General features: G+C 44.8%; 4 protein-coding genes across 7 annotated transcripts; all 4 read left to right on the plus strand.

The window, feature by feature from the left end:
- Positions 1-5,070: 5,070 nt before the first annotated feature.
- On the plus strand, positions 5,071-15,237 carry LOC102286179 (zinc finger protein 548-like). The gene is made up of 4 exons (XM_070387041.1): positions 5,071-5,316; positions 7,094-7,135; positions 9,875-10,001; positions 11,624-15,237. Exons 2-4 carry the CDS (start codon positions 7,100-7,102, stop codon positions 13,204-13,206), a joined length of 1,746 nt encoding a protein of 581 aa, XP_070243142.1. The 5' UTR covers positions 5,071-5,316; positions 7,094-7,099; the 3' UTR covers positions 13,207-15,237.
- A 2,317-nt stretch (positions 15,238-17,554) lies between these two features.
- On the plus strand, positions 17,555-29,290 carry LOC138991714 (zinc finger protein 501-like). The gene is given in 3 exon segments (XM_070387066.1): positions 17,555-17,797; positions 23,297-25,095; positions 25,097-29,290. Coding segments are annotated over 2 exon segments (1,005 nt in total). The 5' UTR covers positions 17,555-17,797; positions 23,297-24,448; the 3' UTR covers positions 25,455-29,290.
- Positions 29,291-29,688: 398 nt separating this feature from the next.
- On the plus strand, positions 29,689-38,764 carry LOC102275305 (zinc finger protein 547-like). Its single transcript, XM_005911040.3, has 4 exons — positions 29,689-29,850; positions 32,426-32,464; positions 34,038-34,164; positions 35,457-38,764. The coding sequence occupies exons 2-4, from the start codon at positions 32,450-32,452 to the stop codon at positions 36,626-36,628; spliced, it is 1,314 nt and encodes a 437-aa protein (XP_005911102.2). The 5' UTR covers positions 29,689-29,850; positions 32,426-32,449; the 3' UTR covers positions 36,629-38,764.
- A 4,320-nt stretch (positions 38,765-43,084) lies between these two features.
- Positions 43,085-54,026, plus strand: LOC102266423 (zinc finger protein 773-like). Of its 4 annotated transcripts, XM_070387061.1 has the most exons (5): positions 43,085-43,241; positions 44,041-46,650; positions 48,689-48,759; positions 50,500-50,626; positions 51,873-54,026. In XM_070387061.1, exons 3-5 carry the CDS (start codon positions 48,745-48,747, stop codon positions 53,042-53,044), a joined length of 1,314 nt encoding a protein of 437 aa, XP_070243162.1. In that variant the 5' UTR covers positions 43,085-43,241; positions 44,041-46,650; positions 48,689-48,744; the 3' UTR covers positions 53,045-54,026. The 4 variants fall into 4 exon arrangements, with proteins under 4 accessions (XP_070243162.1, XP_070243165.1, XP_070243163.1 ...); XM_070387062.1 differs by lacking the exons at positions 43,085-43,241; positions 44,041-46,650 and adding an exon at positions 46,662-46,977; XM_070387064.1 differs by lacking the exons at positions 48,689-48,759; positions 50,500-50,626 and having other exon boundaries at positions 43,094-43,241.
- Positions 54,027-70,694: the final 16,668 nt, after the last annotated feature.

Raw genomic sequence — 70,694 nt, forward strand, 5'->3', positions numbered from 1 at the left:
ATAACTTAAGGCATAAAAACTACTTTGGAAAATAAAGTGCGGGCCTTGTTCACCGAAACTTGGTCTCACCATGTCATTGTCTCACCTTCTGGCTGAATTATTCAGCCTCTTTTCTCCCCTGAATTTCCTCACTGAGCTATCCTTATTTCAGCCTCTTTTCTCCCCTGAATTTCCTCATGAGCTATCCTTATTCTATTACTGTTTATATCCTTAATTAAAGTTTAATTAAACGGTTGTTTCCTGATCCTCGCCGACGCCGTCCCCGCTTCGAATTCCCTGGATCCACCGGGCTGGACCCCGGCACCCACCCACTCCAGTATTCTTGCCTAGGAAATACCATGGACAGAGCAACCTGGCAGGATGTGGTCCATGGGGTTGCAAAGAGTTGCACATGACTGAGCAACTAACACTTTCACTAACTGAGGTTACTTAATTTTTACAGTGCCTTTGAGACTGAAGAAGCATGGATTACCTAAGTGAACGTGAAAATGTTAGTCACTCAGTCATGTCCAACTCTTTGCGACACCATGGACTGTAGTTTGCCAGGCTCCTCTGTCCACGGAATTCTCCAGACAACAATATGAGAGTAGGTAGCCATTTCCTTCTCCAGGGGATCTTCCCAACCTAGGGACCAAACCTGGGTGTCCTGCATTGCAGGTAAATTCTTTATAGGTGGTGAGGAGATACCCCTCGTCCAAGGTAAAGAGCAGTGGCTGCGCTTTGCTGGAGCAGCCGGGAAGAGATACCCCACGTCCAAGGTAAGAGAAACCCAAGTAAGACGGTAGATGTTCCGAGAGGGCATCAGAGGGCAGACACACTGAAACTGAGAGGGTAACAGGCAGGAAGGCCAGGGGTCTCCAAATAGAGGAAATATCCTGCAAGTGTCAGACATTTTTATCTCTCTTAAGCGGCAGGAGGAAACAAACTAGCAATATTTTTTCCTTCTCTATACAAATTTAAAGGGAGGTTTCTCTTAAAATATTGTGTTGCCATAATGACACCCGGCTTTACCTGAAGTTAGCTATTCTCGAGTCTAGAGATAACCAATTTCTTTTTCTTATGGAAATGTTTGTCTTAAGCTATGCTAATGTACTATGCCTTTACCCCAAACTCTGTCTCCAAGTCGTTCCGCCTCTTGGCCCAGAACCTACTTGACAAACCAGTATGGATATTGTTCCCCTAATCTATGTAAATGAAACTATTTGTATGGTGGTCTGCCCTTCTTCAAGATTCAAGTTAATCATTTTATGGCCCAGGATAAACCATTTGGTGCCAAGATTATCCCAAAATACATCTTATGGGTGAGGGGCCTGGTGCCATTCTGAATTTTAAGACATTCCTTTCTTTCATTTAACAGACTGCTAGTGACTATATAACATCCAGCTAAAGACTAGCAGTGGGGTACTCTTTCTGCCCCCTTCTGATGCCTATGTCAGAAGCTTTCTCTATCTCCTTTATACTTCAATAAAACTTTATTACACAAAAGCTCTGAGTGATCAAGCCTCGTCTCTGGCCCCGGATTGAATTCTTCTCCTCCGGGGGCCAAGAATCCTGGTGTATTCGCGTGATTCAACAACAACCTTTCAAAACCATAATCACAGAAAACTAGTCAATCTAATCACACAGACCACAGCCTTGTCTAAATGAAACTAAGTCATACCGTGTGAGGCCACCCACGACGGGCGGTCATGGTGGAGACGTCTGACAGAATGTGGTCCACTGGAGAAGGGAATGGAAAACCACTTCAGTATTCTTGCCCCGAGAACCCCATGAACAGTATGAAAAGGCAAAATGATAGGATACTGAAAGAGGAACTCCCCAGGTCGTAGGTGCCCAATATGCTACTGGAGATCAGTGGAGAAATAACTCCAGAAAGAATGAAGGGATGGAGCCAAAGCAAAAACAATACCCAGCTGTGGATGTGACTGGTGATAGAAGCAAGGTCCAATGCTATAAAGAGCAATATTGCATAGGAACCTGGAATGTCAGGTCTACGAATCAAGGCAAATTGGAAGTGGTCAAACAGGAGATGGCAAGAGTGAACGTCGACATTCTAGGAATCAGCGAACTAAAATGAACTGGAATGGGTGAATTTAATTCAGATGACCATTATATCTACTACTGCGGGCAGGAATCCCTTAGAAGATATGGAGTAGCCATCATGGTCAACAAAAGAGTCCGAAATTCAGTACTTGGATGAAATCTCAAAAACGACAGAATTATCTCTGTTCATTTCCAAGGCAAACCATTCAATATCACAGTAATCCAAGTCTATGCCCCAACCAGTAACGCTGAAGAAGCTGAAGTTGAAAGGTTCTATGCAGACCGACAAGACCTTTTAGAACTAACACCCAAAAAAGATGTCCTTTTCATTATAGGGGACTGGAATGCAAAAGTAGGAAGTCAAGAAACACCTGGAGTAACAGGCAAATTTGGCCTTGGAATACGGAATGAAGCAGGGCAAAGGCTAATAGAGTTTTGCCAAGAAAATGCACTGGTCATAGCAAACATGCTCTTCCAACAACACAAGAGAAGACTCTATACATGGACATCACCAGATGGTCAACACCAAAATCAGATTGATTATATTCTTTGCAGCCAAAGATGGAGAAGCTCTATACAGTCAGCAAAAACAAGACCAGGAGCTGACTGTGGCTCAGACTATGAACTCCTTATTGCCAAATTCAGACTTAAATTGAAGAAAGTAGGGAAAACCACTAGACCATTCAGGTATGACCTAAATCAAATCCCTTATGATTGTACAGTGGAAGTGAGAAATATATTTAAGAGCCTAGATCTGATAGAGTGCCTGATGAACTATGGACTGAGGTTTGTGACATTGTACAGGAGATGGGGATCAAGACCATCCCCATGGAAAAGAAATGCAAAAAAGCAAAATGGCTGTCTGGGGAGGCCTTACAAATAGCTGTGAAAAGAAGAGAAGTGAAAATCAAAGGAGAAAAGGAAAGATATACCCATCTGTATGCAGAGTTCCAAAGAATAGCAAGAAGAGATAAGAAAGCCTCCCTCGGTGATCAATGCAAAGAAATAGAGGAAAACAACAGAAAGGGAAAGACTAGAGCTCTCTTCAAGAAAATTAGAGATACCAAGGGAACATTTCATGCAAACATGAACTCGATAAAGGGCAGAAATGGTATGGACCTAACAGAAGCAGAAGATATTAAGAAAAGGTGGCAAGAATACACAGAAGAACTATACAAAAAAGATCTTCACAACCAAGATAATCAAAATGGTGTGATCGTGAAGTCAAGTGGGCCTTAGAAAGCATCACTATGAACAAAGCTAGTGGAGGTGATGGAATTCCAGTTGAGCTATTTCAAATCCTGAAAGATGATGCTGTGAAAGTACTGCACTCAATATGCCAGCAAATTTGGAAAACTCAGCAGTGGCCACAGGACTGGAAAAGGTCAGTTTTCATTCCAATCCCAAAGAAAGGCAATGCCAAAGAATGCTCAAACCACTGCACAATTGCACTCATCTCACACGCTAGTAAAGTAATGCTCAATTGAGCATAATTGAGTAATGCTCAATTCCCCAAGCCAGGCTTCAGCAATACGTGAACCGTGAACTTCCAGTTGTTCAAGCTGGTTTTAGAAAAGGCAGAGGAACCAGAGATCAAATTGCCAACATCCGCTGGATCACAGAAAAAGCAAGAGAGTTCCAGAAAAATATCTATTTCTGCTTTATTGACTCTGCCAAAACCTTTGACTGTGTGGATCACAATAAACTGTGGGAAATTCTGAAAGAGGTGGGAATACCAGACCACCTGACCTGCCTCTTGAGAAACCTATATGCAGGTCAGGAAGCAACAGTTAGAACTGGACATGGAACAACAGACTGGTTCCAAATAGGAAAAGGAGTACGTCAAGGCTGTATATTGTCACCCTGCTTGTTTAACTTCTATGCGGAGTAGTACATCATGAGAAACGCTGGACTGGAAGAAACACAAGCTGGAATCAAGATTGCCAGGAGAAATATCAATAACCTCAGATATGCAGATGACACCACCCTTATGGCAGAAAGTGAAGAGGAACTAAAAAGCCTCTTGATGAAGGTGAAAGAGGAGGGTGAAAAAGTTGGCTTAAAGCTCAACTTTCAGAAAACGAAGATCATGGCATCTGGTCCCATCACTTCATGGGAAATAGATGGAGAAACAGTGGAAACAGTGTCAGACTTTATTTTTTGGGGCTCCAAAATCACTGCAGATGGTGACTGCAGCCATGAAATTAAAAGACGCTTAGTCCTTGGAAGAAAAGTTATGACCAACCTAGATAGCATATTGGAAAGCAGAGACATTACTTTGCCAACAAAGGTCCGTCTAGTCAAGGCTGTGGTTTTTCTAGTAATCATGTATGGATGTGAGAGTTGGACTGTGAAGAAGGCTGAGCACCAAAGAATTGATGCTTTTCAACTGTGGTGTTGGAGAAGACTCTTGAGAGTCCCTTGGACTGCAAGGAGATCCAACCAGTCCATTCTAAAGGAGTTCAGCCCTGGGATTTCTTTGGAAGGAATGATGCTAAAGCTGAAACTCCAGTACTTTGGCCACCTCATGCGAAGAGTTGACTCACTGGGAAAGACTCTGATGGTGGGAGGGATTGGGGTCAGGAGGAGAAGGGGATGACAGAGGATGAGATGGCTGGATGGCATCACTGACTCGATGGACATGAGTTTGAGTGAACTCCGGGAGTTGGTGATGGACAGGGAGGCCTGGCGTGCTGCGATTCATGGGGTCGCAAAGAGTCCGACACGACGAGCGAGTGAACTGAACTGAAACTTTCTGTGAATTTCCTAGACTGCTCTATAGAAATCAGAGTACATCCCTTGTAAAAGCAAGCGAAACCCCGCCCCATCCTTGGAGCCTGAGAACTTGGTTTCCCTCAGCTTGTGGAAAAAAGGGAAGTGAGTTCTGCTTTGACCAGAGGCAAGTGTGGTGGCAGCGGAAACTACATCACCCAGAAGTCTGTACGGTGCGAGGCGGCTGTGACTGAGCCAGTGAAAGCTTAGGAGAGGCGGGCGTATGTGCTTGCGCACTGCGTTGGGGCGGGACTTCCGGCGTTTTCTCTCGTTGTCTCTTGGAGGCTCTTCGGCTGTTCACCAGCTACGGCCTTACCTTAGCCCGCTGAGCGGTGAGGTGACCTAGCGGAAAAGCGGGAGGAGACAAGTTGTCTCCGCTATTCAGAATCGGCTCTGAGGCCCTTTGAGCCCGTAGTTGTCGGCGGTGTCCTCCTTCCTGCCCCACTCGCCGCATCTCCTGGCCCAGCTCTTCCCACCGGCCAGTGACCGAGGTCGGCGCAGGTGGGTGCTGTGTCTCCGGGCCCCCACCTGGCCCGACTCCGAGTCCCAGATCCGGACGGAAGGGTGCCCGTTCAGGTCCCTGCCGGTCAGCCCCAGAGTCCAGAACTGAGGGCGGCCTTGTGAGGGGTCGCCCTTGTGAGGGGTCGCCCTTCAGCTAGTGGACTGGGCTGAGGGAGAGAGTTCCCTCTTGGGCGACGGTGCAGGGCTTGCAGGTCCTCCCCTAGTCGGCAGCCTTGGGGAAACTTGGGGTCACTTTTTTCTGGGACAGAAGGGAACGGAGTGCCTCGCCTGAAATGGCAGCCTGAGCAGGTGCGAGCCATGGAAGGTTGTTGTGAAGGAGGCGGGACTGGGAGAACCGTGTCCAGAGTTAGAAGTTGGGAGAAAAGAATGCGAATGGAGGCAGGAAGAGTGGGAGGTGCTATAGACCCCAGGAGAATTTTGGGAGAGGCTGGGCCAGGGAGGTAGCGGGACATTGGAGATGGGATAAGACTCTGGGTAGGTTTCTTCAGTAGAGTCTACAGGACTTTCTGATGCTCCTTGTGTGGCCAGGAGGATGTGGACTGGCCCAGCATGGCGTGGGAATCAGATTGAGGAGGGGGTCATAAGCTTGTTGCCTGAAATGGGCCCTGTGGTGAGGGAGGGGAGGGCTCAGAGTAGGAGGGCAGGACGTGAATGCTGGGTGCCGGCGTCCCTCATGCTACTTCCAGGAAAGAGCATACCTGTCTGAGGAGGGATTCTGGCCTGTGTCTTCAGGGTAAAGAGCTTCACGTCTGTGGGGCCTGCTGTGGGTGCTGGAGTGGATTCTCCACTGGCAGGCTCTGCCGACCCTCACTGCCTCCCCGAGGGAAGGAGGGAAAGATCAACCAGGCTGGTGGGGCCAGTGGGTCCTAGACCCACCTCACCCCTCAGGGCAGGAGGGATGAGACTCTGCTTCAGTCAAGGGCTCCCAGCAAGCTCCCTTTTGAGGATTATTTACTGAGTAGACCTGCTTGCTGAATGGACTAGTAGCTGACCTGCCTGCTCAGCCCCTCCCAATGACTCATTAACTTAAGAATGTATGAAAATTAACCAAGAGTTAATCAATATTCCTCTAAATACACACACAGGCAATTAGAAATGAACCTGTTCACTCAGTTAAATCTTTGTGAACACTTTGTAATTGGCTTGTCATTGCTTTACCTCTATATATTTGCTTACAAGGTAAAGTTTTATGTATGACATCTTCTGAGATCCTAAAAAAATGTGAAGACCCCAAATTTCAAAACTATACCACTTCAATTGCCTGAAAATACATATAAAACTATCTTATGGACAGTCATAGCTGATACATGGTATGTCCTCCTAACATTAGATACCAATATGAGTCTTCTGAGGTTGGAATAATTCTTATCTTCAGTATTTTCTTTTGCCTGAAGTTCAGGGAGGCTCAGTCCTTCTCCAGGGACACCTGGTAAGAGGCAGTACTGTTTGCTGACATGCTCAGTCGTGTCCGACTCTTCGCGACCCCATGGACTATACAGTCTGTGGAATTCTCCAGGCCAGGATACTGGAGTGGGTACCCTTTCCCTTCTCCAGGGGATCTTCCCAACACAGGAATCAAACTAGGGTCTTCTGTGTTATAGGCGGATTCTGTACCAACTGAGCTATCAGGGAAGCCTGAGCCTAGACTGACAGGCAGAGGTCCTGTTACACCAGGGCCAGGGAGAGGTGGAGGTCCAACTCTGCTGTAGGATTCTAGTACTGTTGTCCACGTCTCATGAAGTCTTTCTTCCCCCAGGGCCCCATGGCAGTGGTAGAGATGCTCATGAGTCCTGTACAGGTGAGTCGTAATTATCAATCTGATAGTTTTATCATCCTGATATATATGCCCTTGAGGAATGGCAGTGTCGCAAGACTTCTATCCCTATTTTCTGTCTTGCATCTGTAGACCATGTGCTCTCACCATGCCCAGGATCCTATATTTAGTCCTGTGTTATATATTTGTCAGCAGTTTCATTGCTGACAGCTGATGGGGGAAGGTGTAGCAGGGAGCCCTGGCCACAGGATTTAAAATGTCCAGACAGTTGCTCATGATACTGAGGTGGAATATGCAGGGAACTGTTGGTTCTGTCATATCTGTGAGAATGGGGTGCTGGGACAGGGGTGCACAGGTATCAGGCCTTGACTGATAGCCTGAGGTCCTGGTTCTCTAACCCTCAGGTTGACGGCAGGTAGGGAAGGTTTGAAGCAGACCAGGAAGGTGCCATGTCTCAGATTTTAATAGGCTCCCTCTGACTGCAGAGTAGAAGACAGACTAGGTATGCATGAAGGCTGGGAGATATGAGGGGAATTTCTGCAATCATCCATGTGCTTGTTTGTGGGGGCTACACCTGAGTGGTGGCTGTGAAGGTAGGGATAGAACTGCCCTTTTTTTTTTTTTTTAATGTTGTTTATATTTTAAATTGAATATATTTTATCATATTTTATATTTTAAATTTTATATTTATCATGTATTTTAAATATTATATATTTAGGTGGTTTACAATGATGTGTTGTCCATATTTTATGTAATGGAGAATGAGGTACTCAAGGAGGTAGGCTGATAGGAAGAATCAGGAAAGACCCCAGGTTTCTGGCTTCATTAGGAAGGATGGATACCTCATCAGCTAAAATGAGGAAGCAGCTCTAGTTGTAGGGAGAATTTCCAAATGGAATAAGAAGAGTTAGTTTTTGTCCATGTCACAGATGTTCCAGAGATTCCCAAGGGGAGGTATCCCAGAGTTGTCAGGAAGGTGCAATCCCACAAGTGAGATGCAGTGAGGAGGAGCGTGAACAGTTGGCCCTGAGCCCTGGCACTGAGCTTATAAAGACAAGGACAAATCTGAGTTTGTCTGAGGGTCAGCATCTGGGGGAGAGACCCCAGGGAATCACTTTTACACAGAGTCTGGGTTTCACAGGAAGGATCCAAGGTGGAGACAGCCATGGCATCGGATCCTTGGGTTGGACTAAGCTGCAGGTAATATTTAGGCGGTATCATTTCTAGTTGGTGTTGGGGATGCCATTAGAGGACAAGGAGTGAGGATGAAGGGCCTGAGTAGTAGGTCTCTGGGTTGGATACCTGGTTGGTGGTGATGGGCATCACCAAGACAGATGAGGAAGCAAAGTGTCTGTGTGACAGCAGGGTGTAGGTGTGAGAAAGTCTTCAGGCCAGTGCAGACAGGAGATGGATGTTGAGGATGGAAAAGGAATTAGCTGAGAGAGTCTCTAGACCTAGGGTGCAGTGGGAATGTGACTGGAGAGGTCTGTGTGCCTGGGCTTCACGTGAAGAGAGAGAAAGGTGTTGACTGCTTGTGGGACAGTCCTTGCAGTGCAGAAGAGGGAAAGAGCTAAGGGGACATGAGGTCTCATGTAGGTGGGATGGCTAGAGAGGAAGCAAAAAACAGGGCCCTCTGGGGAGAGCTTCTGGGGTGTGCCTCCAGGGCTTGGGGTGGGCCCTGGCCTTAGAGGACTTTGGTGTTCAGGGGCAGGACTGGCTGCGTTAAATGTTGGATGCATTTGCCATTCACTGCCTGGACTCCATGTGCAGAGCGCCCTGTAGGAGGTGAAGGAAGTGCCTGTGGTGTCTGTGGTGGGGTGGGTGTGGTGCTGTCACCATGGAGGGGTTAGAGTTGTCAGGAAGGTGCAGTCCTACAAGTGAGATGCAGTGAGGAGGAAAGTAAACAGTTGGCCCTGAACCTTGGCACTGGGCTTATAAAGACAAAGACAAATCTGAGTTTGTTTGAGGGTCAGCATCTGGGAGATGGATCCCAGGGAAATTGTCCAGCAGGAGAGGGGTAGGGCCATGCATGGCAGTCCACAGCCTACCTGGTGGTTTGTTTTCTGCTGTGTACTGGACACAGGGATCCATGGTCATGAGGAGAGAGCAGGCACTGATGCCCTTAGGACGTATCTTGAGGGTGGGACATGTGGGAGGAGGCTGAGTGGGGACAGATGCGTAGGGGGAGGGTGAAGGTCCTGGAGAGGGATGTGCATCAGTGGTTGTACCCAGAGGATATTAACTTGTAGAAGTGAGTGAGTGGTGATGAGTGGTGACACAGAGAGGCCAATGACATTTCAAGCAAGTTTCATTGCTTACATTTCCCGAAAGGAGGCACACTGTGTAACCCAGGGTCATGTGGGGAATCACCATACTTGGTTAGCAGGTGCAAGCACCAGCTTGAGGAAACCAGTGGTCAGAGCCTTTTTTGGATTTTCAGGAGAAATGTGGGGAGGGTTGGACAGAAGGCTTAGGGATGAATAGTTTGGATAATTCTGTGTACCTGGAGTACAGGAGCTGTCTCTAGTTGTCTGGTACCTGGCTCTGGACTGATTTAGGGCAGGGGAAATACTGATCTGGTGAGTGAGAGTTAGTTCAGGAGTTGGTTCAGAGTATGAACTCTGGAAGCAAGGGAGATGTGAACAAATTTGGCCTTAAGTTTAGCCCTGTAATTAATGGATGGCAAATAGATAAATACAGAATCCACAAAACTAAGTTAAAACAGGAAGCTGTTCATGAACCAGACACTTTTGATTTTGGCAGGACTGTGTGGTCTTCGAGGACGTGGCTGTATATTTCTCCCAGGAGGAGTGGGGCCTCCTTGATGAAACTCAGAGACACTTGTACCATGCTGTGATGACGGAGAACTTGGCACTCGTGACCTCCCTGGGTAAGCTCTGCACACTCACCCAGTGTTCTGGGCTGCACTCTGTTCTACCCCTTTTCCCAGGGGCAGCTCTGTGCTCCCCACATTGAGAGCTTCCTTTCCTGGTTTCCTAGTACATGTGCTGTTGGTGCTGGGGCTGGACCATGTGTGCGGTGTCACTGTTCTCCCGCAGAGCCCTGTCTCTCCCATGCTGAGAACTTGCACTACAGGGCTCAGAGTCAGAAATCTAAATTTTATCTGAGACCCGCTCTGACCTGGCTTGTCCCTGGTAGGTGATCAGACTAGATGCTTGGACTCTTGTTGCCCCAGGCTTTCCCCTCCTCTTGCTGACATTTCTTTCAGGCACCAACCAAGATACGAATTCTGGGACCATTATTGCTTCTGCAGTCTCTCGTATGAAGCTGTTAGAATTTTAGCATGTCCGATGCCCTGTGTTGAATTTCTGGACATGTGCTGGCCCCTCCTCTTTCTGTCTTTCCTGTAGGACTGGCGTCTTCCTAATGCCACATCGGTGCTCACCTGGTGCAGGAGGGAGGACCCTGGGTGCCTGATAGTGTGGTCTTACTGCATCTGTGGCAGAAGACACTCAGAATTACCCGAGCTCAGTGTGCAGTCCTGGGAAATGGTGCCATGTCAGAACTGGGGGCTTGTTCTGTGTTCACCATGGATTGATGCTATGACCGCTGGCCGTACCTCATTTCTTCCTTTTCTTCTCAATTTTTATTTCTTCTGTCAGCCTCCAGCCACACCTTTGTGACCCTCACTTGCCACATGTTCCATATCACTGCTTTATATACAAGATATCCTGAGGTCTGCATGTATAGATCCTTAAATAGTCTAGAACTTTAGCATCTCCTTTGTATCTGATGTTTCAAGGTCTGGGCACCATCTTTGTCACAGGGCTCACCTGTCACCCACAGCCATGGGTGTGGTGGAGGCCCTTTGCAGAGGACTGATTTGGAGGCCTGCTCTGGTCTGAATGTTTGTGTCTCCACACATTCCATATGTTGGAAACTTCATGCCCAAGGTGACAGTATGAGGAGATGGGGTCTTTGGGGTGATTAGGTCATGAGGGCAGAGCCTTTAAGAATGAGGTTAATGCCCTTTTGAAAGGGGACCCCACTGAGACTTCCCTGGTGGTCCGATGGTTAAGACTTCGCATTTCCTATGCAGAGTGCCTGAGTTAGATTCCTGGTGAAGGAACTAAGCTCCCACATGATATGCAGCTCAGCCCAAAAGATTAAAAGAGAAAAAAGGAGGAGACTGCACAGAGCTTCCAGGCTCCTTCCACCATGTGTGAGGACGCAATGAGAAGTCTGTGACCTAGAAAAATGCATATGGGCTCTGGGTTCCATCCTCTAGAAATGTGAGAAATAAACTTCTGTTCATTACAAGCCAGTCAGCTTATAATTTTATCATAGCATCCCGAATGGACTGAAAGAGTAACTCTTCCTTCAGTCTTTACCTGTTGACAGGACTGTGGGAGCTCCCCAGGTCCATCTCTGCACAGCAGATCTTCTTCTCTCTGGCTCTGATCTTGGGTGTGTGTGACACACATATTTTTGATGGGGCTGTCCTTTCCATCAAAGTCAACATGCACTTTACCAGCATCTATCTGGTTACAGGTTGTTGTCATGGAGCCCAGGGTGAGGAGGCCTCTTCTGAGCAAGGTGTTTCTATAGAGACGTCAGAGGTCAGGACTGCAAAGCCAGATCCATCCTCCAGGAAGGCCCAGTCCAGTGACATGTGTGACCCACTCTCCAGAGACCTTTTACCCCTGCCTGAGCATGACAGAATGTACCCTGATGAAGGACTGTATATTTGTGGAGCAGACCTTTTCCAGCACCAGAAGGAGATTAGAGACAAACTTTGCCGAAGGGCTGAGGGGCAGCCTTCATTTGTGTCCAACAGCAGTGTTCACACAGGAGAGAGGACCTTGACCTGCAGCAGAGATGGGAAGCCCTTCCTGGGCAGCACAGGCCTTCTGCAGCAACTGGCCCCTCGTGGTGTGGGGCAGCCACATGGGGACACTGAGTGCCAGGAGGCCTTTGGTCATGAACAAAGTGGTTACAGGTGCACTCAGTGTGAGAAAGCCTTCAGCCGAAAACAGATACTTGTTGAGCACCAAAAAATCCACACTGGAGTAAGGCCTCATGAGTGCAGCATATGCGGGATGGCCTTCATTAGAAAATTTCACCTTGTTCAGCACCAGAGAATCCACACTGGAGAAAGGCCTTTTCGGTGTGGTGAATGTGGGAAATGTTTTAGGTACAACTCCACGCTCGTTAGTCATCAGCGAGTTCACACTGGATTAAGGCCTTATGAGTGCAGCAAATGTGGGGAATTCTTCAAGTACAATGCCAACTTCATGAAACATCAGAGAAAGCACAATGGAGAAAGGCCTTTTGAGTGCAGAGAATGTGGAAAATTCTTTAGGTATAACTATAGACTGATAAGACATGGGAGAGTTCACACTGGAGAAACTCCTTATAAGTGCATTGAATGTGGGAAGTTTTTCAGATACAGCTCCACATTCATTAGACACCAGAGAGTTCATACTGCAGAAAAGCCTTATAAGTGTAATGAATGTGGGAAATTCTTTAGGTACAATTCCACACTCATTAAACACCAGAGAGTTCATACTGGAGAAAGGCCTTATGAGTGCAGTGAATGTGGAAAATTTTTTAGGTACACATCCACCCTCATTAGACATCAGAGAGTTCATACTGTAGAAAGGCCTTATGAGTGCAGCTTGTGTGGGGAATACTTTAAGTACAAATCCAAACTTATTAAACATTGGCAAAATCACACCGGAGAAAGGCCTTATGAGTGCAGTGAATGTGGGAAGGCCTTTAGGTACCACTGCAGACTCATTAGACATAAGAGAGTCCACAGTGGAGAAAGGCCTTATGAGTGCAGTGAGTGTGGGAAATTCTTTCGGTACAACTCCAACCTCATTAAACATTGGAGAAATCACACTGGAGAGAGGCCTTATGAGTGCAGAGAATGTGGGAAAGCCTTTAGCCACAAGCATATACTTGTTGAGCATCAGAAAATCCATACTGGAGAAAGACCTTACGAGTGCAGCAGATGTCACAAAGCCTTCATTAGGAAGTCCCACCTTGTTCATCACCAGAAGATTCACACTGAAGACACTATGAGTGCTGTGAATGTGGGGAACTCTTTAGATACAACTCCAACCTCATGAAGCAGAGTTCAGTGGTAGAGACCTTATGAAGGGGCCTGCTGTATAGCACAGGAAACTATATTCAATATCATGTAATAAGTTATAATGGAAAAGGATCTGGGAAAGAATTTTATATATAAACTGAATCATTTTGATATATGCCTGAAACACTATAAATCAACTATACTTCAGTTAAAAAACAAAATACCGTATAAGTACAGAATCTATAGTAAATGAGGTACTACTCCAGACTCCTAACTCATAGGTGCTGGAGAAGCCCCTATGAGTTATGCTGGGCTATGTTCACTTCTGAGTACAGCAAACATGGAAGTTGTTTTGGTACAGCTCCCCACTTTAGACATCAAGAGTTCATACCAGAGGCAAACCTTTTCAGTGAATGTAAGTTCTTAGCTTAAGCTGCGACCCGATTACACGTCAGTGATTTCACAGTGGGGAAAGGCCTTAGTGCAGCAGTTGTGGGCACATGTTCTGCCGAAACTGCGACCTCATTCAGCACCAAAAAGTTCACACCAGAGGGAGTATTGCAAATGGGGAAAGATTAGCAAGTTGCTCTAATCTATCCCTGAGAATGTCTTTTTTTGATGGTGTAAAATATATCTAACAATGCTGGGCTTCCCTGGTAGCTCAGCTGGTAAAGAATCCACCTGTAATACAGGAGACCCCGATTTGATTCCTGGGTTAGAAAGCTATGCTAGGGAAGGAATAGGCTACCCACTCCAGTATTCTTGGGCTTCCCTGGTGGATCAGCTGGTAAAGAATCTGTCTGCAATGCAGGAGACCTGGGTTCAGTCCCTGGGTTGAGAAAATCCAGTGGAGAAGGGAAAAGCTACTCACTCCAGTGTTCTGGCCTGGAGAATTCTATGGACTATATAGTCCATGGGGTCGCAAAAGAGTTGGTCATGACTGAGCGACTTTAGGGCTTCCCTGATAGCTCAGTTGGTAAAGAATCCACCTGCAATGCAGGAGACCCCGGTTCGATTCCTGGGTCAGAAGGATCTGCTGGAGAAGAGATAAGCTACCCATTCCGGCCTGGAGAATTCCATGGACTGTATAGTCCATGAGGCTGCGAAGAGTCAGACACAACTGAGCAACTTTCACTTTCATATGTAACAAAATTTACCCTCTACCTTTTAATGTTCGGTGTAGTGTGTTTAAAAATTAATAGCTAGAAAAAAAAATTAATAGCTAGTTTCCAGAATTCTTTTTCATCTTGAAAAAATGAAACTCTGTACCCCTTAAACAACATCTCTCTCTTCTCCCTCCCTACCGTACCTGTCTACCTCTGTTTTACATTCTTGTCTATGATAAATTTGATTATTCTGGATACTTTGCATAAGTGTAATCATACATTTTTTTCATCTCTTTGCAGCTGGTTTATTTAGCTTAGAATAATGTCCCCACGTTGAAGCATTTGTCAGCATTTTCTTCTGTCTTGAGAAGGAATCAGAATTGACCTGCCTAAAACATGAGGAAGGGTGCTGATTGTCGATACAAGTTTGTCTGATATGATGACATTTAGAGAAACAAGAGATCCTGATTTTGTATGGAACATATATTAATAGCTTTCCTGAGGTATTGGCATACTCAATTTCATTTATTAAAACTGTAAACTGTATTTTCACATAGGTGTACACAGTGGGACTATCACCAAAGTTGTGATAATGAACATGTCCATTACTTACAGAGTTTCCATTTGCACCAACCCTACCCAAGTTGCCATCTCCAGGTAGACATTGTAGTTTACATTTTCTAGAATTTTATATAAAAGAAATCCTGCAGGTATTCTTATATGAATTTTCACTAAGTTCATAAATATATTTTTTATTATATGTGTGCAAAGGAATGATATCAAATAAAAATAAGCAAGGCTCTCTTATGTATTAGAGGTGCATTGTTTGTAAGCAAATGTGGGTGGTTTTGTTGTTGTTCTCACTCTCACTGAGAAAATGTTATTTATAGTGGGAACTGAAGTTGAAACTAAACTGAAATTCAGTTTTGTATGAATTTTTTATGAATAAAAAATTTTGAACCTTTTGCATCATACACAGCTTCCACTGACATTTTTCTAGATTTTCTTCTTGACTTTTCTAGTGTCCTTATCCTACATCTTTGTGTCAAAGAAGTTCTTAGGGAATTTTTGCAGTGAAATACACAACATAAACTTTATTATCTCACTATTTTAAGTGTTAAGTTTCATGATATATTGGGATCTCCAGCAAAACAACCCATCAGTGTGTGTGTGTGCATACTCATACACATGCATTTGTGTAGAGACAGAAAAAAGAAATATATATATTTTTTAATTTATTAATTTTATTTGGCTATGCTGGGTTTTCCTTGCTGTGTGTGCTAGTTTTCTCTAATGCGGGATGGTGGTGGGGGAGTGGGGGGGCTACTCTCATTGCAGTACGTGGGCTTCTCATGCAGGGACTTCTGACTGTGGAGCATGAGCTTTAGGCCAGCGGGCTCAGTAGTTGTGGAGTACGGGCTTAGTTGCCCTGTGACGTGTGGAATATACCCAGACCAGGGATCAAGTCCGTATTCCCTGCGTTGGCAGGTGAGTTCTTAACCAGTAGACTAGCACAGAAGTCCACCTTCCTGTCTTGCTCATCATGGCCCTGTCTTTAATCTTTACTTGCTTTACCCTGACCTGCCACAGTGAAAGTTATAAATTGGATCTAATGCTTAGGCTACGTGTGTTTGCAGAGCAGTAGACCACCTGACCTGCCTCTTGAGAAATCTGTATGCAGGTCAGGAAGCAACAGTTAGAACTAGACATGGAACAACAGACTGGTTCCAAATAGGAAAAGGAGTACGTCAAGGCTGTATATTGTCACCCTGCTTGTTTAACTTATATGCAGACTACATCATGAGAAACGCTGGGTTGGAAGAAGCACGATCTAGAATCAAAATTGCCGGGAGAAATATCAATAACCTCAGATATGCAGATGATACCACCTTTATGGCAGAAAGTGAAGAGGAACTAAAAAGCCTCTTGATGAAGGTGAAAGAGGAGAGTGAAAAGGCTGGCTTAAAGCTCAACATTCAGAAAACTAAGATCATGGCATCTGGTCCCATCACTTCATGGCAAACAGATGGGGAAACAGTGGAAACAGTGTCAGACTTTATTGTGGGGGGCTCCAAAATCTGCAGATGGTGATTGCAGCCATGAAATTAAAAGACGCTTATTCCTTGGAAGGAAAGTTATGACCAACCTAGATAGCATATTCAAAAGCAGAGACATTACTTTGCCAACAAAGGTCTGTCTAGTCAAGGCTATGGTTTTTCCAGTGGTCATGTATGGATGTGAGAGTTGGACTGTGAAGAAGGCTGAGCGCCGAAGAATTGATGCTTTTCAACTGTGGTGTTGGAGAAGACTCTTGAAAGTCCCTTGGACTGCTAGGAGATCCAACCAGTCCATTCTAAAGGAGATCAGCCCTGGGTGTTCTTTGGAAGGAATGATGCTGAAGCTGAAACTCCAGTTCTTTGCCCGCCGCATGTGAAGAGTTGACTCATTGGAAAAGACTCTGATGCTGGGAGGGATTGGGGGGCAGGAGGAGAAGGGGACGACAGAGAATGAGATGGCTGGATGGCATCACTGACTCTATGGACATGAGTTTGAGTGAACTCCGGGAGTTGGTGATGGACAGGGAGGCCTGGCGTGCTGCAATTCATGGGGTCGCAAAGAGTCAGACACGACTGAGCTACTGAACTGAACTGAACTGAGGACACCACTTATTAGACCCGCACTGTGGATGGATGCCCTGTGTGTGTGAGCGACAGCCTAGTTGTTGTTTGTTCAGTCAATCAGTCGTGTCCAACTCTGTAACCCCATGGACTGCAGCATGCCAGGCTTCCCTGTCCTTCAACATCTTCCAGAGCTTGCTCAAACTCGTCCATTGAGTCGGTGATGCCATCCAACCATCTCATCCTCTGTCGTCCCCACGATACAGCCTGGTATCTTGTGCCTATTTGGTTTGGTAGGTTTGGGGAACATGTGAAATATTGTCTCTGTACCTCTTGTGATTCATCGCCTTTCAGACGCGTGAAACCCCGCCCCAGTACTCAGAGCCTAGGGACACCCCTTCCGGCAATCCTCTGAGGCTGAACTTTGCCAGAGTTGGGCAGATAATTAGCCTGTGCTCTAGAGCTGGGGAGCCACAACTACTGAGCCCAAGTCCTAGAGGGCCCCCTTGCCAGGGCCTGGAACTCCGCAAACTACATTACCCGGAAGGCAGTGCGCCGCCTCCTACAGCACAGAACCAATGAAGGATCAGAAGAGAGGCAGTTTGGTTCTAGAGGACCGCGCCTGGGCGGTCCTTCCGGCGTCAACCGCAAGCGACTTCCTGTGAACTCAGTACACATTTGGTGAAATCGGTTCCCTGGTGGGGATCTTGGGAACCCTGTGCCGCCTTGAGGTATAGCGAGCTGGGTAGGCGCTGGTACAGCTGTCCTGAGGCGGATCTGAGGCTCGGCGTCGGCTCCATTCGGCCAGAATCTGTCTCCGTGCTGGAACAGGAGCCGCCGTGCCCGGGCCCCTCCTTCGCCTACCGACTCGGCTGGAACGGCTGCGTGGATGAGTACGATTGAGGTAAATGCTTTGACCTCTGGACCCCTCGGCCAGCGTTTTGTTTTTTGTATTTTTTTTTTTTTAATACTTTGATTTTGCTATTGCTGCGCTGGCCTTTCTCTAAGGGCGGAGAGTGGGGTCTACTCTCTGTTGTGGTGCTCGGGCTTCTCATTGCGGAGCCGGGACTCTAGGGCTTGGGCTCAATAGTTGTGGCTCCCCGGCTCTAGAGCACAGGCTAATTATTTGTGACACAGAGGGATCTGCAGCATGTGGGATCTTCCCGGATCAGGGATGGAACCCATGCCTCCTGCATGTGGACTCCAATTCTACCGCTGAGCCATTGAGGCAGCCCCCTAGTGGCTCGGACGGTAGAGTTGGCTTGCAGTGCCAGAGACCCAGGTTCAATCGCTAGGTCTGGAAGATCCCTGGGAGAAGGAAGTGCCTGGAAAATCCCATGGACGGGGGAGCCTGGCAGTCTACAGTCCATGGGGTGGCAAAGAGTCGGATACGACTGAGTGACTTCACTTTCAACTCTTCATTTTTTAAAAAATATTTTCTTTTTAGTCATATATTTGGATGCGCCAGGTCTTTGCGGCATGCAGGTTGAGGCATGTGACTGGGATCCTGACCTGGGATCCAACCAGGGACCCCTACATTGGGAGCACAGAGTCCTAGTTACAGGACCACCAGGGAGGTCCCTCAGCCAAGTCTTACCATTCTGTGGGACCTTCGTCCTTAACAGTGTTTTCTTGCAAGTGTCATATATTTCTATTTATTGTTTCCCCAAACGGTTGGTTTACCACATATAGAAATATGAGGTGTGTAGAAAAAATTGCAGAGAACCTCCTGGTAAAGTTGAATAAGCAGCTCTAAAATTAATATTCATTCTCTTCTCAAGCCAAGAAATTCAATATAGGGACTCTCCTGGTGGTCCAGTGGTAAATTGTCCGCCTTGCGATGCAGGGGAGGAGGGTTTGATTCCTTGTCAGGAAATTAGGAGGCTTCCCTGGTGGCTCAGATGGTAAAGAATCTGCAATGTGGAAGGCCCAGGTTTGATTCCTGGGTCTGGAAGATCCCCTGGAGAAGGGCATGGCAACCCACTCCAGTATTCTTACCTTGAGAATCCCATGGACAGAGGAGCCTGGCAGGCTACTGTCTGTGGGGTTACAAAGAGCCCACACGACTGAAGCAACTTGGCACACATACACACAGGGAGCTAAGATCCCACATGCCTCAGAGCAACTAAGCCCATGAGCCACAGCTACTGAGCCCCCATGAGGTAACTCAAGAGTTCCTGAGCCACATGGAAAAGATCCTGAATGATGAAGTGAAGATCCCTAGTGTGGCAGTTAAGACCCGATGCAGCCAATTTAAAAAACAAAAAAGAAATGCAGTATAAATAGGATCCCGGAAGCTGCATAAATGTGGGTGTTCTAAAACAATTATCCCATCCCCCAAAAGTTACAATTTTCTTTCATGGAAGCATTTCCTTGCTTTTCTTGATAAATTTGCCAGCTATGTGGAAATTACTCAAGGACTATGGCTTACCGTCACTCCGTTGTTTTAAAACTCTTTTATGAGTGGAATCACATAAATATAATGTGTTTTCTTCATCTGCACAACTTGGCATGAGTTTATCCATGTTTTCATAGCTATTCATTTATTTTCCTTTTTTGTGCAGTATTCTATAGTATGAACATATGAGGACAGGGTCCTTATAAATTCAGCTGTTGAAGCTTCTTTTGTTTTTGTTTTGTTTTGGCATTTATAAACATTGCTACTGTAGATATACCTGCCATGTCTTCTGGGATATACCCAGCACACATTTGTGTAGCGTATATGTTAAAATTGTTATTTTATCTAAATGAATGTTTCCACTTTTTAGTCTTGTTTTATTCCTTGTTACTAATTTTTTTTAATTCCTTGTCACTAATTTTAACTTAGTTCTTTGAATGGCTTGATTACACTTAATCTACCTGTAGTTAATTTTGCTACACACTTATGCATTTTTACGTTACACACCCATGTAAAGAGTTTTTGCTTTTTCAGTCATTGTACTCTTCCAATATTTATTGTTTATAAGTTATTTAAATCTACTCCAGTACTATTGCCTGGAAAATGCCATGGACAGAGGAGCCTGGTAGGCTACAGTCCATGGGGTCGCAAAGAGTCCGACACGACTGAGCGACTTCACTTTTCACTTTCACTTTAAGTCTTTACTCGGGTGATATCAGAAGAGAAAATATGAAGATATCTTGTTAAAATATTTGTTATAAGGGGGACAAAGTGAATCATTTTAAGGGTAATAAGTTATAAGGCTTTGAATCCATATCAAGATGTTTTAGAATCCAAGAAGATTTACAAATGATCTCTCTGAACATTGGTGGGAAAAAACCCGTATGGATTTATCAAAGAATATGAATAAAAAGTACATGTTCTTCAATTCTGTTGTATAATGTAATAATAACTTCAAATCAGAGTTTAATATATGAATTATGTAAGCTGAAATTTTATATCCAACAATTTTTAACATAACTGTTGGGGGAATGTGTAGTTTTCTCGGTTCTGTCTTGCCACAGCAAAAATTTGAAGCAATGGATGGATCAGCGTTACAGGTTGGGGTTACAGATCCGTTTTATTTGGCAAGCAAAGAAAAATAATCCTCAAGGCTTGAGAGCAGGCCGACCCAAAAAACACGAAGAGAATAGAAGCCAGCTGTTCAATTTTGGCTCCTTTTTTATACGTTTTTTCTCCTCTCCCTGAGCCTGCCCTATGTAAATTGGGCTAGCCAGGAGGGCTGTTTGCTTTGCCTGAGGTTCTCACTCCCGTCCTCAGACCTTCCTTAGTTCTATTTTCAAAGGCTTTTCCCTTCTTTGTCTTTTAGCCACTACCGTTCTGGACTCCTTTTTCCTATTCTAACTACCTATCATAACCAATGGCACCCCACTCCAGTACTCCTGCCTGGAAAATCCCATGGACGCAGGAGCCTGGTGGGCTGCAGTCCATGGGGCCGCTAAGAGCCGGACACAACTGAGCGACTTCACTTTCACTTTTCACTTTCATGCATTGGAGAAGGAAATGGCAACCCACTCCAGTGTTCTTGCCTGGAGAATCCCAGGGACAAGGGAGCCTGGTGGGCCGCCGTCTATGGGGTCTCACAGAGTCGGACACGACTGAAGCGACTTAGCAGCAGCAGCAGCAACATAACCAAAGTAAACTTTGAAAGGGAAGTAAGAACTCCTGGTCACTTGTTGTGGCCAACTACAAGTGGGAAGAAGAGGAAAATGTATTATTGACAAGGGAGAAGCAAGAAAATCAAATGGAGGTGTCAGACCTGGACATACAGGAAGACTTAATTTTGATATTTGTAGCCTCGGGTATAATAATGTAATATGACCTGCCACAACCATTTCCTCACCAGCATGATTGCTTTCGTTTTGTCTCATTGAACTTCAGTCACACTATCCTCATACATGGTACTCAAACACACTGCACATGACTGATAGACTTTTCACTTGTTTCTTCCCCTTCTGGAAAGCCTTTTCTCTAGACATCCATATTACTTTATGGAAGAACTCCATAATATTTTCTGTCATCTTTTGCATGCTTTGTTTTATCCTTAAGTATTTCTCTTTGCCTTAAATATAAAATGTTTTATTCATGGATATTCTTTTTTGACTATGTTGCTGATGGAAATTAAAGTTACATGGCCCTGCTCTTCTCACAGGTTTCACATTCAGCAGAACCTTTTATGGACTCTCCACTGATGAGTGGCAGGTGTTCTGGAATGTTACGCTGCTACTCTTCCTGGACCTGGTGTCTGGAGATCCTAGAGAAACCCTAAGTCCAGATTTCCAAGTCCAGGCCAGAGGTTATATGGAGGGATTCCCTTTTTGGCAGCCAGTGGACTGAGATGTGGAAAGTTGTCCTAGGTACAGGGGTAATCCGTGCAAATGCTTGAGCCTGTGATGGGGCGGGAGTGCTTTAGGACGTGTGGGTCTTCGTTAATGTCTGGTAAGAACAGAGAGCAAGAGGGCCAGAGTCGGGCCTAGACTGCTAGCCTGAGAAGGTGAGTTTCTGTTCTGAGAATGATGGCAGATGTGGAATTTTTGGTACAGAGGGGAAAAGTAATGTGACTTAGGTTTAAAAGGCTGCCCCTGGCTGCAGAGGACTCAATAGACTGGGGAAGAGGAAGACAGGCAGATAGCAAGGAGGCTATTGTAATCATCCTGATGAGCAGTAGTTGTGCCTAGACCAGAGTGATAGATATGGAAGTAGGAGAAATATTTGGCTCCTGAATTTGTTTTTAAAGTTTTAACAGTAGACTAGATTTTATAATGTGGAGTGAGTCACAGATGACTCCAAAGGTTTTTTTCCCTTTACATTTGGAAGGGTGGTAGTGTTATCAGCTGAGATGGGGAAGTCAGCAAGCAGAATCCCTTTCTGTGAGACTGTTAGGAATTGGGTCTTGTGTTGAGTCTCAGATGTTCCAGTGACTCCTGAGTATAGGAGACCAGTGGATGGCTGAACTTGCAGATCTAGAGTGCTGGGGAGTCTTCAGGATGCCATTAGGGGACAAGGGAAGGTGGGGGGCTTTTACAAAGGTCATCAGCAGGAAGATAAGGGGCTGGAAAGTCCAGCATGTGGTCCAGGTATTTATGAGATAGTGCTTATGAAATTGATGCAGAGGAAAAGCAAAAAAGGAGACGAAGTGATGCCAAAGTCAGGCTGCTGCTTATTGACCCTCCTGTGTACTCACTAGGTTTTTGTGGTGGAATTTGGGGACTTTATGATAGAATGTCAGATGAGTTTACCCACGATCTGCCAGCTGGGTGTGGATTTTGAATGATTATTATGTGAACAAAGATTGTAACTTTTGAAGAGACATAATGTACAGTATGGAAGTGGAAACTGACCAGGGATATTTAGATCTGAATGTTGTGACTGAGGATAAAGTCAAGAACAAGGTTTAGTGGGGAATCCTTCAGAACAGGGCTAGGGAGCTGCCGGTGGAAAGTGGGTGAACAGTGGGGTTGTGTTGTATTTGTCAGGCACTTTCTGAATGTTCAGGAGATGAGGGGAAGCTGGAGACATGCCACTTTTGTGAACCAGGTGGCGGTGATCAGGGTCAGATATATAGTCCACTGAGTGATAGGCTTGTGGGGAAGGTGTGTGAACTAACTTCCTGAGGTACTAGGAGTCTGAGAGAAAGGTAGGCCTAAGTTTCTGTGTGTCTGGGAGACATGATCCTGGGAACTGTGGTTGTTGTTTTACAAGAAAGGGAAGGGGCCCTGCATGCCAGGCCCACCACACAGATAGCCTCTGTCTATCCACCTGCCTGTAGTCACTGAGAACTGTACCTAGTATGCGAGGAAGGATGAAGTGTTTTGGGTACCACTGCCCTCTATGTTAGGAAATGGGAGGATGATGATGCCAGAGTTAGGGTGGGCTGAGGTTGGTTGATTATGGGGTCCTAGGGAGAGAAGCTGCTTATGCACACATCTCTTCCCATCATCACAGGGCCCTGTGACCTCTGAGGACATGGCTGTGTACTTTTCCCAGGAGGAATGGAGGCTCCTTGATGAGGCCTAGAGATGCCTGTACCATGATATCATGCTGGAGACCTTTGTACTGGTTGCATCCTTGGGTAAGGCCCTCACCCTTGTCCCAGCATCCTGGGCAGGTATCTGACTTTCCCCTTTTTTCCAAGCTCAAATCTGTTCTCTTCATAGCTGGACCATGGTTGCCTGTCTGGTACTGCTTCCCTGTCCTCTGTTTTGCAGGTACTAAGGCTGAGTGAGTGTGTGTCCCACCTCCTTTCACAGGTAGTCGCAATACCAGTGGCTCTGAAGTTTTCTCAGTGAAGATTGTCTAAGTCAAAAGACTTGGGATAAATTCACTGGATTCTCAGCCACTCACTGCCAGTTTGACTCAGTTGACCCCTGCATCTCTGTGCTCCAGGTTCTGCCTTGATCCAACTCCATTTCCTGGAGCCTGACTGACCAGGAATTATTGGAACCAATGTGGGACTATCTGTGGGGTCCACTTGGCTGTTGCTGCCAGACTGTCCTGTGGAGACGTCCATTATTGCACAGCACTGGTTTTCTAACCTGTCTGAGCTCCCTTGTCCTCAAAATAGTCCCATGGTTTTATTCCTTCTGTGTCAGACACATATGTGTGATGGGGCTGCCCATTCTACCAAAATCTATGTGAAATTCCTCCTCATATCTCTAGTTTCAGGTTGTTGGCATGGAATAAAGGTCAAGTAGAGAACTTCAGAGAAGCATGTTTCTGTAGAAGTGCCACAGAGAAATACCTCAAAGATAGACCTCTCCACCCAGCCTCTCCCTGGGACATGTGTAGCCTGAATGTAGAAGGTGGTGTGTGTGTAGCTGAGGACATGGGAATAAACCCCGGCCAGACCCTGTGTGGAGCAGGTTTGAAATTTCAGCAGAACAGTGGAGATAAACTCTTTAGAAGAGGTGTGGGTAAGGCCTTTATGAAGAGATGCACAGTCCATGCCCTGGGGAAGGCTTTTATGTGCTGTGAGGCTAGGAAGGATTTCCCGGGTATCTCTCGCTATTTCCAGCAGTAGATTGTTTTTTTTTTCATCTTTTATTTTATTTTATTTTTAAACTTCACAACATTGCATCAGTTTTGCCAAACATCGAAATGAATCTGCCACAGGTATACCTGTGTTCCCCATCCCGAACCCTCCTCCCTCCTCCCTCCCCATACCTCCCCCTGGGTCGTCCCAGTGCACCAGCCCCAAGCATGCAGCACCGTGCTAGATTAAATTGCAAAAGGGCACTGAGTTTTTGGAACTTTCTCATAATGGACAAAGGCAGCGTAAATGCCACGAATGTGGGAAAACCTCCCAAAAGTCCAAGCTTGCTCAGCACCAGAGAGTCCACACTGGAGAGAGGCCTTATGAATATGCTGAATGTGGGAAAGCCTTCAGCTATGAATATATATTTGTTTGGCACTGGAATGTCCACACTAGAGAAAGGCCCTATGGGTGCAGTGAACGTGGGAAAGCTTTTAGTGACAAACATGTACTTGTATGGCACCAGTGAATTCACTGGAGAAAGGCCTTACAAGTGCAGTGAATGTGGGAAATCCTTCTGTTGCAAATACAGACTTACTCAGCATCAGAGAGTCCATGTCCATACTGGTGAGAGGACTTACGAGTGCTGCAAATGTGGGAAAACCTTTACCTGTAAACCCATACTTTTTAAGCACCAGGGAATCCACACTGGAGAAAGGCCTTACAAGTGCAGTGAATGTGGGAAAGTCTTTAGATGTAATCCCAGCTTTGTTATATAGAAGAATTCATACAGGAGAAAGGCCTTATGAAGGTAGGGAGTGTGGAAAGCTATTTAGCCAAAGCTCCCAGCTTGTTGTACACCAGAGAACTCACACTGGAGCCAAGCCATATGATTGTAGTGAATGTGGGAAAAGCTTCACCCCTAAAAGCAAACTTGTTCAGCACCAGAGAGTTCACACTGGAGAGAAGCCTTATGAATGCAGTGAATGTGGAAAAGTCTTTAGGTTCATATCCAGCCTCAGTAAACATAGAAGAGTTCACACTGGAGAAAGGCCTTACAAGTGTAGTGAATGTGGAAAGTTCTTTAAGCGAAGCTCCCACCTTAAAGTGCACTACAAAATTCATACTTGAGCAAAGACGTATTACGAGTGCAGTGAATGTAGGAAATGTTTTAGCCAAAGCTCTACTCTCATTACGCATCTGAGTTCACACCAGAGAAAAACCACACAAGTGCACTAAATGTGGAGAAGTCTTTAGCCAAAGCACCCAACTTAATTAACACCAAAAAGTTCACACCACAGAAGTGCAGCACCAGCACAGCAAGTGGGGGAATATTTTTTGTCAAATGTGTGCTCTAACTCAGCGCCAGAACCTAACAGCCCATAGAGTAGTGTAGTGAATGTAAAAAAGCTTTGAGCCGAAGGTCTAACCTTGTTTGTCATCAGAACACTCATACTGGAGAAAGGCCTTCAAATGAGATGAGGAGAGAAGAGAATGAGCTGTTGCCTTAGTTAATACATCTTGCTGAACTGGCTCTGTGAGGGACTTCTCAACTGTAAGTTGAATGTCACCTGTGTGCACGGCCCTAATGTGGAGATGGTCTGTGGGTACCCAGTTCCTAGGAAACTTTGAGGAGCTAGGCTGTGACCTCCCAGGGCCCTTGACAGACCTCGTGTCATTGTGACTTTCTTACCTCTACCAAGTGGCAGATCCTCATACTGGGCATTTACCAAGTGGCAGATCCACATACAGTAAGATCAGTGTAGATAGACCTTTGTGCTCTCCTGTACCCTAGAGGGAAGCATAAGTGGCCTGAGGACTTGGGTGGTGTCATGCTCTTAGGTCCTGTCAACTGCATAGGACACAACCTAAGCAGCTTTGCCAGTCTGGGTTCTGCTGGAAGCTCATAGAGGTTTACATTATTTGGTGGTATTGGATCATTTTATGCCTAGGATGGATTTTCTAGCTCCAAGTCACCCTTTGGGGAACTGCCTCATTTTGCACTACTTTGTGTAAAAATAAAGACTATTGCTTAACACAACATGCGTCTTTGGTTTTGTTCACTTTGAGACTGCTGTTAAGAACCACATTGGACTATCAGGATGAAGAGGAACAAGTTTTGTGGGTGTTCCAAACTTTGTGTACTTCAGTGGGAATGATAATGGCAGAGAACAGTATTCAGTCTAATTTGATCTAATTTTCCAAGGTCTCCTGGGGTAGACTGCAGGGTTCTGTGGGACTAATGTGACCAGATGTCAGAATTTTGGGTAGGTGTTCAGGTCACCCTGAGATGAGGATAGTTGTGAGCAGCACCAGTGTTTTGTTTTGTTTTGTTTTTGGAGCTGCATAAGTTGTCTTTTCACATGAGATGTCACATCATGCCCCCAGTATTGTTTAAGGGAAGAAGGTCCCTAGGCCCAGCCATAGCAGAGCCACATGCCACAATGTCCACAACTTGGGGCTGGTGTTGCTCAGTGTTAACTTACAGACACTGGGTGGGAATCATACTTGTTGCAGAAACAGGCATAGAGTTAATAGGAACTGAGAGACTAGCAAACAAGAAGGGACACACCTTTTCTAAAGCTGCATCCACATATGTTCCCATGGCTGTTTACGATAAAGTTTTTGCCAAAATTCTCAGATGTTACAGAACTGGTTTTGGCGTCATATAGCATCTGCAGATTGTTTATCTAAGGCCATTACCGCACAGTGAAGACAGTGGGGAATAAGAGCAGAAATCCTGAAGTCCAGGCATGTGATTTTCAGGACCCAGACAGAGTTCCTGGATAACTTTGATTGCTCACCAGTCTTCATTGCTACTCTGACAGAATCCCTCCCATAAGACCAAGAGAGAGAATGGATTTGAGGTGTGATTGCCAGAGTTCTCCTTTTCCAAAAAGATACTGATTTTTATGTGAAGTCAATTTTTATACAGATTTAATTGAGCTTATGTATAGTTGGTCTGCACTGAATAGAACATCCCTAAATTGTCCAACTTGATAAGTTTCAACCACGCATGGAACCATCATCATAACAAACATCCATCACTACCTGTAGAGCCCCTATGTGTGTACTGAATGTGACAAAGCTTTGAGCCAAAGGTCTAACCTCATTTGTCACCAGTATGCTCATACTAGAGAAAGGCCTTCAAATGAGATGAGAAGAGAAACAAATGAGCTATCTCCTTAGTTAATACATCTTACTGAACTGGCTCTGTAAAGGACTCCTCAACTGTAAGTTGAATGCCATCTGTGTGCCCACCCCTAGTGTGGAGATGGCCTGTGGGTACATCTCCAATTCAGTAACTCAGTGTTTTCCAGAACTTTAATATCATTGGAGTCTTTAATGTTTACTTTTTTATTTGTCATTTTCTTTCTACATGCATAGTTACTTTAAGAATCATCCAAGTTGCCAATGTGAATAATTTTTTTCTGATAAATATATTATTTGGGTAGACCATCGTTTAACTGTTTATCCATTCATCTGTTAAAGGATGGGGTTTTGTGGTTTGTTTCCAGTTTGCCTGCCACAAGTAAGCAAACAAGTAAATAAAATCCTTTATATGGACACTTGGTTTCATGTTCTAAAATGAATGACTACCCATTTGCATTCCCATTGACAGTGTTCAATTCCCCGTTATTCCTCACCAGTAGTGGTTGGTATGGTTAGTATTTTAAATATTACCTGTTTTAAAAGTATGGAGACTATTATCTGATTGCATTTCCCTACTAATTCATGATGTTGGACTTTTTTTTTTCATTTGCCAGATAATCTGAGAAGACAATAAGTGTGTTGGAACTTCAGTTTTCTTCACTGAATGACTTGGCTAGGTTCTCAGAACATTATTCGCCACTTTATACTCCTAATAATTAACATACTTGACATACATAAAAATATTTACTCATTTTTACATAGGACATTTAGCCCCACCCTGCCTCATTTAACTTTTAAATAATTCAAAGTGTATTTCCAGACTTTGACACTTTTTCGTAATTTTCATAATTTAATCAAATACAGGAATCTCCTGCTTTCCAAAGTTCAGATTACATCACTTGTGTTTTATAAAAGACACATTAGTACATGTTTTTATGAAATCCAAAGAAACTTCTGAAGTATTTTAATCACTTTTATGAAAAAAGCCATAACACCATATTAATGGCTGTTCATTGGGAAAACCGAAGTGGTGTATCAGAATTTTGAGAAAGAAGGGAATATTTCTGCTTTATGACATCTCAGTTTATGAAACATTTCCTAGGAAAGCTGTTCATTGGGATAGCAGGAGCAATCTGTAATTAAGCTCAAGTCACTAAACCATATTCATTTTCTATGGCTACTATAATGAATAACCACAAAGTTGATGGTTTCAGACGAAACATTATGAATTATTTTACTCTTCTGGACGTCAGAAGTCTAAATCACTTTCACAGGGATAAAGTCAAAGTGTGACTAGGGGCTTGGTCTCTCTGGAGGCTCTAGGAATGAATTGTTGTCCTTGCCTTTTCCAAAGTCTAGAGCTGCATTCCTTGTGTTTGACGGCTGAAGACCACTTCCTTCCAAGACCAGCAGTGCAGCATTTCAGTCATCAAATCGCCTTCCTCTACCTGTCTTTTATGAGGAGACCTTGAAGTACATCTCCAGACAAACATACTTTTGGGGTAATCTCCTCTCCAAATCCCTAATCGAGTTGGCAAAGTCTCTTACCATATAAGGTAACATGAGTTCCAAAGATGACCCAGTTGTCTTCGGGGAATATTCATCAGCCTGCCGCTTTGAGTCTAAGTCCTTCAAAATGTGTTTGTTTTCAGGTATATTCATTGCAATCATAATGCAAAATATTACTTGTAGGTGTGTATCATAAATGTCTTTGACCTCTAAGTGTGTATGACCTCATAATTTTTCCAAAATGTTGACGTCACTAAGTCCTGTACCTGTACCACATTCTCAATTTCAAGTTCTTAAAATTTTAGAATGCTACGCGTGCTGACACCTCCTTTTTCTGTCTTTGAGAAGAGTGGTTCCACGGATATCTGGGTGCGTCCCCTTTAAGAAGCGTGAACCCCGCCAGTAACTCGGAGCCTTGGAAAATTGCTTCCCAGCCACCCGCCAGAGTCAGGCGGAACTTTCCTGGCAGTCTGGAACACCGAACCTAGCCGTGGCAGACAGCGGAGTTAACTACATTTCCCTGAAAACAAAGCGCAGCCCGTGTGGGTCACTGGGCCAATGAAAACCCAGGGCTGAGCCACTTCCGTTCTGTAAGAAGGCGTCTGGGCGGGTCTTCCGGCCGGTACCGCGGGCGACATTTTTAAACTCCAGCCTGATTTCGTGTGTGGAACTTCAGAATTTGGCCGGCCTGAGGTGAAGGAAGGCAGGAAGGCGCTGTGCCCGCTGCTCTCAGGGGGGTCTGAGGCTCTGCGCGGCGCCATCCGGCCTGACTCTGACTTGGGACAGAGACAGGCGCCGCGGTGCCCAGGCCCCACCTTCGCCCTCAGGCTCAGCTGTGACGGCCGAGCTGACAGATCCGCTTCAGGTAAACGCTGCGCCCTCCGAGCTCTCAGCCAACTCTTCTCATTCTGCGGTATTTTTGTACTTACCTGTGTTCTCTTTCAAGTATCCTGTGTATGTTTTCATTTCTTAACCAAAACCTAGGTTTTTCTAATTTTGAAATATGACCTGCTTGGGAGAAAATAAATGCTTCTGACCTACGTGCAGTTGAAAAACCAGCTGTTATTAATAGCCGTTCAATGCTCAAATCAAGAAATGAGATACAAGTAGGACCCAAAAGCCGCCTGTGGAGGTCCTTCCAAAACTATTGTCCCGTCTCCCAAATGTTAAGATGTTGTGTTTTGTTTCAAGTGAGCGGGTTTTTTTGTTGTTGTTTGTTTGTTGCTTTCTTGATTGTTTTGCTTCTTACACGTCGCTAGTGGTAGAACCTGCCTGCCAGTGCAGCAGACATAAGTGACGTGGGTTCCATCTCTGGGTCAGGAAGATCCCCTGGAGGAGGAAGTGGCAACCCACTCCAGTATTCTTGCCTGGAGAATCCCATGGACAGAGGAGCCTGGCGGGCTACAGTCCGTAAGGTCGCAAAGAGTCGGACACGACTGAAGCGACTTAGCGCACACACATAGTTTTGCCAACTGTGTGGAGAATATTCGAGGACCGTAGTTGCCCTTTGCTCAGTTGTTTTAAAACTTTTACAACTGAAATAAAAAAAGTATTGTGTTTCTGTTTTTGTTTTCTTTTGGAGAAGATGGTGTGACTTCACCCATTTTTTCGTGTCTATCCGCTAATTTTCTTTACTTTTGCAGTATTATATAGTGAGTGTATAGTCTATGGGGCTTCTGAGGTGGCGCTAGTTGTAAAGAATCCACCTGCCAGTTCAGAAGACACAAGAGAAGTGGGTTCGATCCCTGGATATGGAAGGTCCCCTGGTACCCTATTCCAGTATTCTTGCCTGGAGAATCCCGTGGATAGAGGAGCCTGGTGGGTAACAGTCCATGGTGTCACAAAAAATCAGACAGGACTGAGTGACTGAGCACATACATTATATGAGTAAGATGTCTTTATAAAATCAGCTGTTGAAGGCTTTTTTGGTCAGCTTTCTTTATTTATAACCATTGCTATTCCAGCCATAACTTCTTTGCCTTCTGTTGTGTGTTAAGGACATATCTGTCTAGCATATATGTTAAAATTATTATTGTATTTAAATGAATATTTCCACCTTTTGATCTTATTTTGCTCCATCTTACTAATGTTAACTTAGTTCTTTGAATGAGATGATTATACTTATTTTTAATGGATCCCGTAGTTGTATTTTCAGACTCTCTTTTTGCATTATGCCTACTTAACAGTTCTGCAGTATACAGCCATTTAAGAATTTTTCTTCTCTTTCAGTGATTGTACTCTGCTAATATTTATTTCACCGTTACGTGATGCTCCTCTGGTAGTTTCGGAAGAAAATGATTATTTTGTAAAACACTTGTTTTAAAAGGAGGATTAAATGAATCATTGTAAAAATAAAAACTTATAATGCTGGGAATCCTTACCAAGATACTTAGAACCCAAGAAGGTATTTTCATGTTTATTTAAAGAGGATTGAACAGAGATCAGTTCATATAGGTTCTTTCCTTTGTCTTAAGTTTAAAGAGTCATCAGTGATGTCCAGTTATCTCAAACTGTTGGAAGCCACACACATTTACTCTGATTCTAGCAATAATCCCTTTCTCACAGATTAATTTTCTGGGGCCATTTTCTTCTTGTAATTCTCTCTCTCTCTCTCTCTCTCTTTTGTGTGTGTGTGTGTGTGTGTGTGTGTGTGGTTGCACTGCTTGGCTTGTGGAATCTAGGTTCCCCAACCAGGTATAGAACCCAGGTCCACTGCAGTGAAAGTAGCACATTCTAACCACTGGGCAGCCAGAGAATTCTGAGATCCATTTTCAAAGCGAAGTCAGTGGTGTTTCCATTCTCTACAACAGGAGAAAAAAGCTTGTAGGAAGTTAATCTGTTTGAACATTTATGGGGGAAAAAAACTGGATATATTAAAGAATATGGTTCACGTATAAGTTTTTTAAAAAACAATCTTTAAGATAACCAAAGTAAAATTAGAAAAGGAGTATAGGAACTCCTGTCCAAATGTGGGGTCCAGCTACAAGCTATGAGAGGAAAAGGTTATTATTGGAAGGGAGAAATGGAAGACTGGAATCAAATGGCAATGCCGGAAGGAGCCCTGCTTAATTCTTATATGCACGGCTGGGGCTACAGTAGCTCTATATGACCTGCCACAAGCATCTCCTGTCTAACCAGGTAGCTTACTCTTTGGATCATTGGGCTCCAGTCGTACTAGCCTCATGGAGCTACTCAGACACATCAGACATGAATCTAATAGAAAGGCTTTGCACTTATTAGTCCCACTTCTAGAAAACCTTTTCTGAAGTCAGACGTATGACCTTATGGCACAACTCCATAACATTTTCTGCCCTCTTTATGATTTAGTTTTCTATTGAGTAATTTGTCTTCACCTGAAATATTGAACAGTTATCTCATTAATCTTTCTTGTCTTTGTTGCTGATGGGAATTAAAGTTACATGGCACTACTCTTCCCACAGGTTCCATGTTCAACAGAACAACTGATGGACTCTTCACTGGTGAGTATTGGTGTTCTGAAAGATTTTTCTGCTGCTTTTCGTGAACTTGGTGTCTGGACACCCTAGAGAAACCCTGAGTGCAGAATTCCAAGTCCAGGCCAGAGGGTATATGGAAAGATTCCAAATTTGGCAACCAGGGGACTGAAATGTGCAAGATTGTATGTGTAGGGGTTACTATGTCCAAATGCTCGAGGATGCAATTGAGATGAGTGTATTTTAGGACTGTTGGGTCTCTGTTTATGCAGTAGGAACAGAGAACAAGGGAACCAGGGTCAGGGCTAGACTGGTAGCCTGATAAGATGAGTTTCTGTTCTGAGACTGATGGCAGAAATGGGATTTTTGTAATAGAAATGAAAAGTGATATTACTTAAGTTTCAAGAGGCTGCCTCTGGGTGCAGAGTGCACAACAGCCTGGTGGAGAGGAAGACAAAGAAACATAGAAGCTGTCTTAATTTTCCAGATGTACATGGCTCTAGCTGCACCAAAGTGGTGTATGTGGAGATATGAAAACTACTTGGTTTCTACTTTTTCTAAGTAAAGGCTGATCAGATTTTTCCAATGTGGAGGAATCACATGCTTCCAAAGTTTTTTCCATTTGCATCTGGAAAGGTGGAAGTGCCATCAACTGATTTGGGGAAGTCTGGTAAGAGGACTTTTCAGTGAGAATATTAGGAATTGAGTTTTGGCCCTGTTAAGCCTCAGATGTTGCAGTGGCTCCCAAGTGTAGGAGACAAGTGGATGGCTGAACATGTAGATCTAGAGTAATGGGGAGGCTTTCGGATGCCATTAGGGGACAGAGGAGACACAGACAGACAAAGAAGTGGAGTTGTCATCAGCAAGAAGGTAAGGGGAAGGGGAAGGCCAGTTGGTAAGTCAGCTTTCTGTGGGGAAAAGCTATGGTACTGATGTGGAAGAAAAGCAGAAATGAGATAAATTGATAGCAAAGTCATGCTGGTGCTAATTTATTCTCCTCTGACTCACTAGGCTTTTGTGGTAGAACTTGGGAAGCTTGTGACAGAATGTCACAGTTTCTTTAGGCTGTGTTAAGTGGGTGTGGATTTTGAATGGGTGTTATATGAGCAAAGATGGTAACTGTTAAAGAGACATAGTGCAGTATGGAAGTGGAATCTGACCAGAGGTATTTAGATTTTGTCTGTTGTGACTGAGATAAAGTCAGGATCAAGGCCTGGTGGGAAAGCCAACTTGGTGGTCCATGTGGTGAAGATGGGGGTCAGATGTCTGAGAATGTCCACTGAGTGATAATGATATGCATGTAGGGAAGGTGTGTGAACTAATTGACTGAGGGCTCTGTAGTAGGACTTTGAGAAGGGTGGGTTCAAGTTGTTGGTGTCTGGAGTGGATCATCTGGGGACTGTCAGACTGTTGTCTTGCAGGAGAGGAAAGGGGCTCTGCATGCCAGGCCCACAGCCAGAGTTTTGGGTACCACTGCCCTCTAAATTAGGGAGCCAGGGAGGATGATGACACCAGAGTGAATGTGGATTAGGGTTGGGGGTGTTCTTAGGGTCCTAGGGAAAGAGGCTGCTCATGCACACATCTGTTCCCATCATCATAGAGCCCTGTGACCTTTGAGGATGTGGCTGTTTACTTTTCCCAAGAGGAATGGAGGCTCCTTGGTGAGGCCCAGAAATTCCTGTACCGCGATGTCATGCTGGAGACCTTTGCACTGGTTGTGTCCTTGGGTAAGGCCCTCACCCCTATGCCAGCATCCTGGACAGGTCTCTGCCTTTCCCCTTTTCTCTAAGAGCAAGTCTGTTCTGTTCACAGCTAGACAGTGGGCACCTCTCTATTACTTCTTCCCTGTCCTCTGTGTTGTGGGTACCAAGCCTGAGTGAGTGTGTGTTCCACCTCCTTTCACAGGTGGCCCCAATGCCAGCGGCTGAAGTTTTCTCAGCAAAAATTTTCTGGATCATAAGCCTTGGAGTTAGCTTAGTGATTTCCATTCATTTCAGCTTCTCCCTGTCAAGTTGACTCTGTAGACCCCTGTACCTTTGTGCAGCTTCTGCCTCCTTCCTGCTGACATTTCTTTGGGCCTCACTGTTTCAGGAATTGTTGGGACCCAGCATGGTCACCATTTATGGGGTGCATATAGCTATGAGATTCAAAGATTATTTTTATCATTATTTTTTTCTTGAATTCTTTTGAGATTGGTTGTTTTCCCATGGGAAACTGTCTTGTTCTTTTCTTAGAATGTGGATCTTCTAAGTCCCATGTTGTTGTCCAGTTGAAGCTGGGAGGAGAACCTTGGGTATAGGAGAGAGTGGACATGATTCCAAGCACAGGAAGCAGGGCTCAAAATGGGTCTGGTCCTGATGATTGGCATCACAGGGAGCAGTGACGTTGTGGCTGGATTCAGTCAAATTTTGAATATGTCCTGGCCCCAACACTGTTTGTGGTCTAAGACCAGTGACTTGTTATCTCATTTCTGTTTCTTCTCCATTCTTGACACATTCCCCCTGTGATTTCTACCCTGGCTTCCAACCCAGGATTATCCCTCACCTCTCTGGCTTCCACTCCTCATTGTTCCTCAACATCCTCACTCTAATGCTTTCCACTGTTTGCCTATGCTTACTGTGTCATAAAACCTGCACCTCTCCTTAAAATAGTCCTGAACACCAGCTACTCAGTGACACAATATCCTGGGCCTTGACATAGCTTTCCACACAGCACACATGTGTCACCAGCAGCCAAGGCCCTGGTGAAAACCATTCCTGTAGGAGTGCATTATGGACCCCTGGCTCCTCCATTTAATATCCACCCTCTTGTGTCTTTTGCCTGGTGAGTCCTTCCTGTTCTGTGATGTGTAGAAGCCCAGTTCTACAGATTGGGGCTTTTCCTTACCTGCCCACAGCTCCTTGTCCTGAACTAGTCCCATGGATTTATTCTTTCTATGTCAGACACATATGGTGCAAAACATCTGCCTTTTTAAAAACCTTTTCCTACATTAAGTTCACCCGCATTTTTCTGATTTCAGGGTGTTGTCATACAGCAGAGGATGAACAGACACCTTCTGAGCAGAATGTTTCTGTAGAAGTGCCACAGAGAAATACCAAAAAGACAGACCTGTCCAGCCAGAAGGTCTGTCCCTGGGACATGGGTAACCTGGCCTTAGAAGGTGGTTTGCGTGGACCCGAGGTCCTGCGAACAAACCCTGGCCAGACACTGTGTGGGACAGATGTGAAATCCCACCAGCACGGTGGAGAGAAGCTCATGAGAAGAGATTTGGGTAAGGCCTTAATGAGGAACTGCACAGTCCATGCATTGGAGAAGGCTTTTAAGTGCCAGGAGGCGAGGAAGGATTCCCCTGGTACCTCTGACCATGCCCAGCACCAGGTTAAACCGCAAATGATGGAGTTTGTAGCAGAGTCTCACAATGGAGAAAAGCGCTTCAAGTGCGATGACTGTGGGAAACTCTTCTACCGGAAGTCCAGGCTTGCTCAGCACCATCGAGTCCACACCGGAGAGAAGCCTTATGAATGCAGCGAATGTGGGAAAGTCTTCAGATGCAGCTCCAGCCTTGCTATACATAGAAGGATTCACACAGGGGAAAGGCCTTATGAGTGTAGAGAATGTGGGAAGTTCTTTAGGCAACACTCCCAGCTTGTTGTGCACCAGAGAATTCACACTGGAGCCAGACCATATGAGTGCAGTGAATGTGGGAAAACATTTAGTACTAAAACCAAACTTGATCAGCACCGGCGAGTCCACACTGGAGAGAGGCCTTATGAATGTGGAGAATGTGGAAGAACCTACACCTGTAAACGCATGCTTATTCAGCACCAGCTGGTCCACACTGGAGAGTGGCCTCATGAGTGCAGTGAATGTGGGAAAGCATTTAGATACATGGCCAGCCTTGTTATGCATAGAAGAATTCACAGTGGGGAAAGGCCTTATGAGTGTAATGAATGTGGGAAGTCCTTTAGGCAAAGAGCCCACCTTCAAGTCCACAATAGAATTCATACTGGAGCAAAGACTTTTGAGTGCAGTGAATGTGGAAAATGTTTTAGCCAAAATTCTATTCTTACTACACACCAGAGAGTTCACACTGGAGAAAGGCCTTATAAGTGCTGTGATTGTGGGAAATGTTTTAGCCAGAAATCTACTCTCATTAAGCACCTGAATTTACACTGGAGAAAAGTCACCTGAGTGTACCAAATGTGGAGAATTTCTTTAGCTATAGCACCTGAACAAGGGGAAAAAAAGCTGAAAAGTTCACACCACAGAAAGACCCCACAAGTGCAACAAATATGGAAATATTTTCTGTCACAGGTCAGCTCTGATTGAGCACCAGACCCAGGAGTGCAGAGAATGTAGGAAAGCTTTCAGCTGAAGGTATAACCACATTGGTCACCAAAAAGTTCATACTGGAGAAAGACCTTCAAACCAAATGAAGAGAGAAGCCAATGAGCTGTCTCCTTAATTAATACATCTTACTTAACAGGCTCTATGAGGGCATCATCAGCCAAAAGCTGAATGCCATCCATGTGCACAGCCCTGGTGTGGAGAGGGCCTGTGGATACTTGGTTCTCTGGAAGCTTTAAGGAGCTAAGATCTACTTCCTAACCTGTGCAGCAGCCTTGCCAGACTTCGTCACTGTGAATTTCTTCCCTCTACCAGATGGCAGATTCCTGTTCTGGTTGTCAGTCCCGCAGTGTGATCAGGGTAGGTAGACCTTTGTGCTCTCCTGTCCCTTAGAGGGAAGCATGTGTAGCCTGAGCACTTGGGTGACGTCATGCTCTTAGATCCTGTCAACTGCCTAGGATATGGCCTAAGCAGCTTTGATCTTGGGCATCCAGTCTGGGTTCTACTGGCAGCTCATAGAGGTTTACTTTGTTTGGTGGTATTGGGTTGTGTCATGTTCAAGATGGATTTTCTAGCTCCAAGTCACCCTTTGGGGAACTGCCTCATTTTGCACTGCTTTGTGTAAAAATAAAGACTATTGTTTAAGACAACATGCATCTTGGGTTTTGTTCACCTTCAGACTGCTGTTAAGAACCAAACTGGACTGTCAAGATGAAGAGTAAAAAAGTTTTATGGGTGTTTCAGACTTCGTATAATACCTCAGTTGGAATATGACAGAGAATAGTGTTCAGTCTAGTTTGGGTCTAATTTGCATTGTCCAAGGGCTCCTGGTATGGACTCCAGGGCTCTGTGGAACTAATGCTGTGACCTGGATGTTAGGATTTTTGATGGGTCCTGAAGGAATTTTTGATGGGTCCCAAGGCCACCTTGAGATGAGGACTGTGAGCAGCAAAGTGATTTTTGGAGCTGTGTGGATTGTTCTCTTTTCACGTGGGATATCACATCATCCCCCTAGTACTGTTCAATGGAAGAAGTTCTCTAGGTCCAGCTGGAACAGAGCCATGTGCCATAATGTGCATAATGTGGCAGGCTGGTGTTGCTGAGTGTTAGGCTACAGACATTGGGGGGGACCATACTTGGTTCAGAAATGGGGGATTAGTAGGAACTGAGAATCTAGCAACAGGAAGGGATACACCTTTTCTAAAAGGGCATTCATAAATGTTCCCATAACTGTGGCTGTTGATGATAAGGTTTTTGCAGAAATTTTCAGAAGTTACAGCTGTGTTTCTCTTCCTCTTGAGCCTGCAGTCAGTGACTGAAGAATGTAAAGGTTTTGGCATCACATAGCATCTGCAAATCTTAAGGCCATTGCTGCACAGTGAAAGCAGTGGGTAAATGAGAGTGAGAGTCCTGTAGTCCAGGCATGTGAGTTTTAGGACCCAGGCAGAGTTCCTAAATAACTCAAGTGTAAGCACCTTTTTATTGTTCAGCAATCTTCATTTCTACTGTGACAGAATTTCTATGAGACCAGGAGAGGTGGTAGATTTGAGGTGTGGTTGCCAGAGTTCTTTTCCAAAATGGAGATTCAGATTTTTATGTGAAGCCAATTTCTATCCCGATCTGGTTGAGATGTACAGTTGCCATGCTCTGAGCATAACTGCAGCTGAATTACCAAACTTACCAGCTTGGTAAGTTTTAACACTTGCAAAGTCACAGAACCATCATCATAGCAAACATCCATCACTACCATATGTCTCCCAGGATCCCAGGCAACTACTATTGACTGATTTTTCTGTCATTAAATTAGTGTTTTCCAGACTTCTAATATCATTGGTTTCTCTGGTGGCTCAGATGGTAAAGAATCCACCTGCAGTTAGGAAGACCTGAGTTTGATCCCTGGGTTGGGAAGATCCCCTGGAGGAGGACAGGGCAATCCACTCCAGTATTCTTGCCTGGAGAATTCCCATTGAGAGAGGATCCTGACGGGCTATAGTCCATGGGGTTGCACAGAGTTGAACAGGACTAAGCACGGCAATATCGTTGAAGTCTAAATGATTACTTTTGTAGTTGTCGTTTTCTTTCTCCATGCGCAGTTATTTTGAGAATCATCTAAGTTGCTAATGTGAATAACTCATTTTTTCCTGATAAATATACTATTTGATATATTTTCATTGTATTTTTTAATCCATTCATCTCTAAAAATGGGGTTTTGTGGGTTGTTTCTAGTTTGCTTGTCACAGATTAGCTTATTGTCATCATACGTAAAATCCTTTATATGAACGTCCAGCTTCATATTCTAAAATAATGACTGTACCCACTTGCATTCCCTTCAATAGTATTCAGTTCCCCTGTATTCCTCACCAGTACTTGGTTGGTATGGTCAGTATTTTAAATATACCTGTTTGAAAAGTGTGGAGATGTATCTCCCTGTGATCTGATTTCATTTCCCTACTGATTCATGATGTTGACCATTTTTGTATTTATTGGCAGGTGTATGTCTTCTTTGACATAATGTCTGTTTTCTTATTAGTGACTGAGAATATGATAAATATGTGGGAACTTGACTTTCTTTCAGTGACTGACTTTGCTGAGTGGCATAAATATTTGTACTGACAACATTATTCACCATGTATAGTCCTCATTATTAACATACTTCTATTACTTTAGGCCTAGACAGTTCATAAAAAAGGCAACTGACCTTTCCTTGTTGTGTTTGCCAATTTCCTGGCACGAGGCTTCCAACTGTGGGCAATTTCATGCTGTGTGTGTGTGGTTGCTACTGAACCAGAGGCGCAGCAAGCTAAACGCTGAGATGCCGAGGTTTGCTGGGGGGAATTTTCTTTCACAAGACAGCCACATGAGGACACAGAAGGACAAGTTTCAGAACCACCAGCTTCTCGGAGGTGAGGTGCTTGTGATATTTAGGGGATAAAGAGCAGCCTGCTCTTAGGTGTGGGGACAAGCAATCAGAGAAAAGGTGAGTTAACTGGCATGTGTATTACATGCTCCGTCACAGATGCATGTTCATAAATAGGCACTTTGCATGATCTGAGCATGAAATTTTAGCCATCTGATGTCAAAAAGTTATTCATCAGACACCTGGGCAGGCCCAGTTTTAGGAGTTGGTGGTTTTGATCATTTGTAGCCTGCTCAAGAAAAGAGTTGATCCAGGTTCCCAGGAACTTGAGATTCCTTTACTATGGTGACCCATATGTCAGAGGTGTCACCTCTAGGGTATGTTAAGGTGTCACCTCTTGTGATAGCACCTTGGCCATGGGAAACTTGTGTACAACTAAAGAAAGAGATGGGAGGTCCCCAGAGCAAGCTTAATCAGTGAAGGCAGTTTACAAGCAGGAGGGTTTTAACATGCTGTTTTCTTTTCTGTAGTTCTGTAATACAAGCCCAAGAATCTGTTGTTTGTCAGCTTCTGTTCACCCTTGGGACATGTTTCAAGGCCACCCGATGTGGACGTGGGAAGACAGGTGCAGTAGCACACCTTTGTACTCTATTTCCATTATCAGGTGACTTTAACCTTGAGAACTCGGATAATGTTAAAATGCAGTAAAATAGGAATGGCATGAGTTTTGAGTATTTTCACTTGGCCTGCGTAAAGGAAGACATACAGGCCTGAGTTGTGCAACCTCTTCATTCCAAAGAAATGTCTGGCACTGACTTGCCCAACTCCTGGGAGATAACCTTGAAGCACTTGACATATTTGGCTCAATAAGAGTGTCTTTGTTTACCTGGGGCCTTGTGCTGGGCTGAGAAGTTTATGTTAATACTGTACTGGGATACTGGGAGGCTTAGGCTCTAAATACCAGTTTGACATTTGGAGAAGCTAGAGAGTAACAGGTCAGTCACACAGGTGCCCCTTGTCTGTGTGACAGACACTCAGAAAACCTGGACAACACCTAGGCTTGCATGGCGTTCCCTGTTAGCAATACTAGATGTGCATTGCCATATGTCGACGTCAGACTGAAGTGGAGTGGCAGGGGGCAACTGGAAGCTGGCAATGTGATCTCTCTTGGACTCTGTTCTATTGTGCCATCTTTCTTGGCTGATTTTTATCTGTATCCTTCACTGTAATAAGCCATAGGCCTTAATTAAACAGCTTCCATGAGTTCCGTGAGTCCTATGGAATCTGAGGGTGGTCTTGGGCATTCCAGAACATAATTCTGTTTTTAAAGAGCTTTCTTAAGGATAATTGATGTAAAACATTTTAGCAGTGCAGGCTTTGATAAAATTTTTCCAATGCTTATACTTCTCAAGCCAAAAGTTTTCTCATGCCATTTGAGAGTTGTCCCCCTTTTAACTATAAAATACAAACGTGAAAATCCTTTCTGGAATAGATATTTTTCACACATAACAAAAATGAGAAGGGCCCTGTTTGATGCCCAGTGAACCAATTTGCAATTTTCCACCATTACTGATAATTTCTTGGGTATTGTTCATTCATATTCTCACATTATGGGTCATTTTCACATAGAACACCTAGCCTTGTCCTGTCTCAAAAGACTTATGTTAGTACTTATTTTCACAAAATCAAAAGAAACCTGGAAAGGATTTTAGTCACTTTTATAAAAAAGCCATTACACTGTATGAATGGAGGTTCTTCCATAAAACTGAAGTGGTGAATCAGAACTTTGAGAAAGAAGGGTATACTCCTGCTTTATGGCATCTCAGTTGATGAAACATTTTCTAGGAAAGCTGTGCTTCAGAATGGCAGGAGCAACCTGTAATTTACGTTACTAAATCGTATTCCGTTGTAGGAAAGGAGTTGTAATGAATAAGCTCAAAGTTGATGGTTTCAGACAGCATCTGTTTCATTATTTCATTGTTCTGGAGTCAGAAATCTTAAGTCACTTTCACAGGAGTGAAGTCAAGGTGTTGGTAGGGGCATGGTCTCTATAGAGGCTCTAGTGATCAGAAACGCCATCCTTGCCTTTTCCAAATTCCAGAGCTGCATTCCTTGTGTTTGTTGACTCAAGACCACTTCTTTCATCTTCAAAGAGCAGCAGTGCAGCATTTCAGTCATCAGATCACCTTCCTCTGCAGAGTATGTCTCCCTCTGCTTGTCTTTTATGAGAAGACCTGTGAGTACACCCCCAGGGCAAACATGAACTTCAGGCCAATCTCATCTCAAAATCCCTAATGGCACTGGCAAAGTCTCTGACCATGTAAGGTAACAGTTAACGAGGTTCAGGGATGAGGACCCAGTTGTCTCTGGGGATATTAATCAGCCTGCCACTTTGGGTCTGAGTCTTTTAAAAATGTGTTTATTTTAAAGTATATTCATTGCAGTCATGATGCAAAACATTCAGTTCCGTTGTTCAGTCATGTCCGACTCTTTGCGACCCCATGAACCACAGCACACCAGGCCTTCCTGTCCATCACCAACTGCCGGAGTCCACCCAAACCCATGTCCATCGAGTCGATGATACCATCCAACCATCTCATCCTCTGTCGTGCCCTTCTCCTCCTGCCCTCAATCTTTCCCAGCATCAGGGTCTTTCCCAATGAGTCAGCTCTTCGCATCAGGTGGCCATAGTATTGGAGTTTCAGCTTCAACATCAGTCCTTCCAATAAACACCCAGGGCTGATCTCCTTCAGAATGGACTGGTTGGATCTCCTTGCAGTCCAAGGGACTCTCAAGAGTCTTCTCCAACACCACAGTTCAAAAGCATCAATTCTTCGGCGCTTAGCTTTCTTCACAGTCCAACTCTCACATCCATACATGACCACTGGAAAAACCATAGCCTTGACTAGACGGACCTTTGTTGGCAAAGTAATGTCTGTGCTTTTTAATATGCTGTCTAACTGCTAAGTCACTTCAGTCGTGTCCGACTCTTTGCGACCCCGTAGACGGCAGCCCATCAGGCTCCCCCATCCTTGGGATTCTCCAGGCAAGAACACTGGAGTGGGTTGCCATTTCCTTCTCCAATGCATGAAAGTGAAAAGTGAATAGGAAGCCGCTCAGTCATGTCTGACTCTTCGCGATCCCATGGACTGCAGCCTACCAGGCTCCCCTGTCCATGGAATTTTCCAGGCAAGAGTACTGGAGTGGGGTGCCAAATATGCTGTCTAGGTTGGTCATAACTTTCCTTCCAAGGAGTAAGCGTCTTTTAATTTCATTGCTGCCATAAACATTACTTGTTGTTGAATAATTACCTTTAATCTCTAAGTATGACCTTTTAAATTTTTTTCCAAAATGTTGACATTATTGAGTCCTGTACCTAATTGGGATCTGCCACATTCTCAATTTCATGTTCTTAAGTTCTCAGAATTTTAGAATGCTGGATGCCCTGTGTTTGATCTCTTGCTATGTTTGCTGGCCCCTCCTTTTTCTGTCTTTCGCATAGGACTGACCTCCTTCAGGTGCCACATCAGTGGAGCAGTAAGGACCCTGGGTGCGTGATGGTGTGGACATCACTACATAGGTGGCAGGAGGTGCTTAAAAGTACGTGATGTTGTTGAGAGGTTGCTAGCAAAGTTGTGATGACAGAGCTGGGTGCCTGTCCTGTGTCCATCATTGACTGATGCTTTGACCACTGGACACAAATCATTTTTTCCCCATTTTTCTTCTTGTTGCTACACTCTAGTGACGCCTGCGCAGCCTTCACTGCTCACATGTGCTGTTTCCTTGCTCCCTTTACGGTGTTTCACTTTTGACCTCCATGTTAGATGTTATGAAGTCTGTACATATCCTTACAGTCCTTGAAGCGAGGCATTGCTCTTGAGAATCGGGTGTGTCTACATCCGTCAGCAATGCTCAGCACAGCGCTCACTAGTCACCAGTAGCCACATGCGTGTTGAGAACCGTTTGGTGAGAACCGACTTGGTGGCCAGCCCACGTCCATCTTTGTCCTTCATTTTTCTTTTTTTTTTCCCGGACACCACATAACTTGTAGGATCTTAGTTCCCTGACTAGAGACTGAACCTACACCCACAACAGTGAAAGCTTGGCGTCCTAATCACCTAATCACTGGACCAGCAGGGACACCCTGCTCCCACCCAGCCTCATTTGTGGTTTGTAGAGAAAGGCTCCAGTTTCCTAGACATTCCCTGGTTGCAAAGAGCAGTCTTAAGCAGTTCCTAAGCAGAGATTCTAAGAGTCCAGAAAAAAGGAAAAGCAGTCAAGTAAAAAAAGTTATGACACATTGAACAATAAGTCAGTGATAAAGCAATCAGAGGAAGTCTACTGCTTCCCAAAGGGATGTAAACAATAATCTAATGCATGTCCTTGTGGTGTTTTGCAGAAAGAAACCTGTACCCAGGTTGAGGATGATGACTACATGCTGATCACAAGCACACTGGCCTGAGCTTTCCTGGAACCAGAAGGTTGCTGATGAAGATTCCTGAAGCATTGCCTTGTTAACTTAAAGCCAACCAATCAGAAGGAAGTAGGTGAGTGCAAACAGGTTCAGTTCAGTAACACACTAGACTGTTTAAAATATCTGCTAGCTGCACCTTTGCAGTTTCAACGTTCTCCCTTGTAACTGTACAGCCACTTCAGACCCAAACAGTCTTGGCTTCGCAAGTACCCTTGACTTCCCTGGTGGTCCAGTGGTTAAGAATCTGGCTGCCAATGAAGGGGACACAGGTTTGCTCCTTGCTCCAGGAAGATTGCAACTAAACACATAAGCTTCAGGGCAACTAAACACATAAGCCACCACTGCTGAGCCCATGCCCTAGAGCTCACGCTCTTCAAGAGAGCCACTGCAGTGAGAAGCCTGCACTCCACAGCTGGAATAGCCCCCACTTTCCACACCTGGAGAAAGCCCGCACAGAGCAATGAAGACTCAGCGAAGCCATCAATCAATAAACAGAAGCACTGTTGATTGTTGCCAGCTCCAATTTTAATTCTTGGCAAATAACTTATGGAACCAACTCGGGCCTTTATTTTTTGCCATTATAAGCTTTCTCCATTTTTCAGTTCAAGGTCAAACAATTTAAGTGCTTCTGGCATCTCTGTCTCCTGGGCTGCTGTCCTAACAAGCCCTCAATAAATGCTTGTTGACGTCAATTAGGTCTTCATTTCTGAAATTTTGGTTAATGCTCAGTACATAAAAGTATTATGTAATTGACTATGTTGTCATTAATTCTTACTGTCCATTGCCTTTAACCTGAATGATAGCCTCATGAAGGCTTTAGTCTTTGACTCTGTGGCCCTTGATGTGTGCCATGCAGCCAAAATAGTACTTGTAATGGGACAAATAATTAATATCTGTTTTTTTTTTCAAGAGGGAGTAAATATGATGCTATAGATACTTTGTTTTTAAGTATTCTGGAAAAGCTATTTGCTCTGTTGTCATAGCCCTTCAAGGTGTACTTAAAAATTTTTTTAATACATTAATAATAGATCACATGTTACAAAACTATAATCACAGGTTAGCAGAGTTTCCTAGGTAACTGTGAGCTCTGCTTCATTCCCTCACTTCTCAAAAGTTATTGTGTCTAGGTACCTCGCTGAGATCTAAACATTCACATGGTGAAAAGTGATTTTGACCACTAACTGAGTAATTAAATAATGATTGGTTTCAGCAGTTATAACACTTCACGAATATTTTCAACTCTTCTTGCATTTTTTACTGCACTTGCTGGTGAAATTATATTGTCCCCAGCCAGGAAAGAGGATCTTGTAATCCAGTCCTTTATCTCAGGCTTCAGTTGCCCCCTTTGGAATAAACTAGGACTGAGACTATACAGTCACTGTCTGGGGAGAAAATAGCATGCAGGAAGTCACTTTTCAAACAGGTAGATCTTAGCTGCTGGAAAAGTACTGAAGACACATCAAAATGTGAAGTAAGAAATATGTGTCGATTGGACAGTGTCACTTGGTTTACATTTCTTCCGAGGCTACCAGAGACACAGCACGTGGCCTGCTTGCTTCTGGTTACCCCTCACCCCTCCTCTGTCTTGCTTGCTATGGCTCTGTCTTACTCTCTGCTTCCTTGACCATGGCCAAACACAGTGACACTCATACATCTAAAGCATGAATCTAAAGCTGCAGCATACAGGTGTTGGTAGAGCAATAAGATACAGTTTGTTAGATGCACTTTGTGTCTGAGTGACAACCTGGTATCGTGTCCCATTTGCGTTTTAGGTTGGGGAGACATGGGAAATACTGTGTCTGGGTCCCTCTCTCTCTCTCTCTCTCTCTCTTTTTTTTGACTGCCTCCGGTCTTAGTAGTGGCATGTGGACTTCGTTGACCATGGACTTCGTTGCCCCTCCGTGTGTGGAGTCTTCCAGGACCAAGAATCCAACCCCAGTTTCCCCTGCACTGCAAGGCAGATTCTTTACCACTGGGCCACCAGGGAAGTCCCAATATCTGGGTTCCTCCCTCTGATCAGTACAGACTACATTCCACGGAAATCTATGTGTGTCCCCTTTAAGTAGTGTGTTCCAAGGAAATCTGGGTGCGTCCCCTTTAAGAAGGGTGAACCCCACCAGTATTCTGAGCCTTAGGGAACTGCTTCCTGGTTACCCAGAGAGTGAGGCTGAATTTTCCGACTTCGGTAGCACCGCCCCTTGCAGCGCCCTAGAGCGATGTTAACTACATTACCCGGAATGCAAGGCGCGGTGCGTCTGGGTCACTGGGTCAACTGAAAGCGCAGGACTGAGGCACTTCCGTTGTGAGGACGGCGTCCGGGCGGGTCTTCCGGCGGGATCTGGGAGTCGCTGGGGAAGTTTGGGTCTTAAAGGTCACCGGATAAAGATGCTGTGCCCGCTGCTCTGAGGAGGGTCTGCGGCTCTGCGTGGCGCCATCTGGCCTGACTCTGACTTGGGTCGGGGACAGCGCCGCCCTGCCCGGGCCCCACCGCCCTCAGACTCTGCCGGGACGGCCGTGCTGACAGATCTGCTTCAGGTAAGCGCTGCCCTCTCCGGGCCCTCAGCCAAGTCTTAGCATTCTGCGGCACTTTTGTTCTTACCTGTGTTCTCTTACTAGTGTCCTGTGTGTGTGTGTGTATTTTTTTCCCCCAAACCTCTGTTTTTCTAATTTTGAAAAAACTGCGTGGGAGAAAAAAATTGCTGAGACCTTCCACCTGCAGTTGAAAACGCAGCTGTTATTAATAGCCATTCACTGGTCAAGTCGAGAAACGAGATACAAGTAGGACCCAAAAGCCGTGTGTGGAGGTCCTTCCAAAACAATTACCCTGTCTCCCAAATGTTATGGTGTTGTCTGATGCTTCAGGTGAGCATCTCTTTACTTTCTTGATAGTTTTGCCAGCTGTGTGGAAAATATTCGACGACTGTAGTTTCCCTTTGCTCAGTTTTAAAACTTGTGACTGAAATCATATATGTATTATATGTTTTTCTTCACTTACATAAGATGGTGTGACTTTTCCCATTTTTTTCATAGCTATCCGCTAATTTTTCATTTTTTGTAACTTTGCATAGTGAGTGAGTAAAATGTCTCTAAATCCTGCTATTGAAGGCTTTTTTTCTCTTTCTCTCTCGGCTTTCTGTATTTATAATCATTGCTATTCCAGCCATACCTTCCATGTGTTCTGTTGTGTATAAAGGACATGTTAGTGTGTATTTAAATGAATGTTTCCACTTTTTGATCTTTTGCTCCATGTTATTAATTTTAGCTTAATTCTTTGAATGAGATGATTGTACTTATTAATGGATCCTGTAGTTGTATTTTCATACACTCTCATGCATTACGTAAAGTTAACAGTTTTACAGTATACAGCCACTTGGAGGTTTTCTGCTTTTTTTGGTGATTGTACTCTGCTAGTAATACTTATTTTACTATTAAGTCATCGTCCTCTGATGATATTGAAAGAGAAAATTATTAACATATCTTGTTAAAATATTTGTTTTCAGGGAGACTAAATTAATCATTGTGATGATAGAATGTTATAATGCTTGGAATTCCTATCAAGATGTTTAGAACTCAAGAAGATATTTCCATGTTTATATAATGAAGGTGGAATAAAGGTCAGGTCCTATAGGTTTTTTTCTCTGTTTTGGGTTTGAAGAGTCATCAGTGATGTCCAGTTATCTCAAGCTGTTGGAGGCCAAGCAGTTTTAGATTCTACCAACAACCCCTTTATCACAGACTAATTTTCTGGTCTCATTTTTTTCTTGTAACTCTGTATTAGTCTGTTTGAAAGTCTTGAATTCTATTATATAATGTTCTAATAATTTTAGATCAGAACTTAGTGTATAGCAATTTTTTTAAAAACAATTTTTAAGATTACCAAAGTAAAATTGGAAAAGGAATCATAAACTGTTCAGAAGTTAGGTCAAACTGCAGTAATCTATGAAAAATGTTTTATTGGCAAGGGAGAAAATAGAAGGCAGTCAAATGGAGGTGTCAGAAACATATACTTTATTTTGATATATTAATATATTAATACCTGGCTTACGGCTGTAATAGGGGCTTCCCCGGTGGCTCAGCAATGAAGAATCTGCCTGCAATCTAGGAGACGCAGGCTTGATCTCTGAGTAGGGAAGGCCCCTAAGGAGGGCATGGCAGCTGACTCCAGTATTCTTGGCTGGAGAATCCCACGGACAGAGGAGCCTGGAGGGCTAGAGCCCATTGGGTCACAAAGAGTCAGACACGACTGTAGTGACTGAGCACACATACACAGAGCTGTAACAGTCGTATATGAGCTTTCACCAGCATTTCATCTGCAACCCGATACCTCATTCCTCTGGATTATTGAGCTCCAGTCTACTAGACTGATGGATACTACTCAGGCACATCAGACATGACTGATAGGCTTTGCACTTGTTTGTCCCACTCTTGGAAAACCTTTTCTCAAGATATCCACATGACTTTATTGCATAACTCCATAGCTTATCTTTTACATGCTTTCGTTTTCACTTGAGTATTTGTCTTTGCCTTAAATGTTAAATGGTTCACTCGTTAATCATCTTTTTTGTCTGTGTAGCTGGTGGAAATTAAAGTTACATTGCCCTGCTTTTTCCACATTCAGCAGAACCACTTATGGACTGTTCACTGGTGAGTGTCAGGGGTCCTAGAAGTGTTTTGCTGCTATTCTTCCTGGACTTGGTGGCTGGAAACTTCAGAAACCCTCAGCCCAGGTTTACAAGTCCAGGTCAGAGATAACCTGAAGAGATTCCCATTTTGGGCAGCCACTGGACTGAGATGTGAAAAGTTGTCTTAAGTTCACGGGGAAGTCCATACAGATGCTTGAGCATGCAGTTGAGGTGGATGTGTTTTAGAATTTGTATGTCTCTGTTAATGTCTGGTAAAAACAGAGCGCAAGGGGACCAGAGTTAGGGTAGACTGGTAGTATGCGAAGATGGGTTTCTGTTCTGAGAATGATAGTGGAAATGGAAATTTTGGAATAGAGAGGAAAAGTGATGTGACTTTGGTTTTAAGAGGCTGCCTCTGGCTGCAGAGTGCACAACCACTTCGGGGAGAGGAAGACAAGGAGATAATCAAAGGACTATCTTAATTTTCCAGATTTGCATTGGTTATAGCTGGATCAAAGTGGTGGATGTGAAGGTAGGAGAAATATTTGGTTTTTAAGTAGAGGCTGACCAGATTTACCAATGTGGAGGGGTCACATGCCTCCAAAGTCTTTTTATTTGCATCTGGAAGAGTGGAAGTGTCATCAGTTGATTTGGGAAAGTGAGTGGTTTTCAGTAAGAATATTAGGAATTGAGTTTCAGCCCTGTTGAGCCTCAGATGTTCCAGTGACTTCCAACTGTAGGAGACAAGTGGACGGCTGAACATGTAGATCTAGAGTGCTGGGGAGGCTTTGGGATGCCATTAGGGGACGGAGGAGGAGACGGGGTACTGTCACAAGACAGACAAGAGGAGTGGTCATCAGCAAGAAGGGAAGGGGAAGTCCAGATAGTAGGTCAGGTTTCTTTGGGGGAATGGCTTTGAAATTGATGCAGAAGGAAAGCAGAAATGGAGATGAAGTGATAGCAAAGTCAGGCTGGTGCATATTCCCCCTCCTGTGACTCACCAGGCTTTTGTGGTGGGACTTGGAAAGTTTGTGACAGGATGTCAGATGAGTTTACTGAAGATGTGTTAAGCAGGTATGTTCATGTAACATCATTTTAAATGGGTGTTGTATGAACAAAGATATTAACTGTTGAAAAGACATAATGTGCAGGATGGAAGTGTAACTGGACCAGGGGTGTCTAGATATGCGTGTTGTGACTGAGGATAAAGTCAGGACCAAGGGCTGGTGGGGAAACCTTCAGAACAGGGCTGGGGAGCTCCCAGTGAAGAGTTGGGATATACTGGGAACCTGTTACATTGACAAGGATTTTCTGTTGCCATGTGCAGAAGGGTATATGTGGAGACAGGAGATATGCCAACTTTGTGGTCCAGGTGGTGATGATGGGGGTCAGATGTCTGAGGTGGTCCACTGAGTGATATGCATGTGGGGAAGGTGTCTGAACTAGTTGACCCAGGGCCCTGTTAATAGGGAGGGTGGGTTCAAGTTGCTGGTGTCTGGAGTGGATCACCCTGGGGACTGTCAGGCTGTTGTCTTGCTAGAGAGGGAAGGGGTCCTGCATGCCAGGCCCACAGCCTAGAAGTCATCTGTCTTTAGACCTGTGTGTTGTTGCTGGGGGTTGGAGTTGGTGTTCAAGGAAGCACTTCTCTCTGAATCAGGGACCTGGGGAGGATGATGACCCCAGAGTATGGACTGGGTTTAGGGTACTTACGGGGTCCTGGGGAGAGAGGCTGCTTATGCACACATTGTCCCCATCATCCCAGGGTCCTGTGACCTTTGAGGACGTGGCTGTGTACTTTTCACAAGAGGAATGGAGGCTCATTGATGAGGTCCAGAGACTCCTGTACCACGATGTTATGCTAGAGAACTTCGCACTGGTTGCATCCTTGGGTAAGGCCCTCACCCCTGTCCTGGCATTCTGACCAGATTTCTGCCTTTCCCCTTTCTCCAAAGGCAAGTCTGTTTGTCTTAACAGCTGGACAGTGGGCACCTCTCTCTCAATGCTTACAAGTAGCTCCCATGCCAGCTATTCTGAAATTTTCTCAGTGAAGCTATTATAGGTCAGATGATTTGAATCAGCTCAGTGAGTTCCATTCCTCTCAACCACTGCCTGCTAAGTTGATTCTGTAAGACCTCTGCACCTCTGTGCTCCAGAGTCTTTTCCCTTCCAGCTGACATTTCCTGGGGCTCACTATTCCAGGAATTGTTGGGATCCAACGTGGTCCCTATTTAGGAAGTACTCTTGGCTGTTTCTGTGAAACCATCATAGAAGATTCTTTGTACTATTATTTTGGACTCCTGGGCCAGTACTGACCACTCACCCGTCCTTTCTTTCTCTTAGCACTTGCATCTTCTAGGTCCCATGTTATTGTCCAGTTGGAGTTGAGTGGAGAATCTTTGTTATATAGGACCCAAAGTGGACGTGACTCTAGTGACAGGAAGAAGGGCTCAAAATGGGTCTGGCCCTGGTGATTGGCAGCACAGGGAGGAAATGATATGGCTAGGTTCAAATCAGATTTGAAGCCTCCCCTGGCCCCAACACTGTTTGCAGTCCACGACCAGTGGCTGATTATCTCATTTCTGTTTCTCCTCAGTTCCTGACAGATTCCTTCTGTGATTTCTACTCTAGCTTCCAACCCAGGATTATCTCTCACATCTCTGTCTTCCACTCCTCATTATTCTTCAGCATCCTCACTCTCATGCTTTCCATTTTTCACCTATGCTAATGTGTCACGAGGCCTGCATCTAGCATTGAAATAGTCCTGAACACCAGCTGTTCAGTGACAATCAGAATATCCTGGGCCTGGACATAGCTTTCCACATAGCACACATGTGTCACCAGCAGCCAAGGCCCTGGCAAAAACTGCTCCTGTAGGAGTGTATTGTCTGGTTGTGGCTCTTCTGTGCACTACCTCCCATCTTTGTATGTTTGCCTGGTGAATCTTCACTGTTCCGTGACCTGCAGAGGCCCAGTACGGCAGACTGGGGCTTTCCGGTCCTGCCCACAGTGCGTTTTTCCTGTTGGGTTTATTCTTTCTGTGTCAGATATAAGTTTGTGATGGGGTTTCCTCTTTTTACATTTTTCTCCATGAAGTTCACTACCAGGTTTTTTTTTTCTTTCTTTTTTAAATTTCAGGGTGTTGGCATACAGCAGAGGATGAACAGACACCTTCTGAGCAGAATGTTTCTGTAGAAGTGCCACAGAGAAATACCAAAAAGACAGACCTGTCCAGCCAGAAGGTCTGTCCCTGGGACATGGGTAACCTGGCCTTAGAAGGTGGTTTGTGTGGACCCGAGGTCCTGCGAACAAACCCTGGCCAGACACTGTGTGGGACAGATGTGAAATCCCACCAGCACGGTGGAGAGACGCTCATGAGAAGAGATTTGGGTAAGGCCTTAATGAGGAGCTGCACAGTCCATGCATTGGAGAAGGCTTTTAAGTGCCAGGAGGCGAGGAAGGGTTCCCCTGGTACCTCTGACCATGCCCAGCACCAGGTTAAACCGCAAATGATGGAGTTTGTAGCAGAGTCTCACAATGGAGAAAAGCGCTTCAAGTGCGATGACTGTGGGAAACTCTTCTACCGGAAGTCCAGGCTTGCTCAGCACCATCGAGTCCACACCGGAGAGAAGCCGTATGAATGCAGCGAATGTGGGAAAGTCTTCAGATGCAGCTCCAGCCTTGCTATACATAGAAGGATTCACACAGGGGAAAGGCCTTACGAGTGTAGAGAGTGTGGGAAGTTCTTTAGGCAACACTCCCAGCTTGTTGTGCACCAGAGAATTCACACTGGAGCCAGACCATATGAGTGCAGTGAATGTGGGAAAACATTTAGTACTAAAACCAAACTTGATCAGCACTGGAGAGTGCACACCAGAGAGAGGCCTTATGAATGTGGAGAATGTGGGAGAACTTATAACTGTAAACGCATGCTTGATCAACACCAGAGAGTCCACACAGGAGAGTGGCCTTATGAATGCAGTGAGTGTGGGAAAGCCTTTAGGTACTTCTCCAGCCTTTTTATGCATAGAAGAATTCACAGTGGGGAAAGGCCTTATGAGTGTAGTGAATGTGGGAAGTCATTTAGGCAAAAGGCCCACCTTCAAGGCCACCAGAGAATTCACAGTGGAGCAAAGACTTTTGAATGCAGTGAATGTGGGAGATGTTTTAGCCAAAAGTCTGTTCTTACTAAACACCAGAGAGTCCACACTGAAGAAAGACCTTATATGTGTAGTGAATGTGGGAAATGCTTTAGGGATAGAACTAGTCTCATTAAGCACCTGAATTTACACTGGAGAAAAGCTACCTAAATGCACTGAATGTGGAGAAGTCTTAAGCACCTGAAAAGAAAATTTCACACCACAGAAAGGCCTCACAAGTACAGTAGTGTGGAAACGTGTGAGTGTGTGTGTGAGTGTGTGTGTGTGTGTGTGAGTGTGTGTGTGTGTGTGTGTGTGTGGAAACGTGTGTGTGTGTGTGTGTGTATGTGTGTGTGTGAGTGTGTGTGTGTGTGTGGGAGTGTGTGTGTGGGAGTGTGTGTGTGGGAGTGTGTGTGTGTGTGTGAGTGTGTGTGTGTGTGTGGTCAAAAGTCTACTCCGAGCACCAGAACCATCGTAGCCCAGGTAGAGCCAAGAGTACAGAGCGTGTAGGAAAGTTTCCACTGAAGGTCTAACCTCATCTGTCACCACAAAGTTCATAGTTGAGAAAGGCCTTCAAACTAGAGGGAGAGACAGCAAATGAGCTGTGTTCTTAGTGAATACATCTTACTGAACAGGCTCCGTAAGGGAATCATCACCTGGAAGTTGAATGCCATCCATCTGCACAGCCCTAGTATGGAGATGGCCTGTGGGTACCTGGTTCATTGGAAGCTTCTCAGAAGCTCAGGTCTACTTCCTAACCTGTGCAGCAGCCTTGCCAGACTTCTGGTCATTGTGAGTTTCTTCTGCCAAGTGACAGATCCTCTTTTGGGCGTCAGTCCCCTCAGTGTCATCAGGGTAGGTAGACCTTTGTGCTCTCCTGTCCCCTGAAGGAAAGCACGTGTAACCTGAGCACTTGGGTGGTGTCATGCTCTTAGATCCTATCAACTGCCTAGGAAAGGAACTAAGCAGCTTTGACCTTGCACATGCACTCTGGGTTCTGATGGCTGCTGACAGAGGTTTACTTTCTTTGGCATTGAGTCATGTCATACTTATGACAGATGTTTCTATCTTCAAGTCACCCTGCTTGACAACTGCTTTTTTCTAAGCAATTCTCTTTTCTTTTAATAAATAAAAACTTTTTTAAGCCACTGCATTTGTGTGTGTTCCTATCTTTGTATTCCTCACTGAGAATAGTATCATGACAGAATAGTGTTCACTCTAGTTTGGGTCTACTTTGCATTGTTGTCCAAAGCCTTCTGGGGTGGACTGCAGGGTTCCTTGAGACTAATGTTGAGACCTGGGTGAGAATTTTAGGTGTGTCCTGAAGTTATCCTGAGATGAAGACAAGTGAAAGCCACCAGTGATTTTTTGGAGCAGCATAAACTGTTCTCTTTCTCACATGGGATGTCATATCCTGTCCCCAGTATAGTTCAAGGGAAGAAGTTCTGTAGGTGGAGCAGAGTCATGTGCCATAATATCCACAATGTGGTAGGCTGGTGTTGCTGAGTGTTAGGTTATAAACATTAGCAGGGAATCATACTTCATACTGAAACCATCAGGGCATTAAAAGGGAGTAAGAGATTAGAAAACAGGTATGAAAGGGTCTTTTCTAAAGCTGCATCCAAGAATGTGAATTTGGCTGTTTATAATCAGGGTTTTGCAGAAATTTTTCAGAACTACAGAGCTGTTTCTCTCCTCCAGAGGTCCCAGTCTGTCAAAGTGATTAAAGGTTTTAGCATCCCATAGTATCTGCAGATTGTGAAGGTGAAAGTTGCTTAGTTGTATCCAACTGTTTGCAGCCCCATGGACTATACAGTCCATGAAATTCTCCAGGCTAGAATACTGGAGTAGATAGCTGTTCCCTTCTCCAGAGGATCTGTCGAACCCAGGTCTGCATTGCAGGCAGATTCTTCCACCAGCTGAGCCACAAGGGAAGCCTTGTTAACGCAGAGCCATTTCTGCACATTCAAGATACTGGGGAAGGCAAGTGAAAATCCTGCAGTCCAGTCATGTGATTTTTTAGGACCCAGGCAGAGTTCCTGGATAGCGCAAGTGGTAACACCTTTCATTGTTCACCAATCTTCATTGCTACTGCAAGGGAGACAGGGAGACAATGAAGATTGTCTCCCTCACATGAGACAAGGAGACGTGATGATGTTAATGTGTGGTTGCCAGAGTGGTACTCAAAAGGAGAATCAGAATCAGTTTCAGGGATTTCCCTAGCAGTCAGGACTCTGCTGTCTCACCTCCAGGAGCCTGAGTTTGATCCCTGGACAGAGAACTAAGACCTGCAAGCCACCCATCTGTGGAAAAAAAAAAAAACTCAGATTTTTATGTGGTGCCAATTTCTATTAGAATTGTGCTGTTTAGTTGGTGTGCATTGAAATGGAAATCCCTACAATATACACCTAGGTAAGTGTTGATATGTGTAAACCCACAAAACTATCATCGTTATTACAAACACCCATCACTCCCATATGCACCTTCTAACATCCATTTTAGAAGTCCCAGGCAACTAGTATTGATTTGCTTTTTTCCTATGTAATTTCTAGACAATATCATTGGGGTCTTAATGTTTACTTTTATATCTTTTTAATTTTCTTTTTAAACTTTACATAATTGTATTAGTTTTGCCAAATATCAAAATGAATCCACCACAGGTATACACGTGTTCCCCATCCTGAACCCTCCTCCCTCCTCCCTCCCCATACCATCCCTCTGGGTCATCCCAGTGCACTAGCCCCAAGCATCCAGTATCGTGCATCGAACCTGGACTGGCATCTCGTTTCATACATGATATTTTCCATGTTTCAATGCCATTCTCCCAAATCTTCCCACCCTCTCCCTCTCCCACAGAGTCCATAAGACTGTTCTATACATCAGTGTCTCTTTTGCTGTCTCGTACACAGGGTTATTGTTACCATCTTTCTAAATTCCATATATATGCGTTAGTATACTGTATTGGTGTTTTTCCTTCTGGCTTACTTCACTCTGTATAATAGGCTCCAGTTTCATCCACCTCATTAGAACTGATTCAAATGTATTCTTTTTAATGGCTGAGTAATACTCCATTGTGTATATGTACCACTGCTTTCTTATCCATTCATCTGCTGATGGACGTCTAGGTTGCTTCCATGTCCTGGCTATTATAAACAGTGCTGCGATGAACATTGGGGTACACATGTCTCTTTCCCTTCTGGTTTCCTCAGTGTGTATGCCCAGCAGTGGGATTGCTGGATCATAAGGCAGTTCTATTTCCAGTTTTTTAAGGAATCTCCACACTGTTCTCCATAGTGGCTGTACTAGTTTGCATTCCCACCAACAGTGTAAGAGAGTTCCCTTTTCTCCACACCCTCTCCAGCATTTATTATTTGTAGACTTTTGGATTGCAGCCATTCTGACTGGTGTGAAATGGTACCTCATAGTGGTTTTGATCTTTTTTCATGATGCATAATTGCTTGGAGAATGATTTGCTGTTACGAGTAATTCTTTTTTTCCGAAAAATACACTATTTGGATATACCACCTACTGATTGTTTACCTGTCTTTTTTTTTTTTTTTTTTAATGTATTTTGTTGTTCCTGGTGTTAAATGAGGCACACAGTATATTTAGTTGCACCATGGGACCTGTTAGATGCATCACGGGGAGTCTAGTTCCCTTACCAGGGTTTGATCTTGGGCTCCCTACACTGGGAGTGTGGCTTCTTAGCTACTAGACACCAGGGAAGTCCCTCCATTAATCTTTAAAAGGGTGGGATTTTGGTTATTATAGATAAACTTAACATGAAGATACACATAAAATTATATGACCATGTGGTTTCATACTCTAAAGTCAATGATTATACCCTATTGCCATCCCATCGATATCGGAGCATTCCAGTTTTCTTGTATTTATCACTAGTAGTTGGTTGGTATGGCCAGTATTTTGAGTATTACCTCGTCGAAAAGGGCTTCCCTGGTGGCTCAGATGGTAAAGCGTCTGTCCGCAATGCGGGAGACCCAGGTTCGATCCCTGGGTTGGGAAGATCCCCTGGAGAAGGAAATGGCAACCCACTCTAGTATTCTTGCCTGGAAAATCCCATGGACAGAGAAGCCTGGTAAGCTACAGTCCATGAGGTTGCAGACTCGGACATGACTGAGCGACTTCACTTTCACTTTCATTAAAAAGTTTAGAGGTCGACTTCCCTGGTGGTCTGGTGGTTGAGTCAGCTTACCAGTGTATGGAACATGAGTTTGATCCCTCGCCTGGGAAGATTATTCATGTGGGGCAACTAAATCCAGTGCACCACTGCTACTGAGGCTCGCATGCTCTAGGGCCCACGTGATGCAACTACTGAGCATGTTTGCTGCAACTATTGAAGCCCACGCACCTAGAGCCCGTCCTCTGCAACATGAGAAACCCTTACAGCTCAATCAAGAGTGGCCCCTCCTCTCTGAAACTAGAGAAAGACTGTGCAGCAGTGAAGACCCAGTGAAGCCAAAAATAAAATGTAGCTGTATCTCACTATGCTGATTGCAGTTCCCGAATGATTCTTTCTTACATTCATTTGCCAGGTATGTGTCTATGATATAATGTGAGTCTTTAATTAGTAACTGAGAAAGCAAAAATCTGTTGGAACTTTTCTTCAGTGACTTTGCTGGATGGAATAAATATTTGTGCTCACAATATTATTTACCTAGTCCTCATTGTTAACACAGTTTTCATTACTTTATGTCTAGACATGTATTAAAAAATATACCCACCCCACTTTTGATGGTCATTTCAATTTCCCTATTATGAGCACTCCAATTGTGGGCAATTTCGTGTTATGAATATTAAGTTTTTACTGCAACAGAGGTGGAAGAAACCAAATGCTGACATACAAAGGGTTGCAGGGGAGGAAGTTCACAATGCAGCCAAGCCAGGAGACAGTCTCATATCTACCTTCCTGGAGGCCAGGTGCTTGTGATATTTAGGGGACAAAGAGACAGCGTGCTTTTAGGTGTGGGGACAGGCGATCAGTTAGCAAAAAGGTGAGGTAATTGGTGTGTGCATTACGTTTCTTTGCAGATACAAAAATGGTTTCCCCGAATGGGACACCATCACTGGCTCTGCTGTTTTCTGAGGGAACCAGAAAAACATGGTCCACCGGCTTCTTGTCGCCCCACATCCTTCCTCTGTATTGTTCACCATGACCGTGTCTGGAGTCTTTTCTCTTGACTCTGACCTAATAGAATGCAACTCATAAACTGAGTCTAAAACTTTAGCCTACATCCACTGGAAGAGCAATAACACCATGTCTATCAGATCCCAGCTATGCATGGATGAGATAGATAGCATCACCCGCTCAGTGGACATGAATTTGGGCAACTCCGGGAGATAGTGGAGAACAGAGGAGCCTGGCATGCTGCAGTCCATGTGGTCACAAAAAGTTACAACAGCATAAGTGGATGCACCTTATATCTGGGTGATAAGCTGGTATCATGGACCCACTTGGTTTTCTTGGTTTGGAAGCACCTGAAATATTATGTCTGGGCCACCTCTCTGTGATCAGCTAAGACCACGTTCCATGGAAATTTCGGTTCATCCTCTTTAGGAAGCGTGAAACCTCACCCCGGTCCTCAGAGCTTCAGGACTCTCTTACTCAGCCAGCCTGGTGCTGAGGCGGGACGTTTACCGCATGTGCGGAGCTTCGCCCCTTGCCAATTCCACAGGACACGAAAATAAGGAACGCTTTCCTCGGCGTCTCTGGACCAATGACGGCTCGGGACAGAGGCACTTCCGTTCTAGCGGACGGGGTGTGGGCGGGCCTTCCGGGATCTACAGGCGAGTTGTTCTCGCGCTACTTCCTGCGCGCCGGTGGGGAGCCGCTGATCGCTGGCCCGCTGAGGTCCGGGAGTTGGGAAACGCTGTGCCCGCTGCTTAATTTGATTTGAGATTGGCGTGGGCTGACTGTCTCGGGCCGGGAGGTGCCTTTTTGCTCGGCCGCGTCTTCGCCAACAAACTTCGCTGGCCCCCAGCTCGGCGAAGGTGTAGCCCATTCAGGTAAATGCCGCGTCTTCCTCCCCCAACTCTCCTCATTCCCCAGCGCTTTTGTTCTTTATCTGGGGTCTCCTGTTGTTTAGTCGTTCAGTCGTGTCCGACTCCTCGTGACCTCCTGGACCGTAGCCCACCAGTCTCCTCTGTCCACGGAATTCTCCGGGCAAGAATACTGGAGTGAGTTGCCTTTCCCTTCTCCAGAACCGGCGTCTCCTGCATTGACAGGCGGATTCTTTACCTCTGAGCCACCTGGGAAGCCCGGAGAAAATAAGATACTGAAATATGAATTAGTGAATATTGGCTTCCCTTGACAGAGAGAGACAAGAGGTATTTTATTTAGGGAACTGAAGGTGCTCGGTGCAACCCTGAGATAGTTTCCATAAGAAGTTTTTATGGAAGATAGTTTCCATGTTTTTAGAGTTGTGTACGAGCAGGATTTTCTTAGATTGGATTAAATCTAGTTGGGTAAATGGATTTTGTTGGGAAGGGACTAGAACAAGACCGGAGTCTGTTTCTCCCTTCAAAGTTTTCTTGGAATACTGCTTTTGATAACAGCGTGTGCGTTCCTTTGCCTTTAAGTGATCTGTGTTTGCTGTTGAAGTCTTTTTACCTTGGTTAAGTATTTGATAGATTCTAAAATTTCTTTCAACCTCCAGCTAACTTTAAGATGCTTTAGAAGGCCAAGGATTCTCAGACGGAAATATTTTTTATTAATTTGTTCAATTACATGGGGGCGTCCCAGGTGGCTCAGCGGTAAAGAATTCGCCTGCCAATGCAGGAGATGCAGGAGGAGGTGTGGGTTCGATGCCTCGGTCAGGAAGATCCCCTGGAAGAGGGCAAGGAGTTGGACATGACTGAACAAGCTCGAGCATGTACATGCCCAAGTTGTGTGGTTTCTCAAAGTCTAGGGCCTGTGTGCTGTAGCCCACAGGCTCCTCTGTCCTTGGGATTTTCCTGGCCAGAATACCAGAGTGAGTTGCCATTGCCTTCTCCAGGGAATATCTTCCCAACCCGGGGATCAAACTGCTGTCTCCCGCATTGGCAGGCCCCTTCTTTACCACTGAGCCACCAGGGGAACTATAGTTATTTTTCTTTGTCCCCCAAAACCTTGGCTCTCTTAATTTTGAAATATGACCTGTGCAGTGGTGGGGAGTGCCAAGAACTTCAATGTGCAGTTGAATAAGCTGTAAAATTAATATCTATTCACTGCTCAGGTCAAAAGTGGTATATACATCGGACCTCAGAAGCTGCCTGTGGGGTTCTTTCAAAACAGCTCTGCCTGTCTTCAGAAAGTTAATGTATTGGTTAATATTTTAAGTAAACATTTCCTTTATTTTATTTTGTTAACTGATTTCTTTTTACTGCACTGGGTCTTCTTTACTGCCCAAGGGCTTTGTCCAGTTGTAGTGAGCAGGGGCTTCTCTTCGTTGGGCTGCAAGCTTCTGTTGTTGCAGAGCACGGACTGTAGGTCAAGCAGGCTTCAGTAGTTGCAGCATGTGGAATCTTCTCGGATCAGGGATCGAACCCGTGTCCCCTGCACTGGCAGACGGATTCTTAACCACTGGATCAACGGGGAAGTCCCTCCTTTCCTTTCTTGCTTCTTTTGCCGATTATGTGGGAACGTCTGACGACTTTTGTTTAGTGTCACTCATTTGTTTTAAAACTTTATGAAAATGAATGTTTTATGACTTTTTTCTTTTGCACAATACGGTTTGACTTTACCCATGTTTTTCATGGCTATGCATTTGTTGCCGGAAGGGGTGAATCAGGAGGTAAGGCGACAGGTCACAGCCTTTAAAAGAACGACATATCCATAGGAGGTGACTAAAACTGGTTAGAACCAAGTGAGTCCAGGATGGCGTAGGATTTGAGTTCCCGTGGACCTTTTGAACCTCGTTATTAATATTCTCAGTGGAATACATTAGCATCTAAATAATATCACCACCAGTGCCGTGACAGTTCTAAGGCTAATCATGAAAGGTCAAAAAGTGGGTGGTGGCCAATTCCTGAAAATCCCTGCCACTTCCCCCATAATGGTTGGAATAATTCTCCTACACATTAGCCTGTGAAATTACCCAGGGCATAAGAAGCAACCTCATCATATTTTGAGGCCTCTCGCTTTTGAGGTGGCCCACACTCTGTGGAGTGTCTCTCTCTCAGTAAAGCCACTTCTTACCTGTCTCTCACTGAATTCTTTTTGTGAGGAGACATCAAAAACCTGCACTTCATTAAGATCTGAGACCAGGTGTGTGATCTCAGTTAAAGTTCCCATGTGGGTTCTGGCCAGTTCAAGTCCTCTGTGTGGGTTGCAGGGTCTCAGAGGCACCCCTTCCTGGGCCTGAGAGTGGTCTCCTGTCTAACACTCGGAAATGAATTGTTACAAGGGACACAGGTGCTGACAGAGAAGAGGCTTCATTGGAAAGGGGTGCCTGCGTGGGAGGCAGCAGGGTCAGGGAACCCAGGAGAACGGCCCCACCACGTGGCTCCGGTTTTATGGTAATGGGCTCAGTTTGCGGGTTGTCTCTGGCCCACCTTTCTGACTCAGGGTCCTTCCTGGAGGCACACACACCTCCCCACCAAGATGGATTCCAGTGTGAGGGATTCTGGGAGGTAGGCAGGACATATCTCTTCCGTCCTCTCAGACCCTCGCGAAATCTCCCAGTTAGTTTTCATAGACTGCACCTCCATCTTTATCAGGACCCCCAGTTGGGAGGCAGCTCAGGCAAGTGGTTGTCATTGTGCTTGGCCAAGGCAGGCAGTTTCAGTCAACAGTTCCCTAACAGGCGGTTTTTCCTTTCTTGTGCTTTATTCTGTAGGTGTGAATATATGAGTAAAATGTCTTTATAAGCACTCCTGTGGAAAGCTCTTCTGTGTTTATGGATTTGTTTTTTCTTTATTTTTCTTTTCCCTGCTTTCTGTATTTATAAACATTACTGCTGTAGCCATACCTGCCATGTGTTCTGGGGTATATACAGCCTGCATTTTCTAATGTGTGTGTTAAAATTATTGTATTTTAACGTACATTTCCACTTTTTAATTTTGTTTTGCTCTCTCTTACTAGTGTTCACTTAGTTCTATGAATGAAATTATTATATATTATTACCTATGTTTTATCTATTGCATTTGTAGATTTTGATACACACTCATTATACAGTACATAAACTTACAGCTTCACACATACACATGTTTAGAGGGCTTTTACAAATAATGTTGATTAGAGTAAGCTGATTTACAGTGTTGTGTTGGTTTCAGGTGTACCGGAAGTAAATCACACATATAGACACATGCATCCACTTTTTTGTAGATTCTTTTCCCGTGTGATTCATCAGTATTGAGTAGAATTCTTTGCTGTAAACAATAAGCTCTTATCAGTCAGCTATTTTACATATAGTTGTTGTTCAGCCGATAAGTTGTGTCCAACTGTTGCAACCGCATGGACTGCAGCACACCAGGCTTCCCTATCCTTCATTGTCTCCTAGAGTTTGCTCAGATTCATATCCACTGGGTCGGTGATGCTATCTAACCCTCTCATCCTCTGCTGTCCTCTTCTCTTGCCTTCCATCTTTCCCAGCATCAGGGTATTTTCCAGTAAGTCAGTTCTTCACATCAAGTGGCCAAAGTATTGGAGTTTCAGCATCAGTCCTTCCAATGAATATTCAGGACTGATCTCCTTTAGGATGGACTGGCTGGATCTCCTTGCAGTCCAAGAGACTCTCAACAGTCCTCTCAACACCACAGTTCAAAAGCACCAATTCTTCAGGGCTAATCCTTCTTTATGGTCCAACTCTCCATTCCGTACACGACTACTGGAAAAACCATAGCTTTGACTAGACGGAACTTTGTCGGCAAAATAATGTCTGCATTTTAATATGCTGTCTAGGTTGGTCACAGCTTTCCTTCCAAGGAGCAAGTGTCTTTTAATTTCATGGCTGCACTCACCATCCGCAGTGATTTTGGAGCCCCCAAAATAAAGTCTGTCACTGTTTGCATTGTTTCCCCATCTATTTGCCATGAAGTGATAGGACTGGATGCCATGATCTTAGTTTTTTGAATGATGAGTTTTTAAGCCAGATATTTTTACTCTCCTCTTTCACCCTCATCAAGAGGCTTTTTAGTTCTTGTCTACTTTCTGCCATTAGAGGGGTCTCATCTGCATATTTGAAGTTGTTGATATTTCTCCTGGAAATCTTGATTCCAGCTTGAGCTTCATCTAGTCTGGCATTTTGCATGATGTACTCTGCATATAAGTTAAACAAACAGGGTGACCTAAATAGACAGCTTCCCTGGTGGCTCAGATGATTAAGAATCTTCCTGTAATGCAGGAGACCCAGGTTCTGTCCCTGGGTCGGGAACACCCCCTAGAGAAGGGAATGGCAACCCACTCCAGTATTCTTGCCTGGAGAATTCCATGGACAGAGGAGCCTGACTGGCTAAAGTCCATGGGGTCACAAAATTGGGCACAACTGGATGACTAATACTTTGACTTTCAAACAGGGTGACAATATACAACCTTGTAATCCTTTCCCAGTTTTGAGCCAGTCCGTTGTTCCATGTCCAGTTTTCACTGTGGCTTCTTGACCTGCATATAGGTTTTCTTAGGACGCAGGTAAGGTGGCCTGGTAGTCCCGTCTCTCTTAAGAATTTTCCAGTTTGTTGTAATCCACCCGGTTAAAGGCTTTACGGTGGTCTAGGAAGTAAACGTAGATGTTTTTCTGGAATTCTCCTGCTTTCTTTATGATCCAGTGGATGTTAGCAATTTGATCTCTGGTTCCTCTGCCTTTTCTAAACCCAGCTTATGCATATGGAAGTTCTCGGTTCACGTACTGCTGAACACTTGCTTGAAGGATTTTGAGCATGACCTTACTAGCATGTGAAATGAGTGCAATCATGGTAGCTTGTACATTCTTTGGCACTGCCCTGTTTTGGGGATTAGAATGAAAACTGATCTTTTCCAGTCCTGTGGCCATTTCTGACTTTTCCAAATTTGCTGACATACTGAATGCAGCACTTTAACAGATTCATCTTTTGGCGTTTTAAATAGCTCAGCTGGAATTCCTTCACTTCCACTAGCTTTGTCTGTAGGAATGCTTTCTAAGGCCCATTTGACGTCATACTCCAAGATGTCTGGCTCTAGGTGAATGGTACATTCTGTCCTTTATTGAGCCCATCTTTGCATGAACTGTTCCCTTGGTATCTCTAATTTCCTTGAAGAGATCTCTAGTCTTTCCTATTCTATTGTTTTCCTCTATTTCTTTGCATTGGTCACTGAGGAAGGCTTTCCTACCTCGCCTTGCTGTTCTTCGGGACTCTGCATTCAGTTGGGTTTATCTTTCTCTTGCTGCATTGCTTTTGCTTCTCTTCTTTGCTCAGCTCTGTGTGAAGTCTCCTTGGACAACCACTTTGCATTCTTGAATTTCTTTTTCTTTGAGGTGGATTTGGTCACTGACTTGTACAGTGTTACGAACCTCTGTCCATTGTTCTTCAGGCACTCTGTCAGATCTAATCCCTTGAATCTGTTTGTCACTTCCACTGTATAATCGTAAGGGATTTGATTTAGGTCATACCTGAATGGCCTATGGTTTTCCCTATGTTCTTCAATTTAAGTCTGAATTTTGCAATAAGGAGTTCATGATCTGAGCCACAGTCAGCTCCATGTCTTGTCTTTGCTGACCGTATAAAGCTTCTCCATCTTTGGCTGCAAAGAATATAATCAGTCTGATTTCAGTATGACCATTTGGTAATGTTCATGTGTAGAGTCTTCTCTTGTGTTGTTGGAAGAGGGTTTACTATACCAGTGCATTCTCTTGGCAAAACTCTGTTAGCCTTTGCCCTGGCATCATTTTGTACTCTAAGGCCATACTTTCCTGTTACTCCAGGTATCTCTTGACTTCCTACTTTTACATTCCAGTCTCTTACGAGGAACAGGACCCGTTTTTGGTGTTAGTTCTAGAAGGTCTTTAAGTCTTCATAGAACTGGTCAGCTTCAGCTTCTTCAGCAGTAGTTGGGGCATAAACTTGGATTACTGTGATGTTGAATGGTTTGCCTCGGAAAAGAAATGAGATCATTCTGTCGGTTTTGGGGTTGTACCCAAGTACTGGATTTCACACTCTTATTGTTGACTCTGAGGGCTATTCCATTTCTTTGAAGGGCTTCTTGCCCACAGTAGTAGATATAATGGTCATCTGAATTAAATAAATTCCTGTCCATTTGAGTTCACTGATTCCTAAGATGTTGATGTTCACTCTTGCTGTCTCATGCTTGACCACATCCAGTTTACCCTGATTCACAGACCTGACGTTCCAGGTTCCTATGCGGTGGTGTTCTTCACAGCACTGGACTTCACTTTCACCACCACACGGCCACAGCTGGGCACTGTTTCCGCTCTGGCCCAGCCACTCCGTTCTTTCTGGAGCTGTCGGTCGTTGCCCTCTCCTCATCCCCAGTAGCACACTGGACACCTTCCCATCTGGGGGCCCGTCTTCCAGTGTCGTATCTTTTTTGGCCTTTCATCCTGTTCATGGGGTTCTAGTGGCAAGAATACTGTAGTGGTCTACTGTTCTGTCATCCAGTGGACAGTGATCTGTCAGAACTTTCCCTACGACCCATCTGTCTTGGGTGGCCCTGCACGGCATGACTCATAGCTTTGCTGAGTTATACAAACTCCTTCACCATGAATATATAATATATATATATATATATATATATATATTCCCTGGTATTTAGCTGGTAAAGAATCTACCTGCAATGCAGGAGACCCTGGTTCGATTCCTGACTTGGGGAAAATCCCTTGGAAGGGAACAGCTACCCACTCCAATATTCTCGCCTGGAGAATTCCATGGACTGTTTTTCCCTTGGGGAATGCAAAGACTCGGACATGAATGAATGGCTTTCACTTCACTTCACCATGACAAGGCTGTGATCCCTGATTTATATATAGTAGCTTGTGTATCTCAATCCCAATTTTTATACTTCTCTGTCCATTCCATCCCTGCTTTTCCCACTAGTAACAAGTTTGTTTTTCACATATGTGGGTCTATTTCTGCTTTGTAAACAAGTTTGTTTGTTTGTTTGTTTTCCTTCTTTTTTCACATTTGACATATAAGGGACATCATATGGCATTTGGTTTTCACTGTTTGACTTACGTCACTCTGCATGACAATCTCTAGGTCAATCCTTGTTGCTACAAATGGTATTACTTTGTTCCTTTTTTATAGCTAATAGTCCACTGGATCAGTTCAGTCACTCAGTCGTGTCCAACTTTTTGTGATCCCATGGACTGCAGCACGCCAGGCCTCCCTGTCCATCACCAACGCCTGGAGATTGCTCTGTCTCATGTCCATCAGGTTGGTGATGCCATCCAACCATCTCATTCTCTGTCATCCCCTTCTCCTGCCTTTAGTCTTTCCCAGCATTAGGGTCTTTTCCAGTAAGTCAGTTCTTCACATCAGGTGGCCACAGTATTGGAGTTTCAGCTTCAACATCAGTCCTTCCAATGAATATTCAGGACTGATTTCCTTTAGGATGGACTGGTTGGATCTCCTTGCAGTCCAAGGGACTCTCAAGAGTCTTCTCCAACACCACAGTTCAAAAGCATCAATTCTTCAGTGCTCAGCTTTCTTTATAGTCCAACTCTCACATCCATACATGACTGTTGGAAACACCATAGCTTTGACTAGACTGGACCTCTATTGGCAAAGTAATGTCTCTGCTTTTTAACATGCTGTCTAGGTTGGTCCTAGCTTTTCTTCCAAGAAGCAAGTGTCTTTTAATTTCATGGCTGCAGTCACCATCTGCAGTGATTTTGGAGCCCCCAAAAATAAAGTCTGTCACTGTTTTCATTGTTTCCCCATCTATTTCCATGAAGTGATGGGACTGGATGCCATGATCTTCTTTTTTGAATGTTGAGTTTTAAGCCAGCTTTTTCATTCTCTTTCACTTTCATCAAGAGGCTCTTTAGTTCCTCTTTACTTTCTGCCATAAGAGTGGTATTATTTGCATATCTGAGGTTATTGATATTTCTCTCAGAAATCTTGATTCCAGCTTGTGGTGCATCCAGCCCGGCATTTCTCATGATGTCCTCTGCATAGAAGTTAAATAAGCAGGGTGACGATATACAGGACGATATACATAGTCCTTTCCCGATTTGGAACCACTCTGTTGTTCCATGTCCAGTTCTAACTGTTGCTTCTTGACCTGCATACAGATTTCTCAGGAGGCAGGTCAGGTGGTCTGATATTCCCATCTTTTGAAGAATTTTCCACAGTTTGTTGTGATCTACACAGTCAAAATTTTTGTCATAGTCAATTAAACAGAAGTAGATGTTTTTCTGGAACCCTCTTGCTTTCTCAATGATCCAATGGATGTTGGCAATTTGATCTCTGGTTCCTCTGCCTTTTCTAAATCCAGCCTGAACATCTGAAAGTTCACGGTTCACATACTGCTGAAGCCTGGCTTGGAAAATTTTGAGCATTACTTTGCTAGCGTGTGAGACGAGAGGAATTCTGTGGTAGTTTGAAAATTCTTTGGCCTTGCCCTTCTTTGGGATTTAAATGAAAAGTGACTTTTTCCAGTCCTGTGGCCACTGCTGCAATTTCCCAGTTTGCTGGCATACTGAGTGCAGCCCTTTAACAGCATCATCTTTTAGGATTTGAAATAGCTCAACTAGAATTCCATCACCTCCACTAGCTTTGTTTGTGGTGATGCTTCCTAAGGCCTGCTTTACTTTGCATTCCACGATGTCTGGCTCTAGGTGAGTGATCACACCACCATGATTATCTGGATCATTAGGATCTTTTTTGTGCTTTCCTGGTGGCTTAGATGGTAAAGAGTCTTCCTGCAATTCAGGAGACCCGGGTTTGATCCCTTGGTCGGGAAGATCACCTGGAGAAGGAAATGGCAACCCATTCCAGTATCCTTGCCTGGAAAATTCCATGGATGGTGAAGCCTGGCTGGCTACAGTCCTTGGGGTTGCAAAGAGTCAGCCACAACTGAGCGACTTCACTTTATTTCTATGTATTCTTGCCACCTCTTCTTAATATGTTCTGCTTCTGTTATGTCCATACCATTTCTTTCCTTTATTGTGCCCATCTTTGCATGAAATATTTTCTTGGTATCTTAATTTTCTTGAAGAGAGCTTTAGTGTTTCCCATTGTATTGTTTTCCTCTATTTTGCACTGATCACTGAGGAAGGCTTTCTTCTCTCTCCTTGCTATTCTTTGGAACTCTGCATTCAAATGGGTATATCTTTCCTTTTCTCCTTTGCCTGTAGCTTCTCCTCTTTTCTCAGCTATTTGTAAGACCTCCTCAGACAATCATTTTGCCTTTTTACATTTCTTTTTCTTGGGGATTTTTTTTGAGGGGAGGATCATTTTGATCCCTGCCTCGTGTACAATGTCTTGAACCTCCATCCATACTTCTTCAGGTACTCTATCAGATCTAATCCCTTGAATCTATTTGTCACTTCCACTGTATAGTCGTAAGGGATTTGATTTAGGTCATACATGAATAGTCTAGTGGGTTTCCACTAGGCCCATTACCAGTTAGAGGCCCATTACACGCAGGAACTCAGGAAGAACGCTCATTTGTCTTCAAGGGACAGGAGGCTTGACAAAACTCCATTTGTTAGTTTACCCTGAATGTGCCTGGAAATTTAGATGATACTAGAGGAGCCACTTGCCTGTATCCAGAGGAATGCTAGAAGTTCTCATCCTGGAGCATGATGCCGCTGTTACGCGCTGGGAGCCAGGGATCTGGAGGCCCCATCTTCCTTGATGGTTCCCCTTTCTAAAGAGGTGGCCCCAAATTTTGGGGGGGGGTACCCTTGGCTGTGAGAACTCTTTGCGTTCCCCTGGACTGTAGCCCTACATGCCGGAATACTGGAGCGCATTGCCATTTCCTCCTCCAGGGGATCTTCCCAACCCAAGGCTCCAACCCGCGTCTACTGCGTGGCAGACAGGTTCTTTACCACTGAGCCACCGGTGGGCTGGGGCACCCCGCTAGTTTCCTGCGAAGAAAAACACCACACTGAGGTCAAGCCGCCCCTGATTCCGCCCGCACGTCGGAGTCTGGGCCTCCAGGCCCTCCCGCTGTCCCAGACCCTGGGGCCTAAGGGTAAAGGAGGCAGAGCCCAGCCTCGGGGTTTTCTGGTTTGCCTGCAGGCAGGCCGGTCTCGGGAGACCCTGTCCGACTCCCCATGGCGGCCGGTCGATGGGCCGGGCGAGAATACTGGAGTGGGTTCGCCATTTTCTTCTCCAGGGGCATCTTCCCCACCCAGGGATCGAACCCACGTCTCTTGTGTATCTGGCATTGGTGTTGGGGTCCTTTAATGGACCGGGACCTGGCGGTCTGGAGGCGACGATAAGAAAGTGAAAGAGAGAGAGAGGCTGATACTCCCTGGTTTATGCAGAAAACCAACGAAGTCCTTAACACAGGACTTGCGTCTCTCACGAAGGCACCGGGCGCCCTCTCGAGGGGGTGAAAGCACAGAGTGCCTTCTTGAGAGAGTCTTAGAAGCCCGGGCAGGAGAGAGAGCAAGACGGGTCTCTGTGCTCCAGGGAATCAGCTGAAGAGAGAGAGTGACAGAGAAGGACACGGGGCCCACGCGCTGATGGAGCAAAGGTGCTTTAGTGAGTTTCCTGTGAGTTATAGGCTGTGGCACAGGGAGTTTCCTTCGTCAGGGATGAAGACCAGAAAACCAAACACACAGTAACGTTACCAAGGGGACAAGGGAGGGTGATGGTCACAAGGTCAGGAGACAATCCGTATCTCAAGAAAGGGGGTCGAGACTAAGCAGTTTTGTGGTTCAGAGAATGTTTTCTAAAGGAGACTCAAGCCTGTCTCACACAATGACCCCAGTTCCTGGGAGCAGCGTGCTGTTCTGCCTAAAAAGAAACAAAGGACTTGTGAGAAACAGCACGTAGGGGTCCTCCTGTTAAACATTCCCTAATAGGCATCGGCAGGCGGATTTTTTTTTTTTTAACCTCCGAGCCACTAGGGAAGTACTTCGAAAGCTTTACCGTGTATCTCAAAGGGACAGAGAAAGAGTTTACCATCAGGGCTTGCTAAGGGAAATGCTCTAAGAGACTGCAGGAGATCCACTGCTGGAAGTTCCAAATACCCACCCGGTCTGAGACGTTACAGTGAATCCCAAGAGATTAGACACTGTGAGCAAACAGCCTGGGGCCTACTGACTCCCAGACAGTGACTTTTCCCGGGCCCAGCCTCTCCTGAATATGCATTTATGCATGCCCCCAGGATTACAACTTCTTTCCCAGTGCAGGGCTTGGCGAGCTAGCTCCCCATCTCCTTGTCACAAGGAATAAATGCCTCTGAATTACCCAAAAGTCCTTGGTGTGTTCACTGGCTATGCTCGCCAAGGGAAGGAACCGCTGAACTCAGTAACATGAAGATACACTCAGCACAACTTGGAGGTCGTGCACATACACAGGTGGGGTCTGCAGGCTGACACCCCTCCGCAAGCCTGCACACACATACACATTCCTCCATGTCCATGACAGAAGAGGTGTATGAGAGTTGGGAGACACAAGAACACGACCAGGGTGTGCAACACACATCAGAGGCTCATGGGAATGGATGGGAGTGTGAGGACACAAATGCACACAGGCTCCAGGGAGACAGGCACGGGAGAGGGAGGCCCCAGAGCCTGGTGTGTGGGTCACACACAGGCTCACAATCACGCACATGGACTGAGTGTGACCAGGCAGCCTCGGCCTGGCTGGGAGACAACCCTGTCCTTCCCCAACCTACCGCCGCCCCTGCAGGTTTGATGGTGTGCTGATGGTT

Source organism: Bos mutus, chromosome 18 (genome assembly GCF_027580195.1).
Source record: "Bos mutus isolate GX-2022 chromosome 18, NWIPB_WYAK_1.1, whole genome shotgun sequence".
In the NCBI taxonomy this organism is placed as follows: Eukaryota; Metazoa; Chordata; class Mammalia; order Artiodactyla; family Bovidae; genus Bos; species Bos mutus.

What these genes read in the sequence shown, in the direction of transcription:
- LOC102286179 (XM_070387041.1), top strand. Translation starts at nt 7,100, where the DNA reads ATGGCAGTGGTAGAGATGCTCATGAGTCCTGTACAG. An exon ending in TGCTCATGAGTCCTGTACAG is followed by an intron (nt 7,136 to 9,874) that starts GTGAGTCGTAAT and finishes TGATTTTGGCAG; the next exon opens with GACTGTGTGGTCTTCGAGGA. An exon ending in GGCACTCGTGACCTCCCTGG is followed by an intron (nt 10,002 to 11,623) that starts GTAAGCTCTGCA and finishes ATCTGGTTACAG; the next exon opens with GTTGTTGTCATGGAGCCCAG.
- LOC102275305 (XM_005911040.3), top strand. An exon ending in TGCACTGGTTGTGTCCTTGG is followed by an intron (nt 34,165 to 35,456) that starts GTAAGGCCCTCA and finishes TTCTGATTTCAG; the next exon opens with GGTGTTGTCATACAGCAGAG.
- LOC102266423 (XM_070387061.1), top strand. An exon ending in CGCACTGGTTGCATCCTTGG is followed by an intron (nt 50,627 to 51,872) that starts GTAAGGCCCTCA and finishes TTTAAATTTCAG; the next exon opens with GGTGTTGGCATACAGCAGAG.